Consider the following 72,089-nt stretch of genomic DNA (forward strand, 5'->3'; position numbering starts at 1 on the left):
GATTTTGCTTGACAAGCCTCTCAAGGCTGTGTTTCTCTGGGTTGGCTGTGAATCTTTTTCTTCCACACTTTTTCCTTCCACTCAACTTTCTGTTAACATGCTTGGATACAGCACTCTGTGAACAGCCAGCTTCTTTGGCAATGAATGTTTGTGTCTTACCCTCCTTGTGAAGGGTGTCAATGATTGTCCTCATGGACAACTGTCAGATCAGCAGTCTTCCCCATGATTGTGTAGCCTAGTGAACCAAACTGAGAGACCATTTTGAAGGCTCAGGAAACCTTTGCATGTGTTTTGAGTTGATTAGCTGATTAGCATGTCACCAATGAACTTTTCCACAACATTCTAATTTATTGAGATGCACCTGTATTTCAGGTCTCAGTCTGTGTCCAAAATCGCCCCCTGTATCCTTAAATAGGGCATTATTTGAGGGGGAAGCAATTTGTAGTGCTGTCCAAAACCATATACCAACAACCGATGTACACACAACAGCTGGAAAATACCCATAATGCACTGTGAGGATCATACCGATTGAAATCCCATGTCTCATCAGAAGATGGCGCCTGTGGCTGAATCATCCATTTATTTTCCAACCCACTTGTCAAATGTGGACACAGCATAATAAGCTAATTAAATGTAGATTCAATTGATTATTACATAGTTTAATTAAGGTTTATACATGCTAGTTTGGAGCTGGAGATGCCAGCTTGCTAAGTTTCAAATGATTAATAAATAGCAACTACATACCATGCAAAAGTGGCAGTTCTTCTGGTGCCATTTAGTGTCTGAATTCACTCACTTGTTTTCATTCACTCCTACGACTGCACTGTATTTGTGGACTAATGTAATGAATAGTAAATGAGGGTACAGGGGGTGACTAATGAGCTGCAGAGTTAAATATGTTGGTTATGAGGACATGCAAAATGTGCAGTGCTGGGTGGACATCAGGAACCACTGCAGTTGATCTCTGCTGCCCTCAAGAGGCTGCGAATTGTAGGTTTCCCGTAGGTTTCCCACCCAATTCACCAACGTCCAACCACGTAGACTTGATGTAGGAAGTTCTGTTCCTCCTATCTTTGCTTCAGAGCTGCAGTGACTTTATCTTAACACTTGTTTGGAAATGAAGCATAAATTCATACTGAAGGGTTTAAATCACGACAGCATGAATGTAATTCACCTTCAGCTCTGTGAGTTCATACATGTTATGAATATATTTACATGCACTTATTCATTAATTGTTTTATGTCAAAGTGTTTTAATCTGATAATCTTGAATATGACGCATGTTTATCATTTCTTTATATCTTACAGATGTATTAATCTGTTGTCAGTATGCAGTGTCAGATCTACTAACTAATTTGGGATCAAATGTGATCATAAACTGTGATCTTGATGAAAATGAGGTTTATTGGATTTTACTGAAAACAGCAGATCCTCCAACAGTGATTCTACGATCAATGTCAACCACAACATCACCTATTTACTTAAATAATACATTTAGAAAAAAATATTCAGTGCAGTTTAAACATCGTCTGGTTATAAATAATGTGACTGCTGATGAATTAGGAGTTTATTACTGTATGAAAACAGGTACACCTCCAAAACTCAGCAACAGCACCAGACTATACTTAAATGGTGAGTTCATTTCCTCTGGCTATTTTCATTTTTTATTAACTAATTTGTTGACAATAAATACATAACTAGGCCTCTAATTTGGTCTAGAGATCATTATGTGATCGATGTTGCAGTAATTGTGTGTTATATTGGAGTAGCCTTTTATTAACAGACAGTGGACACTTTTGTTACAGAATCAACTGAACTAATTGAGTGTCATAATCATACAGTGGTGGAGTTTATTGAGCGGAATAGTACCGTGGTAAATTGTATTGATCAGAATCAGACACGATGGCAGATTTTTGTGATCATATTAAGTCTGATGAATGGGCTTCTGATCATTGTGGTGATTGGTGAGTTATTGTTCTTTAGGAAAAATAAAATTAGCAAATGAAATATAGTTTAAAAATACCAATGCTCTTCTCAACAGACAGGTAATGTTGTTAAAAGTGTGTATTTTCCATTATTTATTTATTTATCTATTTATGTTGCCTATTATTTGGCATCTCTACTATTTGAGAATCATATAACAATTAGTAACTCTTGAATTCATTGTTTTGTTTTTAGTTTTTGCCATGGGAAGAAAACATCGGCAGGAAAAACACTTTTATGATACTGATCTACAGTGGACACAAGTTGTATATAAATTTCAAGACAAAAACCGATCAGCATCACAATAAGGTTAATGTGAAAACATCTTAAACCATTAGTTCTGTAATTAAAACATGTTCATATTGTTTATTGTGTACTTAACCATATGTCAAGGATACATTTCTTAGTCTGGGGCCTTTTGTCATTCTCTACAATAATATGGTTTATACTTATAACTTAGAAAGTCAACTTACAGTGTATTAAATGTTACATGTTAGATATGTAATAAACATCATCATTTAAAATGTTTTGTACATTGTTCTTCTTAAATCTATGGTTACATAAAGTTATTATTGATGTTTATCTATTTTTTATACATATATGTACTGTATATTACAAATGACAATTGTTTTGAACATACTTTTTAATTAAAAAAAAAAAAAAAAAACACACACAACTTACAAGCTGCAGTGTGGTTAAACTCATCTAAAGTGCTAAACCAAAACCAGAAATATGTTCCACAGGTTAATTACTAGAGTCCCTCACCTTTTTTCTAGAGTAGGGGTTTAACCACGTGCCAAAACCTTCAGACGTTTATGTAGGCCTATCTCAGTTCTCAAAGGTGTCTTAACCTCAAATGGAAGCAGCATTGCAGTTTACCTATGTCTGCTGTGGTTTAGACACTCTATGGGATAAAGCCTCTTGTTTGTATCAGATCATTCAACAACTATGCTGTAAAAAAGACACTTTAACACTTAAAGTTTAAGTTTACATTGCTGTGAATTTTGTATGACTCCAACTCCCAAAGCGGCTTCACAAAAATTTAAAGAAATAAAGACTTTTATACCAGTCTTACTAGAATATATGGATCACAAACCCAGTCATAAGGGTAAAATTTTTCAAAATTAAGATTTATACATCATATGAAAGCTGAACAAATAAGCTTTCTACTGATGTATGGTTTGTTAGGATATGACAATATTTCCAAAGATGCAACTATTTAAATAACTATTTAATTTAAAAATTTAGTTTTGATATATTTATGGTAGAAAATTTATAAAATATTTACAGTAGAAAATGGAAAATAATCTTTCTTTAATATTCTAATGATTTTTGGCATAAAAGAAAAATTGATCATTTTGACTCATACAATTGGGTACAAATATTGTGCTACTTATGACTGGTTTTTGGTTCAGGGTCACAAATATGATTCTAAAGCATGTTTATTCCTTTCAGCTATGGTGGTGATTTTGACCCACACGTACGTCTGCAAGATGTCTGTTAAAGATCACTTGATCTGGAAAGCATCTGCTGTGTACGAACATCTGACAGACGTCTGCAAGATGTCAGTTTTACATACATTCTAGCTCATAAACATCTTAAAGACATCTAATAGACATCTTTTTGACATCTGAGTGGAAACATCCTATAGAGATGAGCAAACACTCTATTGCAGATGTAAATGCAGACATCAAATAGACTCTCTGTGATGTATGTGTGCTATCAAAGGATTCATCCCAGTGACTTAAATCATTTGATTTCATTCAATGAAAAGATTTGTTCACTGTTTTGTGTTGTGATCCCAATTCACACTTACAGCAAATTTGTTCAAACCAAGCAACCAAAGCAACTTTTCCACCTCCATTTTGTCAGCTTCAGCATATTGGAATGATTTCTGAAGAATCATGTGACACTAAAGACTGGAGGACAAGTATTTTACTGTATTTTTGAGCACAAAACTGCAGCTTTCGTGAGTAGAAAAGATATATATATAGTATATATATATATATATATATATATATATATAAATAACTTTTAACTGTCACACGTCCCTCAGTGGGACATCTAAGTTTACTTCACTATATTACAAATAAATCCTAATCTAATCATGACAAACTATTAATTGTTGGAAAGGTCTATGACTCTTAAATATATATTTTACCACTGTAATTTGCTACAAATTATGTAGGAACAACAATAGATTAATTTATGACAAGAGCACACCTTAAAAATCTACATCATAACAGGAGTTCTGACTTTTGTCACAAAAAGATTTTTTCATTGTCTTTTTCCCTATCATGTTTTAGAAATCATAATAAATTATATATCAACTGAAAGCTTAAAACCTCAAAATTCACCCTGTGAAATTGCATTACCATAGAAAGGACACTTTAAAATCATATTACAAAATGTATTGGTTCATGAACAGTTAAAGGGTTAAACACATTTTTTAAAAATTATCATCAAAAAAATTATGTTCCACTACTTGGTCATTTGGTCAGTTGACAGCGAATGAGAAAGTCTCTCACCTTTGTCTATAGTGGAGGTTTAACCTTAAACCTCATGCCAATACCTTCAGACATAGGCCTATCTCAGTTCTCAAAGTTTCCTTAACCGCAAAAGGAAAGAGCAGCATTATGCCTATGTCTGCTGTGGTTTAAACACGCTAACAGAGCCATATGTCACAGTAGTTTCAGGACAGTAGCACCAGACCAGCAGTCTCAGACAGGGGCAATTCTAGGATTTTCATTTTAGGGGGGCTCAGCCCCCAATGAGGGAGTAGTAATAAAAATAAAAATGAATAAATAAATAAAATGTTTGACTAATTGGGGTGGTGTACTAAACTTATTGCAGTATTCTACTGTATTGCCTAGATAGGCATAACATTTGAGTACTGAATAATTCAAATACAAGTCTTCCTGATCTCACACACACACACCTGTTTACAGTAGTTACAAACACAAAATTTTACTTTTTTTTGCATTTATAGTACAACTCTCTTTACTTTAGCTCAAGTATGCAAACCTCTTTGCCACATGCACTGTAATATGTATTATATTGAAAGTAAAATTTTCAAATGTGTTTATTTGTGTTAAGGGCTTCATTTTCGCTGGAGGAGCTGGTGCTGGTTTATGCTGGTCCTTTGCTGGTTTATGTTGGTTTATGTTGCTGGTTTATGCTGGTCATGTTGCTGGTCAAGGACCAGCATCATCCAACAAACCAGCTTAAACCAGCATTTACAGTAGATTGAAAAACGATTGCTCCTCCGTGGTATTTTGTAAACTGTATTTATGACAAAGAACTGCACAGATGCAGATTTTATAACAATATATCGATAAACACACACCTTGTCCTCTGACAGATGTATGCCCCCGTTCTCATATGAAATTTAAAGGGGACTGAGGCGATCACGAGTTCATGTACAGTGGAGCTGAATGGCATTTTAGTCCACCTAAAAATTACCTAGCGACGCCCATGGTCTCAGACCAGAAGTTAGGAGGGAGAATATCACTTCATTAGGCTGTATTCAAAATTTCACTTTCCTACTATATAGTAGGACACTTTACTATCCCATGAGGCCACGGGAGAGCATTGATGAGCGGCGGTGATGGGATGCAACTGATGCTGGTAGGTCATGTGACAATAACAACATAGTGAATGTAGTATATCCAGATTACATTAACATACTTTTTAGCTGTGGTAAAATAATTACTTGTTCTAAGTACCTCATCAAGACAAGAGAGTATGTGATTTCAGTAGCACTTTATTTTGCAGTCCTTCTCCGCATGTACATACTACATAATAACAGGTACTAACCTGAATCTACCTCTAAATCTAACCTTAACCTATGTAGTTACATTATATTATACAGTACTTTCTTAGGTAAGTACAAGTACTGTAAAATAAAAGTCAACCCGCGATTTCGGACGTAGCGTAAGGTTAGGCTTAGTTGAATTGTAAGGAATTAATAAATGTTGATATCATCCCAGTGAAGGATACAGTCACTTCTCTGGATATTGTCATTTCTAAGAATATGAGTAGATGTTTTGACAGATTTGTCCTCTCTGGTTTCATAGAAAGGGCAGAATGTGCTTTCTAAAGCTGACAGACTGTCATCTGACTTGTTGAGGTACTTGACTTCGTCTAACTGAAGTGTGAGAATTTTTTCTCCTGTCTTTGCTTCAGAGCTGCAGTCGACTTCAGTTTCAGTGCTGTGTGAAGAGAACCAGGCTTCATTATAGGTTCAACTGTTTTAATTAAGCCTGTAACATGAGGATTATTCAGCTTCAGCTCTGTGAGTATATTACATGATGTGAATATATAATACATGTGCTTTATATACTAGTTTTATGTGACTAGGATGTATATTTATTGATTTATTTTTATCTTACAGATGTATTAATCTGTTGTCAATCTGCAGTGGCAAATCCACTAACTTATTTAGGATCAAATGTGATCATAAACTGTGATTTTGATGAAAATGAGGTATACTGGATTTTAATGAAATCACCAGAGCCTCCATCAGTGATTCTACAATCATTGCCAAACTCTACATTTTACCCTAATAGTACATTCATAAACAAATATTCAGTGCAGTTTAAACATCGTCTGGTTATACATAATGTGACTGCTGATGAATTGGGAGTTTATTTCTGTATGAACACACACAGACCTCCAAAACTCAGCAAGACCACCAGAATATACTTCAATGGTAAGTTTATTTGTTCATTTAATGATCAAGACATATTGATGATCACTATTTACATTTGTCATTTACTACTTCAGTGTTTTAGATACCTATCCCTTTTACAAAATTGTGAGCACTGTACTAACAGTAACAGATTTACACTACCAGTCAATTTTTTTTTTTTTTTTTTTAATGATTTTTTAAGTTTTTTAAAGAAGCCTCTTCTGCTCACTAAACCTGCTTTTATTTGATCCAAAATACAGCAAAAGCAGTAATATTATGAAATATTTTTACTATTTAAAATAAGTGTTTTCTATTTGAATATGTTTTAAAATGTAATTTATTTCTGGGATTTCAAAGCCAAATTTGTAGCATCGTTACTCCAGTCACACGATCTTTCAGAAATCATAATATTCTGATTTGCTGCTCAAAAAACATTTATTATTATAATAATGTTGAAAACAGCTGAGTAGAATTTTTGTCAGGTTTCTTGCACGAAAGTTCAGAAGAACAGCATTTATCTGAAATATAAATATTTTGTAACATTATAAATATTTTTGTCATCATCTTTGATCGATTTAAAGCATTCTTGCTAAATAAAAGAATCATGAAAAAAATGTACTCAACTACTTTAAATATTGATAATAATAATAATTAAATAATTAAAAATTTCTTGAACTGCTAATCAGAATATTATAATGATTTCTGAAGGATCATGTGACACTGAAGACTAGAGTAATGATGCTGAAAATGTAGCTTTGATCACAGGATTTTATTATTTTAAAATATATTCAAATAGAAAGCAGTTATTTTAAATAGCAAAAATATTTTGAAATTGTTCTGTTTTTGCTGTACTTAGGATAAAATGAATGCAGGCTTGGTGAGCAGAAGAGACTTACTGAGAATCTTACTGTTCAAAAACTTTTGACTGGTAATGTATATGGACACTTTCTTTACAGAATCAGCTCAACTAACTGAGTGTAGCAATCAAAATCAGACACAGTGGCAGATTCTTATCATAACATTTGAACTGATGAATGGACTTCTGGTCATTTTACTTATTGGTAAGATATTTTATGCTATCTGTAAAAGTATCAGTATGATGCTTTTCTTCAGCTGAATATAATTGTGCAAAAGTTCCTTATTTAGCATTTGATTATTATTTGGTCGTTGATTTCATGTATATATAGATGAAGAAATAATAATTCAACCTTTTTGTAAACAGTGTTGGGGAGTAACAAGTTACATGTAACGGAATTACATAATTTATTTACAAAATAAATGTAAGTGTAATTTGTTACAGTTACTGAAAAAAAATGTGTAATTAAATTACAGTTACTTTTGAAAAATGCCAGTGATTACAATAACTGTTTTATTTCCTATTTGGGTTTATGAATAAACATTATTTTTTAAGATTGTTTTTTCCAAGGCATTGTTAGATGCCAGTGTTTTCTGTCATAACTATGCAAACATTTGATTTCAAACCCGGTATCATAGCTATTAAACTATTTGTTGTTATGATGTTATTTATGTTATGATCTTGTTATGACATATAGCGCAACTGTGCTCACGGTGACCCGAGTTCGATTCCGGTCTCCAGGTCCTTTGCCGATCCCGCTCCCCTCTCTCCTCCCAGATCTTTCCTGTCATCTCCCTACTGTCCTATCACAATAAAAGGCATAAAAAGCCCAAAAATATAAGTAAAATAAAAAGTCTGAATTTGTGGTGGCTGTGCTTTAAATTAAATTATTTCACAGCTCAGACTCTTTCGGGGCGACTTAAGTCAGTGCTATATGCTTGATAATTTTTCTTGGCGGAAGCTTTGCGCTTGGTTAGCTCATAAAATATTAAAGCTCAATTCAATATTATGTGCAGAATTTCTTAATTCTGTCATCCTGGTATCGTGGACTCGCTCTATTGTTTCATACAAATGCAGCTGCTGCCTTTTTTGTACATTGTAATGAATTATAAGACAACTAACAAACTAGTACTACTACTTAATTATTTATGTGATGAAATGTTGTGTAAGAAGACTGGTCTGACTGCACTGTGTCCCTAAAATGTCTAGTTTGAACTTGCCGTTTGCTAGCAACTGATTTCTCCATGAAAGCTTTGCGTTCAAATAATTCAACTCAGATCAGTGTTTCGTGTCTAATAATTTTAACATGAAACATCTAAAAAATCTATCAAGCAGCTGTGTAATAAGTGAGATAATGTACATTCATCCAGTTGTTATCGCAAAATAAAGCTGTATATTATCCCTTACGTATTAGAATATTCAATTCAAGTGATGAAGGATTTTGAAAGTCTGACAGTAATCAGTGTTTAGTGCTACTGTAAAGTTAACTCTGCCTGGTTTACATGTTTCAAAATGATTAACAGTTGAAAATTTTAGAAATTTAGAAAAGTAATCAAAAAGTAATTAAAAGTAATGTTACATTACTTTAATAAGGTAATTGAAAAGTTACACTACTTATTACATTTTAAATCAAGTAACTTGTAATATGTAACCTATTACATTTCCAAAGTAACCTTTCCAACACTGTTTGTAAACATCAAATCTGAACTCTCTTGTTCCTTTTTTTTTTAGGACTAGTAAGTTTTCATGTTGTTGGAATCAGAAGGTCTGCAGAAAAATCACTACAGTGTAACACCGCTCTTCAGCGGGCGCAAGTTATAGAACAACATCAAGACTCTGACCAATTACAGGTAAAATATGATATTATCATAACTAAAATAATCTGAAGTATTATCATCACGACATGTTATTCTAACAGTGGTGTTCTGTAATGCTCCATTTTGGTTCATTTTTGTTCAACTGCAGCTGAAATTGTTAATATTTCTCTTTCAGTATGCCAGCGTGGACTTTTCTAAGCTGCGTAAAAATCGGTCCAGCCAAGGCAACAGCACCTACGCTGCTCTAAACCTGCCAAAGTCATGAACACATAGGTATGACTGATTTAAATTTTATTTTGTACACTTTTTCGTGAAACTTAGACCACAAACAGTTTTTATTTTGTTTTATTTCTCATCTCTCTAGGTTCATCCATAGTAGGCAGAAAAAAGACAGAGCTGCTATGGAATCATCATATTTGGGGGTCCGTGGCATTGCAAAGTTTTCTAAACCCCAGCTTTAGATGAAATTTGTGTATTATAATTTTTTTGTTTATTATTTCTCCATTGAAAAAAAAAAGTTTTACATCTATATCTTTTTTACAATATTGGTTGAAACTTTTGTAAACAATTGTTGACGTATTATATATTTTTCTATCATACTTCGTTATGTAAACTGTGTCTTGACAGAAAGGAAATATCTTTGGCACATTGCACATTATATTATAATTATTTTGTTTATTTTGTCAGGATACTGTACTTAATACCTGTATAAAATAATCTGTATTAAAACGTACAGCAGCAGTTAAGTGACCATAGACTGGAAAAGTAAGTTACTTTTAATCAACAAACCAAAATTTCATGGCTTTGTTTTGTTTTGTTTTTTAAACAAGATTAAATTATGAATTATGTGCAAGTAAATGAATGAAAATCTTTCTAGAAGTCTAGAAAAAGTTTATGCCATTCATTTGCATTTATGTACGACTCCCTTTAATACCTTTCATTTTCACATTTAAATTTAAGCTAATAAAAGCTTTAGAATATATAATATAAATAGCATACAGTGTAGCATCCAAACATTTTACACTTCAATAAAACAAGTAAAATCAATTAAAGCATAAATTTATTGATGAATTAAATTATGACTGTATTTGTCAGGTTCTGACAACTCATTTTAAAAAGTCTAAGGTGGTTCTTTGGAAATAAGCCACACTGGTGTGACCCATGCCAGGCCATGTAATACACACAGCACATTAATGTGGTTAAACTCAACTGAAGTGCTCAGCCAAAACCATAAATATGTTCCATTGGCCTTGGCACAGCCAGTGACAAACAAGGTCACTCACTTTTGTCTAGAGTGGAGGTTTAACCTTAAACTGAATGTAGTGTTTTTCCACGTAGCTATCTTTATACATTTATGTATCTCGGTTCTCACAGTTGACTTAACCTCAAATAGAAGCAGTGCAGTCTATTGTGTTGCATTTGTTTTTCTATAGAAATCTTCACATTTAGTGCCCATTTAGCACTAGCCAAGTATAATGAAAGTAAAACACATTCACCCTTGAAAAATAAATAGTTCATATGTCTGTGAACAATTGCCATGGTTTCTTGTTGCTGATCCACGTATTATCTTTGTGAGTGTTGAGGTGGTTGCTGATTCACTTTACTTTTTAAGTCATTTATCAGTTAGTTTATTCATTACCCTGGCGAAAAAACCAGCATATGCTGGTAGGTTTTGATGCTGGTTTAAGCTGGTCCTTGACCAACAACATGACCAGCAAAAACCAGCAAAGGACCAGCTTAAACTAGCCAAGGACCAGCATAAACCAGCATCAAAACACACCTACCAGCATATGCTGTTTTTTTCACCAGGGGTGTGATATGGTGATTAACAAAAGGATGGCTGGTGGATTTTCTCTACAGTCAAATGAGCTTTAGGCTATTGGTTTGTAAAGCCCCTCCCGACCCCTGTCCTTCATAACTTAATTGTTAATTACCGTTAACACTTACTATAAACCTCAGTTACACTATATAATTAGATTTATGTGATAAAATCACACAGACTGAGATACAAACTAATAAGCATTAATTTTCTCGACGATGGACTATAATCAATGACCTACAGAGGGCAGCAGAGGAACTGCTGAGCTGCAGAGAAATGTTTTTATTATTATTATTATGCAGTTATGTGCATATTAATACAAATATATACATCTCACAACAGTAATAGAAGAAATAGAAAGAGTATACAGAGGGAAAAAAACACAAAAAACAAGTGCATGTACATGGGTAAAAAAGATCTATGCCAGGGATAAAAGAAAAATTAAAACATTTAATTAACCAGTTTAAAGTGACACAGTGCTTCATAGGTCTTTTTAGCTTTTCTGTTTCTAATATTTTGCAAAGTAGTACCACATTGTTTAATTTCTTTAATAAAATGTTCACAGTTTGGCTTAGCTTTAGCCCATTTCTTTACATGTGATGTTTTCCAAGACAATTAGTTGCGTAAGAAAGGAAATTGTACTTTTAAATTCAAAGGTATCTTGTACAAAAAAGAATACAACATCATACATTTCTATTTGTATTAATGTACCAACCATCCTAGAAATGAAGTTAGGGACATTTACCCAAAAATAATTTTGAGTATACACACTGAAAGAAAAGATGAGTCACAGATCTTTAACAACACCACAAACCTCACAAGAGTTTTCCAGATCCAGTTTGAACCGTTCAAATAATTCTTTAGCTGCAGCAAAATGATGAGCAGCAAATGTTTAAAATATGACGTCAACGGTTTTTACTGATAAAATTTATAGTTAGCGACTTATTAGGTGTAACTGTAAAAATTGTACATACAATATAGAAACTACGTTTTTAAATATATATTTTTGATTTCTGTTATCATATAGACTTGCACTTATACCTATTACGTCAGAAAGAGAAAGTTTTCTAATCATTTAAAGTATTAGGTAATTTCTTTATGTGTACATAATTTTTTTTTATCTGATCACACACACACAGTCTGGAACAACACCAACAATAACTGTAAATGAGCACTTCAGTAGTAAAATTCAGTATATAATTGATAAATTTATACAGTGCCCTCCACTAATATTAAAACCCTTGGTAAATATGAGCAAAGGTGGCTGTGAGAATAAATCTGCTTTGTTTATCTTTTTAATATTTAATTAAAAAAATTCACAATATTCTAACCTATCATTTAAGTAAAACTGTGGAAATCAGGGGGAAAATCTTATTATGAAATAAGTGTTTTTCTTTAGTTCATGTTGACCACAATTATTGGCATCCAATTATTGCAACATCCTTTATTCAGGATGACAGCTCTGAGTTTTCTCCTTTAATGCCTGAAGAGTTTGGAGAACACCTGACATAAGATTAGAGACCATTCCTTCATACAGAAACTCTTCAGATCCTTTAGTTTCCCAGCTCCATGCTGGTGCTTCTTCTCTTCAGTTCACCTCAGGCATTTTCTGTAGGGTTCAGGTCAGGCAACTGGGACGGCCATGGCAGAAGCTTCATTTTATGCTCAGTGACACATTTTTGTGTTGATTTCGATGTTTGATTTAGATCATTGTTCTGATGGAAGATCCAACCACAGCTCATTATAGAACTTCTAACAGATGCAGTCAGGTTTACATTTTTTATCTGTTGGTATTTGCTAGAATCCATGATGCCATGTATCTGAACAAGATGTCCAGGACCTCTGGCAGGAAAATAAGCCCACAACATTAAAGATCCAGCAGTATATTTAACCGTGGGCATGGGGTACTTTTTGTACCAAACCTATCTTGAGTGTTTGCTGCCAGAAAGCTCTTTTTTTTAGTTTCATCTGACCACAGAAGCCAGTCCCATTTGAAATTCAAGTCGTGCCTGACAACTGAATATGCTGGAGTTTGTTTTTGGATGAGCAAGGAGGATTTTTCTTAAAACCCTCCTGAACAACATGTGGTGACGTAGGGGCAGTTTGAATTTTTTTTTTTTAGTCTTTTGACCCCAAGACTCAACTTATCTCTGCAATTCTCCTACTGTGATCCTTGGAGAGTCTTTGGACACTTAAACTCTCCTCCTCACCATGCATTAGGACGATATAGACACACGTCCTTTTCCAGGCAGATCTGTAACATCTTTAGATGACTGGAATTCTTAATTACTGTCCTAATGATGGAAATTGGGATTTTCAATGCTTTAGCTCTTTTCTTACAGCCACTTTCTATTTTGTGAAGCTCAACAATCTTGTTCTGCACATCAGAACTATATTATTTGGTTTTGTTCCTGATTAAGGAAATTTGGCCTTTGTGCTCCTCATATTTATAATCCTGTGAAAAAAGAAGTTATTGTTGGACAATATCATACTCCTAGTCATTCTAGTGTGCTAAATAAATGCAAATATGAATGGGAATATACTTCAGAGATATTTTACTCATTATAATTTCTAAGGGTGCCAATAATTGTGCCCAACATGCATTGGAGAAAAACATTTATTTCATAACGTAAGTTTCCCCCCACTTTTAATTGTTTTACTTCAGTGAAAGGTTAGCATTTTGTGAATTTTTTGTATGTAAGATCATAAAGATAAACAAAGCAGATTTATTTTCTTAGCCGTCTTTGCTCATATTTACCAAGGGTGCCAATATTAGTGGAGGGCACTGTATATAGGTGAATCTAAATAAGCGAAAAACTGCTATTAGAGAGAGTGGACAGCTTGCGTGATCTTCTGTCACTTGAATCATCCTCAAGATGAACAATTTAAACTTCCAGAGAAGAGCATGAATTATTACAATGTCATGTGAAACGTGACTTACATCATCCTAAGGAGAATAAGGAATACTGTGAACAATTTCTGATGTAAACACACCTGTATGTATATAACCAACAACATACTGCTACACTGAACAATACAATACACAGTTACATACTGTATTTACAGTATGCACATAAAGTGATAATGTATAGGCTATCCATAAATGTTTGGGCACTCTGAACTATTGAAAGATTTGTAACCATATGTGACCCTGGATCACAAAACCAGTCTTAAATAGTATGGTTATGTTTGCAGCAATAGCCAACAATACATTGTATGGGTCAAAATTATCGATTTTTTTCTAATGGGTAAAATCTTTAGGATATTAAGTAAAGATCTTGTAAATCAACAAGATTTTGTAAATCTTCTACCATAAATATATTAAAATTTAATTGTTGATTAGTAATATGCATTGCTAAGAACTTCATTTACTCAATATTTATTTATTATTATTTTTTTTTTTTTTTTTTTTTCACTCCCAGATTCCAGCTTTTCAAATAGTTGTATCTCAGTCAAATATTGTCCTATCCTAACATCAACGGAAAACCTATTTATTTAGCTTTCAGATGATGTATAAATCTCAATTTAAAAAAACTGGCCATCACGACTGGGTTTGTGGTCCAGGGTCACATATACTAACAAAATGACAAAAACGACTTTTGTGGTAATTTTAGCCTTGTAGTATATGTGAATATCCAGAAATTAAATGTGAAATTATGTATACTTAATTATTTTGGATAAGTATAGCAAAATATAGTGTAGGCCTATTATTGTGAATTATAGCACAAACCATTTTAAAGCATAAGAATTGAAAAGTTTTAAAGCATTCAAACAGTAGTGTCTGTATGTGCTTATTTATGAATTTTTATACAAAACTATGATTCGCACTCACATAAAACTAATTTCTCTTCATTTTTTTAGTTCATCACCAGAGGACAAAGACACTAACGTTTTGGCTGTGTCTTTGTCCTCATCTGAGCTGAAACGTTTGTGTCTTTGTCCTCTGGTGATGAACTAATTAAACTAAAAGAGAAGTTTGTTTTATGTGAGTGCGAATCATAGTTTCGTATAATAGTGGTTTAATGGATTGATGAAAGGTAAATTATACAGAATTACGGAATTACAGAATTACGGAATTACATAATTATGGAAGGGCAAACAACTTGTGGAACTTATTTATGAATTGGAAATATACTTTTGAAATGACACAGATCAGACATCTGATAAAAAATATCTGCTTTCATTTTGATAATGAAGTGAAAGCAGAGATGTGAGGAACAACAGATTTGCATAGCAGCTTCCTTATTTATTGATTATGTTTAGTCACTTTTTCACCTAATGCTTTTTTACTTCATATTTCATGTTTAAAATTACACACAGTATTTCTTCTCCCTACACCAGCTATAATTAGCATTAATATTGTGCATCTTTCCAAACCAAGACTGTTGAGTATGTCTTTGAATGAACTCTCCTCTACGTCACATCTCCTCACTGAGGCCTCTACAGTCATTATCTAAAATAGCACCAGTTGAAGAACCTCAAGAGCTTCTTGAAACAGCCCAGACCAAAATATCCTGCTCCTAAATTTAGCAAGGAAATATTTTGCATTGCCAACACTGAGGAGAAATTATGCAGTACAACAGTAAGAAATATAAGAGTATTTAAAAAAAATTGTATACAAAGCTATGATTCGCACTCACATGAAATTTCTCTTTTTGTTTTTTTAGTTCCTCACCAGAGGACAAAGACACAAACGTTTCGGCTGTGTCTTTGTCCTCATCTGAGCCAAAACGTTTGTGTACCAAAGATATTAGGCTGTAATTGCTAAATTTGGTTCTTATAGTGGATAGCTCACCCAAAAATTATTTGAGATTGTAAAAACTTCACAATAATCCATCTTCTGAAGCAAAAAGCTGCATGTTTGTAATAAACAAATCCATGAGTAAGGCATTTTTAACTTAAAACTGGATAAAATACAGGCCATAATATTGCTTTTTTCAGTGCAAAGGTCATCTTGTCTGAATTAGCAGAAAAATATGCACAAATCAAGAATTATTTACAAGCTAAAACTGATTTTTTTTTTTTTTAAGAGTTATTTTTGGTTTTTATTATAATAGGACAGATCTTAGCTGGGCAGGATCTGGAAATGTCTTCAAGCCGGGATTCGAACTTGGGACGCCAGTAGCGTCATGGCGCTATTGGTTGGCATGTTGCCCACAAGGCTATTGATGCTTACGTGCAAAATCAGATTTTAGGGATTTTAATATGAGAGGAGATGGACTTTTTCACTGGTGGTAGCATTATTTTGGACTTTGGACTCATATTTTAGTCAAAAGTGACGATTTAAAGTTAAAACGCTTTAATGATGGATTTATTTCTTACAAAGACGTTAGCTGATGGACTAACTTGTGGATTATTGTGATGTTTTTATCAGCTGTTTGGACTTACTCTGACGGAACCCATTCACTACAGAGGATCCATTGGTAAGCAAGTGATGTAATGGTAAATTTCTCCAAAATATGAAGAAACAAGCTCATTTACATCTTGGATGGCCTAAGGGTAAGTAAACTTTTAAGCAAATTTTCATTTTCATGCCTGCTCCCAGAAATGTTAAGTGTATTTATTTCCCTGTAGTGTATTTATTACTGCAAAACCATGTTTCCATGGTTTAAATGATGTTGTGTATGTTATGTCAGCTGTGTCTATGTCAAGAAAAGCATGAACACAGGATGTTGGATAGCCACTCCCTCCACTGCCCTCCCTTGAAACTACAGGGGAAACAAGCCAGAGTCTCATTCAAACCAACCACACACTGAGACAGCAAGGAATTCACACACACACATGCACACAGACAAGCACACATCAGTATAGACGTGCTCCAGTACAGAGGGTTACAGACACACACAGAGGGGCTTCCCTTGTGAAACTACTCACACACAACTGTCCATATCCCTTTCTACCTCTTGCTTGCGCACTCACACTCACACACACACACGCAACAGCTGTCAACATGTTTCTGCAAAGAGCTTTGACCCTGTTCATCCTGTGGGGTAAGTTGTTATTTACTTAAGAATTTTTTCCAGAAAAATTGTGATTTGCATCCCAACATTGTATGTTCAAAGCATTTGGACACTCAAGTTTGAGTTTCCGGAAAACTGTTGCCAAGAAAACGCGAAAAGTTTGTGAATTTGCATCATATTGTGTCACTTTCAGATATTTTACACTCTACCATTGGATGCTGTTTGAGAATTATGCATTCTTAGTTAGCATATTAGCATGTGTCAGTCTGTAATTGCTTAAGAATGGAAAAATTATTCAGTTATCTAGTAATGCCTATTGTTTGTATGTGATACTTATCTAATGGTTAATGCATAACAAGCACTGTAAACAAACTTCAAGGTCAATGTATTTGCAAAAATGTACATGCTTAGTTTTTATTGCATGTAAAAGCGTTAAAATGTTGCTCATTTTAAGCCCGTTTCTCTAAGTCAGTTTAGTTAAAATGTATCCATAGTTAAGCGGTATGAGTTAAAAATGTTATTTAACCTTCGTACCTGTTACACAAGGGGAAAGTGGTGGAAAATTAAAATTAAGCTCCCATGAATGGGAGCTTTGGATACACCTACCTGCTTTTTGCACTCTTGCTCAGTATGACTCAGCTCAACTGTGACATTATTTATTTATTGATGTATTAAACCTGTATTCCCTGAATTCAATGGGACAATCCCTAATGTTCTTCTTAGAGAATTTCTTAGAAAAGTCATGTTTGCAGCTGACACACTGACACCTGAAACCACCTGTCGTCTCAGCGCATCTAAAGCTGATATTGATGTCTGCAATCAGCATTATTGGTGTCCAACAAGTGTAGACATAACAGATGAGGTGTTGACATGAGTAATAAAGTCTAACCTTACATTGGAAACATGACTCAACATCTTAAATTATACTATGAATATTTCAGTGATACAGAAAATGGCATCTGACTGACCGGTTTGATATATCTGCATGTGATATGCTAAAATTAAAATGCTAATAGTTTGTAGACTTCCCCAAAATTTCCATGATGTCTTTTTTGTTGCCATTGACCCTGTTCAGGTTCTGCGTCATGTATGCGGTATCAGGCTGACTTCAACATGATGGGAGTCACTGGTTGGATCCTCTTCGACTCTACAGAGCACAAGTCCACCGTTAATCTCACAGGAACCGGCATATGTCGATTAAATATTTCCCTCACTACGTTCCCAGTTATGTACGGCCATTTTGCATCACCCTGCCAAAAGTCACACATAGGAGATAGTGTGTTCACGTTTTCTGTAGATCAGCCTCAGGCTGCTGTGAATGTATCCACTCTATTTGAACAGCACCTCAGTCTGGATGCCCTTTCGGTGCTGGTAAACACATGTAATGGTGCAAGGATTTGTGCCGGACTTACTGCGGAGTCCCAGGCAAGAACTTGGCAGGCACGTTTTTTCACCCCCGTGGCTGGAAATGTCTACATCCGGCAAATTACGGGTGTAGCAGGGGCAAGGGTTCTCTCAGATCTAAGAAATGTCAACCAGACCAGGACTTTTCCAAATGTCACGATTTTGGTGTCACAAAGCTCTGCCACCAGCTGCAATGCACTTCTCGGTAGCCTGGATCCCAAGAGTCTTACAAAGCTTGGCGTCATCAGTGTGGGATCACCTCTAGAACCTGTTAAGTCTCGATTGGAAATACCCAATCTCAACTCTAATGTCCGCTTCGCCATTCTCGACTTGACTTCAAGCTACATGTGTGCAGAGATCCGAAGCCTTGCAATGAAAGCAGTCAGTGCTGTTGTGAACATGCAAGGAATTAAAGGTTCCTTCATTTTCCATCAACCATCTCCGTTCGAACTCACCACCATCGTTGTTAACCTTACAAACCTGAACAGGAGAGTTGGCCCGTACCACGTTCATCAGTTTCCCCTACCCCAAATGACATCTCCATCAGCTGGCAGCTGCAGTAACAACAACGTTGCGGGTCACTGGAACCCGTTTAATGTGAATACTCAGGCACCGGCGTATCCGCCACCAAAAGGCTCCACTCATGATCTCTTTGAGGTCGGAGATCTGAGCTCCAGGCATGGATCTTTGGAAAATACAAATGACTTTCAAGCCACTTTTACAGACTGGAACCTACCTCTGTTTGGGCGGAATAGCATTGTGGGTCGCTCTGTTGTAATACACATGCCCAACTCAACCAGATTTGCCTGTGCAAGTATCGGCTACCCTGGCGAAGTGACTGTCGCCAAGGCTGCCTTTCGTGGTTTGGTTGTGGGGACGGTCCTCTTCACCCAACTAAGTGGTGACCCATATTCTGATGTCTCCGTATTCATGGACCTGTCCTACGGACAACTTTCTGCACCTTCTACGGTGAAGCACAACTGGCACGTCCACAACTATCCCATCAGCACAGAGACCGACAGTGACAAGGGATCTTGTCTGTCCACTGGAGGACACTGGAACCCATACAACATAGACAACGCGGACAGTCTATACGCTGTTAACTGTGGTCCCGACAGCCCTTTTGCTTGTGAAGTTGGGGATATCTCTGGCAAGCACAAGACTCTGGACCTACAGTCTGAGATGGGAACGGTGGCAACCAAGAACTTTTTTACTGACACCACCTCTTGGGTGTCTGGAGTGATTGGACGTTCCTTGGTGATACATAGTCCAAACCAAACAGGTCCACGGATAGCTTGTGCAAATCTTACCTTGTACCGTTTTCCCTCGGCTCGCTCTAATTCTTGGCTTGGTCCTGGAACTTCTGAAGGTCAAGTCCGATTCTCCCAAGACTCTCCTCAAGGACCAACAATTCTAAACATCTCCTTTACCGGGCTTAACACAAGAGCTGGTGGCTACCATGTCCATATTCTTCCAATCAAGAGCACCCAGGAACCTTGCTCGGATGCTAACATCATGGGACACTTCAACCCGTTTTCTGTGAACGCAGCCTCATCTCCAGCTCCAGGGAATGGGACGGTTGACCAGTATGAGATTGGAGACATCAGCGGGAAGTTTGGAGACCTGACCGGTCAGAACAACTTTCAGAATCACTACATGGATAGTAATATGCCGCTTTCAGGACCAAACAGCATAATTGGCCGGTCTCTGGTCATACATTACACCAACGGTACAAGGTTAGTTCCTTTACAGATTGTACATTCTCAAACAGTCACCTCCAGTGTTGGGCATGTTACTTTTAAAAAATAATTAAAAAGTTACTTCTCACAAATAGTAACTGAGTTAGTAACTGAGTAACATCATTTTAAAAGTAACTGATTACCAGGGAAAATAACTATTGTGTTACTTTTTTAAAAAAAAAAAAGTCAAATAACTTGGATGCCCCCAATATTATTTTTAGTTTAATATAGACATTTTTAGTTTACTACATATATATATATATGTATATATATATATAAAAAGCTTAATAGAACAGTTTTTTAAATATCTGACACTTAGCATCAGTCAGTTAAGCATTATAATATGACATTATGATAATTTAGCATTAAATGTTAGTAATTAGAACTATAGTAATTAGAATAATCATGTATTAATGCATATTTGTCATGTTTACTGAACTTAGTGCTGGAGGTGGTGCTTAAGATATTGTTTGTAATTTAGTGTTTCTATAAAAAAAAGGGGGGGAAAATACTGATAAGATAACAAAACTACTGTGAATTGTACTACTAAAAACAATTTAAAATGCACCAAGGATTAATGAGCTGCTGCGTTCATGAATATTAATCAGCGTATATATCACTGAATATTAATCACTGAATATTATTCCAATTATCATTCAAACTGATTTGCTGAAGTAAAAACAGGGACGATAATAGGTGAGCACCAGCCAACGCTCTGTATCTTTCTTTGCGTGTGTGTGAGACAAAGCGACGGCTAGTCATGTGCCTTCACACTCATGTGTCATGTGCCTTCACGGTTTGTCAAAAACAGGTACACTGCACATCTATTCAGATGAACTGGAAAATACAATTATAATAATATTTAAATAAATGAAAGTAATGCCGCATTTTATTGTCAGTAAGGGTAACGTGTAAACAGTAATTCGTTTGATTATTTGTTACTGACAAAAATAACGGCGTTAGTAATACGTTTATTTATAATGCGTTAATTCACTGGTCACCTCGCACAACATTTTGACCTTTGAATGAAATATAAGATATTAGTTTGCTTCTCTTCTGTTAGAAGAATACCATAAATAGGTGAGACAGGAAAACAACTGCAGGTGCAGGTCGTGATACAACTCAAAGTCATAATTCTGCATTTTGTCTCAGTTCTTCTTTGGTAATCTGCTGCATTTGAACTGACAACGAGATCATTTTTAACAATCTTCCCAGAAGGCATAATTGAGTAATCCGGAAAATACCTCATATATTTTTTCTGTGCAACGTTTTAGAATAATTATGTTTTCAGATATCTGAAATGCCTAAAAAACCAACCTGTCATGAAAAGCATGTGTGGGATGATTTACACAGCTTATTCCTCTACACACATCATTCGGTGTTTATCTAAACAAGTAATACAGCAGACTCACTCAGGAATGTGGGAATTTTTTTTTTTCAACACTTACTTGAACATGGTCAACTTAAAATGGTTTCTTTCACTATTTACAGAATGAGATGTGCAAATATCTCGGCAGAAGACTCCCAAGATGGAAACTGGGTGATCGCCAAGGCCATGTTCAGTAACACTGTGAATGGCACAGTGACGATGGTAAAAAGAAAAATATATCATATAAGAAGATTTCAAAGTGTTCAGAGTGTTCAAAACTCTTTTAGCTTTCTGATTGGTTGCCAGGACCATCTTGCTAAATGGCTTGAATTGCCTGTTTTGAATTGTTTCCACTGTTCCCTTGGTAGCTAAATTACAGGGAACTGTGAAAAATGAGTATACCCTCATCTCTACTGTCTCCCACACTAAAGTGTTTTAAATCTACCGTCACTTTAAATCTGCCACAAAAAGATGACGCTGCTAATAATGCTGGATAGAGAAGGATGGGGTGGAGAGGGGAGATGGGTTACTGGGTGAGGCTGTGGTTGTGGAGGGGTACAGCTCTTCTCCTGCTGGGACGGTATGCAGGCAGATGGATCTGTCACATGCCGCACAGCAAACCTGCAGCTGTCTTGTGGTCTTGGTGTTGCGTGCAGAAGAACGATACACACGATTTACAGCAATGACTAATAATTTTATATTTATAACACATTTTGTCCACAGCATCTGGTGCATTTAAGCATCTGTCTCTAATTTTTTTTTATTTTTGCTTCCACTCATTTAACCCATTCCTAAAATATTGTTTATACAGTAGTTTATTCATATAAAATATTTGCATATATTAATACACTGTACACGTCTTTAGTCCCAGCTAACCTTTCCAGATGGCAGCTATGGTGACGCTATGTTAGAAGTCGATGTGCGGGCATCACAATCATCGAATGTAAGTTATATTTTATCAGGGTTTTTTTTATTAGTCATGTTAGCGATCACAATAAAATTTAATTCTACTGATTATGAGGAATTCTACTATTGGTTTCTAGCTTGCAGAGGCTTCCTGGTACATCGCAGATAAGCCGGTTGGGTCAGATGGTACATGTCCTGGTGAAGGAGAAACATATAATCCATTCAACATGACAAATGTGAGAAACGCCTATTTGCTAATTGAATTTTAAAAATATTATGCAAAATAATTTAGATGGAAATCATGCTATCTCAGGTGACCAGCTGTTCTCAGGTCAGGACTCTATCCTGTTTGGTTGGAGATCTGACAGGCAGACATGGATCCATAAGTCTTACCAAGAGACAACTGTACAGTGACATTCTCTTGCAGCTGGCTGGAGACTTCACAGGTAGCAGATATGAACTTTAAAGCTTGTGCAGATATGATATTTTCATGCATTTTATACATAAAAATGGTCTCACTGTTTTACCCGCAGTTGTCAAGAGGTCATTAGTTCTCAGACTAAGTAACACCACAACTGCATGTGCAGATATTCACCCAGAATCCCCTTCTGCCATGCAGACCTTCCCCAAAATGTCCTCCTTCAGCAGGTATATTCTTCAGATCTTCAGATTATAATTCAGATGACAGATTATAATGTGTTTATTTATTTATTTATTTATTTTGTCTTTTAAAGCAGGGGTGACCGATCTTTAAAGGCTGGTGTCCTGCAAAGTTTAGCTCCAACTCCAATTAAGCACACCTGGACCACCTAATCAAGATCTTCCTAGGTGTTCCAAAAACTTCTAGGCACTCGAGTTGGAGCTAAACTCTGCAGGACACTGGCTCTCCAGGACAGAGTTTGGACACCCCTACTTAAGCATAAATGAATAATCACAAATCACTCATTACGTTATATATAAAATCTATTTTTGCATGAGCAATACATGTTTTATTACAACACATTTACTGTTGTGTACAGGTATGATTTCCGTAAGAGAGTAGCAGATGTGTTGAACCTCCACATATCCAGAGTTTCCATCTTACCCGGTTCTCCTTCACAAGGGTCTGATGGGAAATGCCAGCAGGTCAATTATCTAGTGTCAGGTAAACAAAAGTGCAGAATATGAGGTGCAACTTTTGTCGCTTTTCAACCTATTGTTTCACACGACATCTTAAAAATGTGAAAAAAAATGGTGAGATGCTCGTCTGACACCTGTATGCATAGACCAACAATTAAAAGTAGGTCAATATTTAATGGAATGGAAATAAAATGAATAATGTATTGTTAGGCAATCTTCTAGTCTATTAATATCTCTTATACAGATATATTTTCTATAATGCGTAAATATATACATATAAATTGTCCCACTTTATATTACGTGGCCTTAACTACTATGTACTTACATTCAAAAATAAGTACAATGTACTTATTGTGTTCACATTGTATTGCAAAACACTTTGCTGTACAATGTAAAAACATGTATGTTCACAATAAGTGCATTGAATCAAATTATTAATTTAGATGTAAGAACATAGTAGTTAAGGCCACCTAATATAAAGTGGGACCATAATTAATGTTGTAATTTATATGATCACACCATCTGTTTCACACAGGTTGCAGCAAGAATAAAGGTAACCAAACCAAAAATAACAAAAACCCCACAGGTTACACAGCATTCTTAGGTTAGACAAACAGAACAACCACCTTACCAATGACTCAAGCACAAACTGAGAGCTAGATATACACAAACTAATGTAAAATGAAAAAAATAACTGGTGTTACTTATTTAAAAAATTAATTCAGATCTTTTCTTAGAATTTCAAAGGTAATGCATTACTTAACTAGTTGCTTGAAAAAAGTAACATTATTATGTAACTTGTGTTACTTATAATGTGTCACCACCAACACTGGTGCCCGAGGACTGATGCAGGAGTGGGCCAAGGTGGAACCGGAGGGAAAGAAAAGCCGACAGAGCCAAAGGGGTGGAAGGACAAGGCGCAGGTGAAGGATTAGAAGTCTGTGCCACAGGCAGATCAACGACTAACCAATGTGGAGCTGGAAGTATGAGGAAGCCCTGTGGAGCCGAGGGGACAACAGTCTCAGCTGGAGCCGAGGGAGCAAAGAGCCACAGTGGAGCTAAGGGACTGCAGGGCCAGGCGCTGACAGGGTGGACCTGAGGTGACTAGACACCAAAGTGGAGTCTCTGTGCCGAGGACTGAGACAAAAGAGGAGAACCCGATGACCAAGGAGGAACCAGAAGTAAGGAGGAGCCGACAGAGTTGAAGAGACAAGGCACAGGTGAAGGACTTGAAGTCCGTGGCACAGGCAGATCAACAACTAATCAAGGTGGAGCCAGAGGGATGGGAAGCCCTGTGGAGCCGAGGAGACAACGGTCCTAGCTGGAGCTGAGGGAGCGAAGAGCCACAGTGCAGCCATGGGACTGCAGGGACCCGGTGATGACAGGGTGGACCAGAGGCGACTAGCAGCCAGGGTGGGCACAGGGGGACTTAGACAGAAGCGGAGCATCTGAGGACCAAGGTGGAACAGGAGGGATAGAGGAGTTGACAGGGCCAAAGGGGTGGAGAGACAAGGCACAGGTGAAAGACTAGAAGTCTGTGGCACAGGCAGATCAACGTCTAACCAAGGTGAAGCCAGTGGGACAAGGAAGCCCTGTGGAGCCGAGGGAACAGTGGTTCCAGTCAGACCCGGGGGACTGCATGGACGGACGATGACAGGGCAGACCCGAGGTGAATAGCGGGCAAGGTGGAGCCTACGAGGAATGACGGGCAAGGACATCCAAAGTGGAACTAATGGGTCGCCACTCCAGGCCAGGACTGATGACATAATGGTGACCAGAGCAGGAGACACTAAGGAGACTGAGGAGTGCTAACGAACTGGACAGTGCAGGCAGGGGTGAACAAACAGGCTCAACATGAACACACGAGCCTTAAAATCCAAAAACGGCCCTCTCGGCTGACAAAGAACACACAGGCAACACAGAATTATCCTCTCAGGGTGACACATAACAAGAAGAGAAGGTTGGAGGCTGGGCAGGAGCATTAATGCCAACACAGATTTGGTGCTGACGGAGCCAAAAGGGTGGAGAGACAAGGCGCAGGTGGAGGACTGGAATCCAAGGCATAGGCAGATCATTGACTATCTAAGGTGGAGCCAGAGGGACGGAAAGCCCTGTGGAGCCAAGGCGACAACGGTCCCAGGTGGAGCTGAAGGATCGAAGAGCCACAGTGGAGCCAAGGGACTGCAGGGACCAGGCGATGACAGGGTGGACCTAAGGCAACTAGTGGCCAAGGTGGAGCCCAAGTGCCAGAGTACTGAGGCAGAAGCAGAGCACCTGACGACCAAGATGGAACCAGAGGGAAAGAAAAGCCGACAGAGCTAAAGTGGTGGAGGGACTTGGCACCAGAGGACTGAGGCAAAAGCGGAGCACCCGAAGACCAAGGTGGAACCAGAGGGAAGGAGGAGACGACAGAGCCAAAAGAGTTGAAGGGACAAGGCGCAGCTGAAGGACTGGAGGTCAGTGGCACATGCAGATCAATGACTAACCAAGGTGGAGCCAGTGACTCCCTGTGACTCAAGGGGACAATGACCCCAGCTGAAGTTGAGGGAGTGAGAAGCGGAACCAACTGATCACCCGGCCTAGGAGGAGTGATGGGCACAGAGGTCCAAAGTGGAACTAATGGGTCATCACTTCAGGCATTGAATGCCGATAACTCAGGCCGAGGTGACTTAATGGTGACCAGAGCATGAGACGCTGAGGAGACTGAGGAGAGGCAGTGCAGGCAGGGCTAACAAACTGGACAGTGCAGGCAGGGGTGAACAGAAAGGCTCAACATGAACACACAAGACTATCCAAAAACATCCCTCTCAGCTGACAAAGAACACACAGGGAACACAGAATTATCCTCTCAGGGTGACGCATAACAAGAAGAGAAGTTGGGAGTGGAAGGCTGGGCAGGATCATCAATGCCAACACAAATCTGGTGCTCGAAGGAACCAGTAGAAATACAGGAGATACAGGACTGGGCAGATCCTGCAGGAACACAGGAGATTAAGGGTGGCTGAGTAGAATTAGTGGAAACACTGGAGATTCTGGGCTGGGTGGAATTAGCGGGAACACAGGGCATTCAGGCCTGGGCAGAACCACAGACATTAGTAATCTCATTCACAGTCCATCTCCTCATAGAATTTCCTCTATGACAGTCATTGTTGCTGGCTCACATCTGGTCAGACGTGGTTAGCTCAGGCTCCGGGGGGATCTGTGGCTCTGGCATCGGCTTTGGCTCTCTTATAGCTGCAGGCTTGGGCTCAAAGTTTGCTGTAATGGCTGGACCAATCAGACTCATTCTTATTTGTTATATTTTACAAATAATCCAAGCACAAACCAAGGACTAGATGTACACAAACTAATGGGGGGCAAAACAGCACTGTTGTGACTTTATGAACTAATGAGTAACCATGGTAACTGATGAACACAGACAAGGAAAACTGGTCTAGAACCAGCTAACAGGATATATATATATATATATATATATATATATATATATATATTCCAGTACAAGAGCCAACAGAAGAGAGCTACACTTATTTTAAATCTTTTAAGAGTTGAGTGTCTCTTCATGTGTTTTTCAAGGTGTTTGATTGCTGCTTTCCTCTCCTGAGCTGACTTAGTATGCTTTGTCTGTCAAGACAATGAACAATCCTGTCCTTTCAAAAGACACAAAAAAGGAAAATTGCAGGGTAATCTGATGCATGGGTGGAGCGTAGAGACCCTGTGATCTTGCACAACATTGTGAAACAGGAGAGCGGTATATGGCAGGGGTCTATACCACAGAACAGCAAGAGCAACTGAGGAAACAACAGAATCACTTCATTTTTATTTTTTTATTTGTATTTGTATTGTATTTATTCATTTATTTTTTAGATGGAGTCTTTTATAAAAAAATCACTTGAATTTTATACCTACAAGTATATATAAAAAATTAAGAAAATGTAACGGGTGTTTTTGTGATTGAGTTGTTGAGGGTTGAAATGTATATAGTTGCATACTAAATATAAGAGAAAAAAAAGAAAAAGAAAAAAGAAAAAAAAGAGAGAGACACTACAGGGAAAACTAATAGTTGTACCATGTTTATATTCTGACATTCATTTTTACTGAACAAAAATCCTTTACTGAAATGAATTATTGTCTTAGAATTTTTTTGCAACTATGTATTCCTAGTTTTTTGTATTTTCTTTTCTTCTTTTAAATTGTTGTTTTTTTTTTTGTTTTTTTTGTACTTTTTTGGCACCTACTGTATCTATAACCTATGGAAGCCTGTTTCCGCCACTGAATAAAAAATAAAAAAAAGGTATTGTGACTTGTTATCTCACAATTCTGAGAAAAAAAGTCCGAACTGCGAGATACAAATTCGCAATTGCGAGAAAAAAGTCAGAATTGTGAGATACAAAGTCGCAATTATGATAAAAAAAAAGTCAGAATTGCAAATTTATATCTCGCAATTCTGACTTTATTTCTTGCAATTTTGAGTTTATATCCCGCAAATGTGACTTTAGAACTCGCAATTGTGCATTTATATCTCACAGTTCTGAGAAAAAAAGTCAGAATTGCAAGATGTAAATTCAAAATTGCCAGGAAAAAAGTAAGAATTGTGAGATAAAAAGTCGCAATTACCTTTTTTAGTTTTTTATTCAGTGGCAGAAACGGGCTTCCATAATTACCTGCAGGTGTGTGATGATTGTTAAAACATGGTGAGAATTGTTTTGTTTGTTAGTTTTTTGTTTGTTTTGTTTTCTGATTTTTCTTAACCTTTGACTTTAATAAGTCAACAAAATAAAACAAAAGTTTTGAACCACACTTTTTACATTTATGTTCTGAAAATTTAGACAAAATTGTAACATATTGATGTTTAATTTGCATACATTTATTTTGTTATACAAAAAATGTTTACAAAATGATGATACATATTAGTTATATTTTTGACTTTTGACAAAAATTAAAATCACCCCATGATTTACCCAGCCTCAAGCCATCCTGTATATGACTTATGACGAATACAATCTGAGTTAAATTTAAAAATTCCTAGCTCTTCCTAGCTTTATAATGGCAGTGAATGGGTGTTGAGATTTTGAAGCCCAGTAAAGTGCATCTATTCATCATAAAAAGTATCCACAAGGCTCTGCGGTGTTAATAAAGGCCTTCTGGTCGGTATTTAAAACTTTAGCCGTAATCCATAAACCGTAATCTCTATCTTTTGCTAACTGTCATATGCCCGTTCATGAAAGAGTGGCAAATTCTAAGTACAAAACAAGGATTTGTAAAGAAAAATATCAGAGGATTTCATTATGCGCCAAGAGGAGACTGGTTTTTCTTGCTGTAAACAAAACAGTTCTCACGAGGGCATATTTTCTTTGGAGGTTACGGTACGCCTACATCCTACGACAGTTAGCGGAAGCAATGGATTATAAAGTTTTGAATATGGATATTTTTCTTACACAAATGCATCGATTCACTTCAGAAGGCCTTTATTAACCCTCCGGAGCCGCGTGGAGTGCTTTTTATAATGGATGGATGCACTTTTTTGGGTTTCAAAATCTCAACACCCATTCACTGCCATTATAAAGCTTGGAAGAGCCAGGACATTTTGTAATTTACCTCCGATTGTATTCTTTTAAAAGAAGAAAGTTACACCTAAGATGGCTTAAGGAAATTTTCATTTTGGAGTGAACATTTCCTTTAAAGAAATACAGTTAAAGTCAAAAAATAAACCAAGTTTATAAAACTGTGAAACATTTTAAATTTAAATAGACTAGACGTTTATTGGCTATCATTATAACAACTTGTTTTCCAGGTGAGGTGAGCCAAGACAAGCTTAAATCAGTTAAGACCAGTGACAAGATGGGTGTTTTCAAAGAATCACAGACGTGCACTCCAAGTAAGCCTAAACTCTGTTTACCAAGACTTATTACCAAAGTTATTAACAAGTGTTTTTTTTTTTAATTTATCACCTGTAATCTTTTTCTTCCTCAGCTGGAAACACAGGACTGATGCTGGTCCCCTGCAGGATGTTACTGTCCGTCATGTCGACTGCAGTCTGTCTGCTCTGGCTCCTGAGGCACTAGATGGACCTTTTAGCGATATCATCACAGCACTGCCTTCATTACCTGAATAAACCAGGACATGTTCGGCCCAACTCCAGGAATACGTCAAACTGTCAATGTTGCAAACCAAAAGTTTAAAGAACATTTGTTTATTTTGTCATGTTAGACACCCATATCCTTAAAAAAATTATATAATCATGTTTCACAATCGTCTGGATCTTGCCATGGTGAAAAAAACAGCATATGCTGGTAGGTATGTTTTGATGCTGGTTTAAGCTGGTCTTTAGCTGGTTCTTTGCTGGTTTATGCTGGTCCTTTGCTGGTTCATGATGGTCATGTTGCTGGTCAAGGACCAGCATAAACCAGCTAAGGACCAGCATAGACCAGCAAAGGACCAGCTTATACCAGCACCAAAACATACCTACCAGCATATGCTGTTTTTTTCACCAGGGTGCTGCTCTGTTCTTAATGGGATTAATGGGCATGTCTTTTGTTGTAAATTCCTCAAAAGCCTAATTTAATACTGTATTATACTCCTTCCCTGTGATTTATTTCTATTCGGTGTACATTTTGTGTGATGCAATCCGTGTGAACACAATTCAACCATTGTTTTCATGCCGCGCGACTCTATAATTTGTTACATGAGCCTGTGAAATGAAGTCTTACATCTTTGTTTGTGTTTTTGCGGGTGCCTGGTGGGTAAATTATTAGTATTACTCATGTAAAGGTGTTTTTTTAAATAAAATAATTATTCAGAAAGGATGTAAAGACTTTTTACTTTTATAAAAACACTACATCAAAGAATACTGAAAAGTAGCATAACTGTTTTCAACACTGATAATAATAATGTATTATTATAATGATTTCTGAAGGATCAGGTGACAATGAAGACTGGAGTAATGATGCTAAATATATTAAAATATATTTCAATTAATATTTCACAAAATTGTTACTATATTAGTGATTAAACAGTGATTAAACTGTATATCCTGCTATATAATTACCTGATTTAAAATGTACACATTTTTGTCTATTAAAAAAAAAAAAAACACACATAGTGCTGATCAGGCAAAACAGTTCATTGACTAGAAGTGGGCGAGTCTTCATACGCGGCAAGTGACTGGAAGAGGCAGTTTGTCACATGGGCGCACACGTCATCACTGTAATGGCAGCTTCCTTTGCACACTAACACAAGGAACAGCAGAGTTTTATTAATAGTTTACATCTCAAGACTCGCTTCTCTAAGGTAACTGGTGACTTGTTTGATGTCAGTCGTTCACTATATGTGCTCCATGCTCAGAAAACAGCAGTGGATATTGTGAAGCGTGAGACCACGACCAGTGTTATTGTTATTGTCGCTTGCATAACATGCGTGTTTTGATAAATGGAGAAGCGTCGGCGTGGATCACACAAGCTCTCTCCTTTGATAGGAAAAGGAAATGTTTAATAACACGCGTAATAAATAAATAAAAGCAAGTGTGTTTGCAGACTAGTATGAATTATGTTTTCGAAAACATTGTGTTTGGATGAACGGTACGGGAGACTGCCACACCTACCACAGACAAAACATAATAAAAAATAAGTTCTAACAAAGTTTTCTTTGGGTTCGGTTTACGTTTATTGATGCGTTGTTATGTGTTTATACACTGGAGATCCTCCGTCTAATTTAATGCTTAAAAACGGACTGTTCAAATATACATTGTTTATATTGTTGAGCTGTAAAGCCCTTCTATCCAATCAGCTGTGGATATGATAATTCCAGTGACGTGATTGGATGATGTAATATTTGCTTGTAGATGCTGTAGCTTTTGAGAACAGCGCGTATTATTTGTGAATGAATAAGGCAGACCACAGTTTTTCATATTTTCCTGGTAAAACTGGTTTCCTGGTATAAATAAAATTAATAATAAGAGATATTTATAATATCTGTGACTTGAATTTCCTGGAATCCTTACAAAATTTCATTTTAGTAACCATGCTTTCCAAAAAAAAAATCTGTGCTTTTTTTATTTATTTTTATTACTACTGTAAAATCATAATGAATTTTAATATAGTCTCTCATTGAAACAGTGTAAATTTGAATCACAGTATTTATTTATTCATTAATTTGATTCCTTCTTTCTTTAGTAACAATGACAGAAAATCTATGAAAGAACGGTTTAGTGTTAGTCTTTTGTAAAAGGTTTGGTAAATGGTTGCATGATCACAGGACAAAAAGACGGGGACAGTAAATCTTTAACTATGGGATGGTTGCTTTATGCACCTGAGAGATCGTCTGTGCAAGGTACAGGTTAACAATCTCATATCTTTCCAACTTTGAGCTCCACGTTACCGGTAAGATCTCAGGTTCTCAGAAGGAAAATGGCTGCAGGTAATTCTTCAGATGACCAAAATGAATAATTCTTGTTCACTAAAGCCTTTTTTTGCACTTATACGGACACTTGCACAGCCAAAATGTCTGTAGATGTCTGTTCTGTGAATGCTTTAGCAAGTTATTAAGTGCGATTTCATGTGGATAGATTGGAAAATTGATTTGAGTGGCGCCTCAAGTTGTATTTATTGATTGATTGATTGATTTTTTTTTTAAATAGGCTTTTTTTTTTTTCATTCACATGGAAGTCATTGGTGATGACCAGATTTCATAAATTGCATTGCGTGCTAATTACTAGTGTAAATTTTACTACTGATGTTTCTCTTTCTCTCAACAGACGCTATGTCCCCAAAGATCACAGTGGAGTTGCTCAGGCAGCTCCGGCAGGCCATGAAGAACAGCAAGTACATCACAGAGCCCATACAGGCCTACATCATCCCATCAGGAGATGCACATCAGGTGATATCTCAATACATTTAAACCTGCTCCAAAAAAAAAAAAAAAACATTGAGCTGTGCTCCACAAATGTCATTCCTTTAAAATTTTTAAAATTACACCTTATAAACATACGCCCTGTGATTTAGAAATGTCCAGCCTGTGATTTAGAAATGTACAGCTTGTGATATATAAACATACTACCTGTGATTTATAAACATTCCACCTTGTAAACACAGAGCCTGTGATTTATAAATGTACAGACTGTGATTTGTAAAAATACAGCCTGTGATGTATAAATATGTAAGGTTATAAACATACAACCTGTGATGAATAAACTTTCAACATTATAAGCATAGCCTGTGATTTACAAACATACAAGCTGTGATTTATAAACATACAGCCTGTGATTAATAAACGTATAACCTTATAAACACAGCACCTATGATTTAGACATACAGACTGTGATTTGTACTGCATCATATATTGTTTTTTATAAACTCGTCATAGAGCCTGTTATTAATAATCTTTCAACTTTTAATTTACAAAACATATAGCCTGTGAGTTATAAATGTATGGACTGTGATTTGCATAAATACTGTTTGTAATGTTTATGAACATTTCACAGAGCCTGAGATATATAAACTTATAGTCAGTTTTAAAAATGTACAGTCTGTGATGTATAAATATTCAATCTGTGATTTTAAACAGCCTGTGATTTATAAGCATTCAGACTCTAAACCATTCAGCCTGTGATCTAATAATGTATTGACTGAGATTTGTAAGAATACTTATGCAATTTATAAATATTTCACCTTATAAACGTGCACAGTGTGATTTATACAGCCTGTGATTTATAATCATGCAGAATGTCATTTGTAACCATTCAACCTTTAAACATTCCGCCCGGTTTATAAATATACAGACTGCGATTTAAAAAAAAAATTGAATGTGATTTATAACTTATGTGACTTATAAACATGGAGCCTGTAATTTAAAAATAGACAGCCTGTGATTATAAACATTTAACCTTTTAAACATTCAACGCCCTAGAGCCAAAAAAATGACATCATTCACTTCAGCTGCTGCAGGGTATTTGTGTGTGTGTGTTCCTGTCATGCCTTTTAATTTCTATTGTTTGGGTGATGGGCTTCCCTCACCCCCTCCTCCCTATGAAATCACCTCTGATTACGTGCATATGTGTGTGTGTGACCTCCTGCTGAGTGTTTTCCTTCGTTCTGCTCGCTGGTTAAATTAGCAGTAATTAGGACTGATTGCTGACAGAACTGATCTCTCTTTTTCCCTTCATCTCTCTCTTTTTCTTGCTGCATCTGTCCATCCTGCAGAGTGAATACATCGCGCCCTGTGACTGCCGGCGTGAGTTCATATGTGGATTCAATGGCTCTGCAGGTGCGTGCAGATTTGGCTCTTACTTCAAAGGATTTACTTTTATATAATTGCAGTAACATCAAAAATGGCAATAATATCATTTAATACCCTTTTTACTGAGTCACAGCAGAGGTTTATCAAGTTACGGAAACATTATAGGTGAACACACACATAGGAAAGAATGGTATTCATAACAAGTCATAGATTACTTATATAAACAGAAATAGATCAGACTTGACAATTCCCTACAATACAAAAATATTATGCACTTAAAGAATGGGGAAGTAAAACTGAGGTATAAGGTTCGTGTCTTATGACTGTGAGAGAGCTCTTTGTGATACATGATTTACAGCTCAGTGGTGTGACCGGATGTTTTTGACTGGAGGCCCATATAGGATAAAGACTCATTCAAAGGCATGAAACATAACCCTACTTCCCTCATATACTATGAGTAATAAAAAATAATTACAAATCATTTTTAATAGTAGTAGTTTAATAAAAATAATAATAATATAAAATTGTATTACACTGTATATTGTACTATAAACTTACGGCCTGTGATTTTAGAACAGACTGTACTTTATAAATGTACAACCTGTTATTTATAAATATACTGCCTGTAATTTATAAACATACAACCTAGATTTCTAAATATTCAATCTTACAAATATTCAGCCTGTAATTTGTAAAAAATACAACCTAGATTTATAAGCATTCAAGCTTACAAATATTCACCTTGTGATTTGTAAATATACAACCTGTGATTTATAAACATTCAACCTTATAAACATACAATCTGTAATTAATAAACATACAACCGGTGATTTAGGAACATAAAAACGGTTACTTATAAACATTCAGCCTGTGATCTATAAATATAAACATTCGGTTTGTGATTTATAAACATACAACCTGTGATTTATAAATCTAAACATTTAACTTATATATTACTTATATATATTAACATTCAACCTGTGATTTATAAACATAAAAACTGTGATTTATAAATATACAACCTGTGTTTCATAAACATACAACCTGTGATTTATAAATATAAACATTCAACTTGTGATTTATAAATATAAACATTCAACTTGTGATTTATAAAATTCAACCTGTGATTTATAAATATACAGCCTGTGACCTATAAACGTTCAATCAATGACTTATAAAGATAAACATGTAACCTGTGATTTATAAACATTTAATCTGTAATTTATAAATGTAAACATTTACCTTGTAATTTATAAACGTACAACTTGTGATTTATAAACATTCCACCTGTGATTTATAAACATAAAAACTGTCATAAACATACAACCTGTGATTTATAAATATAAAAATTTAACTTGTAATTTATAAACATTCAACCTGTGATTTATAGACAAAAAAACTGTGATTTATAAATATAAACATACAACCTGTAATTTCTAAACATAAAAACTGTGTGTTATAAACATACAACCTGTGATTTATAAACATAAAAACTGTCATAAACATACAACCTGTGATTTATAAATATAAACATTTAACTTGTAATTTATAAACATTCAACCTGTGATTTATAAACAAAAAACTGTGATTTATAAATATACAACCTGTGATTATAAATATAAACATACAACCTGTGATTTCTAAACAAAAAACTGTGATTTATAAATATAAACATACAACCTGTGATTTATAAACACAAAAACTGTGTCGTAAACATACAACCTGTGATGTATAAATATAAACATTTAACTTGTAATTTATAAACATTCAACCTGTGATTTATAAACAAAAAACTGTGATTTATAAATATACAACCTGTGATTATAAATATAAACATACAACCTGTGATTTATAAACAAAAAACTGTCGTAAACATACAACCTGTGATGTATAAATATAAACATTTAACTTGTAATTTATAAACATTCAACCTGTGATTTATAAATATAAACTTTCAACTTGTGATTTATAAACATTCATTGTGTGATTTATAAATCTAAACATTCAATCTGTGATTTATAAACATTCACCCTGTGATTTGTAAACGTACAGCCTGAGATTTATAAACAGTTAACCATATAAACATTCAGCTTTTGCTTTATAAACAGTCAACAGTCTGTGATGTTTATATACATATAACTTTAAATTACATGTATAACTTTTTAAACATCGAGCCTGTAATTTGTAAATGTACAGCCTGTAATTTTTAAACCTTTAACCTTTTAATCAGTGATTTACAAAAATACAGACTGTGATTTAATGACATTGCACCTTATAAACGCAGACACTGTAATTTATAAACCTGCTTGTTTCAGGTACTGCTATTGTGACAGAACAGCATGCTGCTTTATGGACAGATGGGCGGTACTTCCTGCAGGCCAGCCAACAGATGGACAATAACTGGACACTAATGAAAATGGGTACAGTGAATGTTAGCACAGTTTTATGACATGCAGTTGCTAGGCCATTACTTTTGTTATCAGTTTGCTATTACATAATCATGAAACATGTTGGCCAAGGTGCTGCTTTTTTCATAAGCCATTGCAACACATTTATTTGAATATATTCCTTGAATTTGAGACTGAGCTTCATGACTTAACATAAATCTTGAGCTGTACACTGATTATTGTATAAGCATCATTGTTTGAAAGAGCAATCTGAATATGAATATGACATATTGTATTGTCAGGACTGAAGGAAACACCATCTCAGGAGGACTGGCTCATCAGCGTTCTCCCAGAAAACTCCAAAGTAGGAGTTGATCCCTGGATCATTGCTGCCGGTGAGGAATTCAACAACAAGACCATATAATATTATAGATCTTTAATATTAATAGGTGTGTCATGCAACATATTTATTTATTTGAAGTATTAATTGTATAAATATACATGACTCTTCTGCATATTAATCTTGACTATTGAAAATAATAGAATATATAAGAATAATATTCAAGAATTTGTATTCATTTGTATCTATAGTAATTTCACATAAAATTGTGGTTGCAATGAGAGAAATCTGCATCTGCATCATGTGCATTTTTGTGTTTTTTAGACCAGTGGAAGAACATGTCTAAGGCTTTGAGCAGTGCAGGTCACTCTTTGGTTGCGGTGCAGGACAATCTCATCGACGCCATCTGGGAAGATCGGCCAGCTCGACCCAGCACCAAACTCATCTCCCTGAGCCTCAAATACACCGGTCAGCATCTCACTGGATGATTTACAGTACAGAAATATGATCTTAAAGATCAGTCATAAAGCCTCAACGCAAGTTTGTGCCACAGTAAAATACAAAATGTTTTGGTTGCTTTTTTCCACGTAGGTCTCACCTGGCAAGATAAAATTACAGCTTTAAGGGGAAAAATGGCAGAAAGGAAGATTTCCTGGTTCGTGGTCACAGCTCTAGATGAGATCGCATGTACGTATCGACATATAGCACAATTTGTGTGTATGTGTGTGTGTTTTTTTTTTTGTTTTTTTTTTGGTGGTCAGATCACGACCCAGCCCTTGTTCCCCTCTCCACTTTCTTATTAACCCCAGTTAAAGAGCTCTTGTGTCAGATGTTGATAATTATGGACATGATTGCGTGAGGGACAAGCTCGTTTTGCCATATTTGGAAGGAGAATTTCCTTTTGCTTTTACAAATATTGTAAAACCTATAAAAATGACAATAACAGCATATTTCAGTAATATTTTTTAAGAAATTATTACTTTTATTCAGCAAGGATGCATTAAACATTAGACATTTATAATGTTAGCAAATATTTATATTTCAAATAAATGCTGATTCAAAAACATGTAATCTCACTGTCTCTTTATAGGGCTTTTTAACCTGCGTGGGTCGGATATCGAGTACAACCCCGTGTTCTTTGCCTACGCGATCATCGGTATTAGCAACATCAGGTAAAACTGCATTCCTGATTCTTTACATTATTTTGAAAATTTCCCATTTCAAATGAGGACACATACTCATAGCTGTCCATATTTTGTTTTAGATTGTTTGTGGACAGTAAGCGTCTGTTGGACCCTACGGTCCGGGAGCATTTGGAACTGGACAGTCCGAGCAAACCAGAACTGACCATACAGTGCTTTCCGTACGAGTCTGTGTACACAGAGCTGCAGGCAGTTTGTGCGGCGCTGGCGCCCAAAGACAAGATGTGGATTTGTGACAAGGCCAGCTGCGCTCTTACACAAGTCATACCCAAGGTGAGTCAAGATGATGTGATTTTAGAGTTTGTGCCTCAAAAGCACTTCAAGTTAATATTGATATATTATTTCCTAAATTTACAGGTGCATCTCAAAAAATTAGAATATCATGAAAAAACTGAAACTTTCATATTTTTTAGATGCATTACATGTAAAGTAAGTATTTTTTTTTGTTTTAATTTTGATGAGTAAAGCTACCAGCTCATAAAAGTAAAAAATCCAGTATCCAGAATATTTACATTTGAGTTTCATTAAATGTCCATCCCTACAATATAAATTCCGGGTATCTCTTGTTCTTTGAAACCACAATAATGGGGAAGACTGCTGACTGCTGATCATGTCCATAATCATTGACACCCTCAACACAGAGGATGAGCCACAGAAGGTCATTACTGAAAGGGGTGGCTGTTTACAGAGTGCTGTATCAAAGCATATCAAACGCAAAGTTGACCGGAAGGAAGAAATTGGGTGGGAAAAGCTTGAAAAGGCTTGAAAAAACTGTCAGGCAAAGGGCTACCAAGCCACTTCTGAAACAGAAACACCATCAGAAGTATCTTACCTGGGCTAAGGAGAAAAAGAACTGGACTGGTCCAAAGTCCTCTTTTCAGATAAAAGTAAATTTTGCATTTCATGTTGAAATCATGATCCCAGAGTCGCAGACTCAGACTGGAGAGGCACAGAATCTGAGCTGCTTGAAGTCCAGTGTGAAGTTTCTGAAGTCAGTGATGATTTGGGGTGCCGTGACGTCTGCTGGTGTTGGTCCATTGTGTTTTATCAAGTGCAAAGTCAATGCAGCCATCTACCAGGAAATTTTGGAGCACTTTATGCTTCCATCTGCTGACAAGCTTTATGGAGATGCTGATTTCCTTTTCCAGCAGGACTTTAGCACCTGCCCACAGTGCAAAAACCACTTCCAAGTTTGCTGACCAAGATATTACTGTGCTTTATTGCCCAGCCAACATGCCTGACCTGAACCCCACTGAGAATCTATGGGATATTTTGTAAGATGAGAAACAGTCGGTCCAACAATATACAGATGATCTGAAGGCTCAATAGTGCCTCAGCGGTGCCACAGGCTGATCACTTACATGCCACACCTCACTGATGCTGTAATTTGTGCTGAAGGAGCCAACCAAGTATTGAGTGCATAAATGAACATACTATAAGGAACTTGGACTTTTCTGTTTTGCAAATCCTTTTTTTTTTTTTTTTTTGATTGATCTTAGGAAATATTCTAATATTTTGAGATACTGGATTTTAATCATCAAAATTAAAACAAAAAATCTTTTGAAATCTTTTACTTTACGTGTAATGAATCTAGAATATATGAAAGTTTAGTTTTTTTGAAATGGGTTGCAATAAAAAAATGAAAATTTTTCACAATATTCTACAATATTCTTTCAATATTCTTTTTTGCGAGGCACCTGTATATCGGTATATGTTTTCACACTATATCACATTATGGAAGTTGTATTGCAATACAACACCTTTCCCAGTTTGTTTCTTCATAGGAACAGATTTGGAGAAATGTAGCATTACATCACTTGCTCACCAATGGGTCCTCTGCAGTGAATGGGTGCCGTCAAAGAGGCCAAACAGCTGATAAAAACATTACAGTAGTTCACAAGTAATCCAGCCAATGAATTAATGTCTTGTGAAGTGAAAAGCTGCATGTTTGTAAAAAACAAATCCATCATTAAGCTGTTTTAGCTTTGAATCCATCCTCTGTTGTGATTTCATCATTCATCAAAATCCACCCACATATTTGTTTAGAACTGATTTGGAGTATTATTGGTTGTAAACGGAGCTTGATCTGTGTATAATTCTCTTCTTATTCACTGGAGAAAAATACAGGACTCATATTTTAGTCAAAAAAAAAAACTTTTTATAGTTATAAGCATCTTGATGATTTTTTTTTGACTACAAACGTGCAGTTTTTTATTTTCCAAGATGTTAATTGATGGACTGGAGTGGTGTGGATTATTGTGATGTATGTGCTGTTTGAACACTCATTCTGACGGCACCCATTCACTGTAGAGGTTCTATTGGTGAGCAAGTGTTCTCCAAATCTGTTACCATTAAGACACAAACTCATCTACATTTTGGATGGCCTGTGAGAGAGTACATTTTCAGCAAATATTCATTTTAGTTGAACTGTTCTAACTGTTCCATCTAAAGTGGTTGAATATGATTAAATATTATTGACTAAAGAATTGTACCTGTCCAGACGCACAGATCTGCAATCCCATACACACCCTTATGTCTGGCTAAAGCCGTCAAGAACCCCACAGAGATCCAAGGCATGAAGATGGCACATGTAAGTCCACATGGCTAGAGATATTTAAGAAATCTTATGCTTTTTTGCTTTATTAATCACAGTATTTTTATCACAGATTAAAGACGCAGTGGCGCTGTGTGAACTTTTTGCCTGGCTGGAGAAAGAGGTATCACTGTGTACAATTTCTGCTACTTTAGCTACTGGAAATATATCATTACATACATTTTTTATAGTAAACTTCCTTCTTTAATGAATGAAGAATTAATGAAGAAGATATAAGAACTTGTATTTGTCATTTGTATAGATTCCCAAAGGTACGGTTACAGAGATATCAGCAGCAGACAAAGCAGAAGAATTGCGTAGGTGAGTCAAACATGCTGCATTTGACCTGCAAAAAGAATTAAATAATGAATTTATCCACATACTTAATTGTGGCTGTGAATTCAAAAAGCTGCATTTCTTGTTGTTTTTGTCATATGAGATTGTGGCTCCACTTACTGGTGATTTATGGAACTACAGACACTGAGGCAGAAAATCTCTTTTTTTCTATGTAGTCAACAGAAAGACTTTGTTGGGCTGAGTTTTCCAACCATCTCTAGTGTGGGACCAAATGGGGCAATAATACATTACAAGTGAGCTGTTCTGATAATCCGGTATTTAAGGATACATTTAATTGATTTTGTATTTTTTAAGTGTCTTTTTCTGTGTTGCTTTTGTAGGCCTCTCCCAGAAACCAACAGAACTCTTTCTCTTAATGAAGTTTATCTTATTGACTCCGGAGCTCAGTACTTGTAAGTGCACAAACACTGCTCAAAAAAAAAAAAAAATCACAAGCAACTTAAGATTACATGTAATTGTAAAAGTACACTACCAGTCAAGAGTAAAATGTAATTTATTTCTGTTATTTCAAAGCTGAATTTTTAGCATTGTTACTCCAGTCACATGATCCTTCAAAAATCATTCTAATATTCTAATTTGCTGTTTGAAAAAACATTAAAATTTGATTAATATAAAGTTCAGAAGAACAGCATTTATCTGAAATAGAAATCTTTTGTAACATTATAAATGTCTTTAGCATTACTTTTGGTCAATTTAAGGCATCTTTGCTAAATAAAAGTATTAATTTCTATAATTTCTTTCCTAAAAAATAAATAAATAAATAAAAATGATACTCCAAGCTTTTGAATGGTGTAGTGTATAATATAAATGCTGTTCATTGGATCTTTCTATTCATCAAAGAATCCTGAAAAAATGTACTCAACTGTTTTAAATATTAATAATAATAATAATGTTTCTTGAACAGCAAATTAGCATATTAGAATGATTTCTGAAGGATCAAGTGACACTGAAGACTGGGGTAATGATGCTAAAAAATGTAGCTTTGATCATAGGAATAAATTACATTTTAAAATATATTAATATAGAAAGCAGTTATTTTAAATAGTAAAAATATTTCACAATATTACTACTTTTACTGTATTTTGGATCAAATAAATACAGGCTTGGTGAGCAAAAGAATTCTTTAAAAAAAACATTAAAAATCTTACTGTTCAAAAACGTTTGACTGGTAGTGTTCATGTTCTTAAGTGAAATTTAAGGAAATTTAACATACTTTTAAAAGCTGACATTTAATTTTAAAAAATGTATGTGTGTAAAATTATATGGAAAAAAATAGATTCTTTAAATGTTTAATTTGTTTTTGAAAGTAGTCTCTTATGCTCACCAAGGCTGCATTTATTTGATGAAAAATACAGTAAAAACAGTAATCATGTAAAATATTTGTATAATTTAAAATACCTGTTTTCTCTTTTAATATATTTTAAAATGTAATTTATTTCTCTGATACAAAGCTGAATTTTCAGCATCATTACACTAGTCTTCACTGTCACATGATCCTTCAGAAATCAGTCTAATATGCTGATTTGCTGCTCAAGAATTTTTTTTCCTATGTTGAAAACAGTTTTTACTGTTTAATATTTTTATGGAAACCGTGATACATTTTTTCAGGATTTTTTGATTAACAGACGGTTTAAAAGAACAGCATTTATGTTAAACAATACATTTTTTTAAATGTCTTTACTCTCACTTTTGATTTAATGCATTCTAGAAAAATAAAAGAATACATTTTCTTTTCAGAATATACATTTATATTTAATAGGAACATTTAGTCATTTCAATTTTCTGAAAGAGCACTAACTCTATATTTAAATATGCAAATATCTGAGGTAAAATAAATACAAATACTATATGAAATTTTATTTTTTGTCTTTCTTATCCAGAGATGGAACTACAGATGTGACCCGTACGGTGCACTTTGGCACTCCTTCTGATTATGAGAAGGTAAATAGTTTCAAAAAACCTTTTTTATATATATATATATATATATATATATAATTTAAAGATCAAACTCTTCCTACTTGACAGACTGAAAACTGTCAGTCTACCCATAACTCTAATAGTTCTTGTCCTTTAACACTCTGATCTCCACAGGAATGTTTCACGTATGTCCTAAAGGGACACATCGCTGTCAGTGCTGCTGTTTTTCCCAATGGAACCAAAGGTACGGCCTTAAAATCAGATACTTTAAGCAGTTTTACCAGTGAGATTAGAAATGTTTTGTCTCAATGGTCTGTGCTTTTGCGTACAGGTCATCTGTTGGACTCATTTGCTCGTGCTGCTCTCTGGGAATCGGGGTTGGACTATCTTCACGGTACCGGCCACGGCGTCGGATGTTTCCTTAATGTGCACGAGGGTCCGTGTGGCATCAGCTACAAAACATTTGCAGACGAACCTTTGGAGGCCGGAATGATTGTCAGCGATGGTATGGAAAAACATACGTGCTTTAATCATTTATATTTTCTCCCCTTATTTAAATAATACCTTTGTAAATTGTACATGTTTTTGTTTCCAGAGCCTGGATACTATGAAGATGGTTCTTTTGGCATTCGGATAGAAAACGTCGTCCTAGTTATTCCCGCCAAAACTAAGGTAACGACTGCATCACACACTAGTTAGTTCATTTTTACTCCTAAAAAATTAATATTCTGCCACAGTTCATTTTGAAGGTACACTAGGTTAACTTTTATCCAAATGTTTGCGATGCTTCATCTTTACTAGTAGGTGTCAGTATTGAGTTAAAGACGTAACAGCACAAACTAAACCAAAACATGATTTAATGTGCTTTTGAGAGGTCTAAAGATTGATATTTTAGCTTTTCCCTTCCTTTATTTCAGTACAACTACAGAAACAGAGGTAGTCTGACGTTTGAAGCCCTCACTTTGGTCCCCATCCAGCTGAAGATGATCAACACAGACATGCTCACACAGAAAGAGGTAAAAGCAGGCTGACGGATGGTTGCGATGACTGACTGCTTTATCTAGAATTGTATTTTTCTTATATAGATATAATTCAGTTTAGTTTAGTAGTACTGGTGGTATGTTTACACAACAGCAACACACTAAAAATGTTTTCCTAAAAATGTTGTAAAAATGACTAAAAATGCAGGATTATTTATGCCAGGCCAGTAGGTAGCAATGTGAGTTTGTGAAAAAACACTACACACCTGGGTGCAAACATACAGACTGAACCATAATACACAAGCGCATGATGTAACTTTCTTTTGTTTTCATAAATTTGCATTTTTTTTGTATTTTTCATGGCGATGATAATGATATAGTTTTCAAAAACTTGCACGTTTGCAAAAGTTAGCATTTTTAGGCCCCCAAAATAATGTGTAAATAAAAGGCCAAAATGCATAAAAAGTTTAAAACGTGTATAAAAACATGTTGTTGTATACAGTAAAAGTCCCCAATTAACATGCTAACAGTGTTTTGTGGTTTTAGCTATTAGGCAGAAGAAAAAAGTCACAAACATTGTGTTTACAAAGTGTTTATTTAAAAAAAAAAATCAAAACAAATGTGCACGCAATAATAAAAATCTGGCTACATGCGATTGCAGACTCTGCTAAAGACAATATTTACATCATTACATTACGATTAGGTAATTTACATCAGATTATATCAGCATATGTGTAAAAACCATAGTAAACTTCATAAGCTTATGAAAATAGCACAAGTGTCAGGCATGTGAAAACTTGCTTGAGACAGCTATTGTGTGATAATTCACATTTGAGTACATAAAACCGTTATTATAGCATAGATTGCTGTAGTAATACATGCTTGTCATCCTGCAGCGTGATTGGGTGAATGACTACCACAAGAAATGCCGGGAGACGGTTGGGGCGGAGCTGGAGCGGCAAGGCAGGAAGGAAGCTCTGGATTGGCTGATCCGAGAAACTCAGCCGATTGTTTAAAACTATTGTTGACTGATTTTTTTTGTTATCGTAACGACCACCAGTGATTTTTTCCCTGTCGTTCTCTCTCGTTCTTGGTCTCTATCTGCTTTTCTGGTGGATGTAATTCACTTTCTGCTTCTTTTGTAAAGCACGCTTTCATCAGCTGTTTTATGAGCCAATTAAACTGTGTGGAAAAAGATACACAGCATTTGTCTTTTATAACCATTTGTTTACATTGTAAGAAAAAGAGCAGCGTGATCATTCTGTGAAATGTCTCTTTTTGTGTTCTACGTAAGAAAGAGTGTCAGACAGGTTTGGGATGACATGACGGTGATCAAACTGTTCTATAAATACTATCTTTCTACAGCTGCATGGAAAAAGTGGGTGCAGCTAGGATGATGCCGCTCTTGGGACCGTTGGCATAGTCCTGCATCGTGAGTGGAGCTTGTACGGACGCCGTGTGAGGGGGGGGCCTGTCCTCCTCGTGTCCCACGGGCAGAGGGTTGGTGTAGATGTAGTGGATGCGTGAGTTGTCCTCCGGGCCCTCCTGATGTCTGAACTGGGCGAACGGGTTATGAAAACTTGGGGTTTTCTTCACACACGTTGCACCCACTGGCTCTTCAGGAACTTCACAAATCACAGCGCTCTCGTAGACGCGAGCCCGCCGATACTTCCTGTGACACAAAAGTACGTACTGTTACAACTACTGGACACAATTTAGCATCCAATACGAGGTTCTTGACCAAAAAAGACAGAGCCCAATATGAATATGGTGATGGGAAAAAATATTTTAGTGCTTTTGCATTCACTAGCAAAACTTTTTTTTTAAATTCTTGAGAAATTCTCTCGCAAAAGTATTGAATTCCTCTAAGATTCTTGGCAATTGCTTGCAAAAGTTCTGCATTTCCCTAATAAACTTTGCATTCTTTCACAAAAGTATTGAATTTGTGAGTAAATACCTTTTTAAGATTTTTAGGTAAACACAAAACTTTTGTGAGTAATTTCCATTTCCATAATAAACTTTGCATTTGCTCACAAAAGAATTGGATTCCTCCAAGAATCTTGAAAAACTTTTGTGAGCAAATGCAAGATTTTTAGGGAAACAAAAAACTTCTGTGAGCAATTTCCATTTCCATAATAAACTCACAATTTCATTTGCTCACAAAAGAATTGGATTCCTCCAATAATCTTGAAATTTGCTTGCAAAAGTTTTGTGTTTCTCTAATAAACTTTGCATTCTTTCGCAAAAATATAGAATTCCTCAAAGAATCTTGGCATTTGTTTGCAACAGTTGTGCATTTCCCTAAAAATCTTGGCATTTGCTTGCAAAAGTTTTGCAAGTTTTGTATTTCTTAATTTTTCTTAAAAAAAAAGTTTTGTAATTCTTTCTTAAAATAAATACTCGCTAAAGTTTTGTATTTGCTTAAAAATCTTAGTATTTGCTAAGTATTTTCCCATTTCCCTAAAAGTCCTGCCATTTGCTCGCTAATGGTTTGCGTTTCACTAATAAACTTTGCATTTCATTCACAAATGTATAGAATTCCTCCAAGAATCTTGGAATTTGCTTGCAAAAGTTTAGTTTTTCCCTAATAAACTTTTGCATTCTTTTCGAAAAGTATTGAATTCCCCCAGGAATCTTGGCATTTGTTTTCAACAGTTTTGCATTTCCCTTAAAATCTTGGCATTTGCTCACAGAAGTTTTGCGTTTCCCTTAAAATCTTGGCTTTTGCTCTCAGAAGTTTTGCGTTTCCCTAATAAACTTTTAATTAAATATTTGCTTGCAGGAGTTTTCCATTTCCCTAAAAGTCTTTCCATTTGCTCACTAAAGTTTTGTATTTCCCTAATAAACTTTTGCATTCTTTTTGAAAAGTACTGAATTCCCCCAGGAATCTTGGCATTTGTTTTCAAGTTTTGCGTTTCCCTTAAAATCTTGGCATTTGCTCACTTGCGTTTCCCTAATAAACTTTTAATTCTTTCCCAAAAGTATTACATTTGTCCTAGTGACTTTGCACTCGCTCACAAACGTGTTGAATTCCTCCAGGAATCTTGGCATTTACTCGCTAAAGTTTCCTTAAAAATCTTTGTATTTGCTTGCAGGAGTTTTCCATTTCCCTAAAAGTCTTGCCATTTGCTCACTAAAGTTTTGTATTTCCCTAATAAACTTTGCATTGTTTTGCAAAAGTATTATGTTCCTCAGAGAAGCTTTGCTTCTTCCGCAAAAGTATTGAATTTCTCCAAGAATCTCGACATTTGCTAAACTTGCTCACAAAAGTTACTTTGCATTATTTTCCAAAATTTTGCACTAGCTTGCAAAAGTATTGAATTCTTCCAAGAATTTCGGCATTTGTTTGCAAAAGTTTTGTTAAAAATCTTAGCATTTGCTCACAAAAGTTTTGCATTTCTCCAATAAACTTTGTATTCTTTTACAAAAGTTTTGAATTCCTCATTTTGAAATGTTGCATTCGCTCACAAAAGTGTTTAATTCCTCCAAGAATCTTGGCACGTGATTGAAAAAAAATCTTGCAAAATTGCTTTTGCTCGCAAAAGTTTTGTTTCCCTAATAAACTTTGCATACTGTTGCAAAAGTATTGAATTTCTTCAAGAATCTTGGCATTTGGTCCCAAAGTTTTGCATTTCCCTAAAAATCTCGGCATTGGCAAGTTTTGCCAAAATATTGTTCTGCTGAGAAACTTTGCATTCGTTTGCGAAGTATTGAGTTTCACTGAAAATGTTCGCTTTCTGTCACAAAAGTATTGCGTTTTCCTGTGAAACTTTGTGTTCATTTGCAAAAGTTTTAAGGTTCTCAAAAAATCGTTGCATACTCTTGCAAAAGTTTAGCATTTCTCTGGGAAATTTTACATTCTCACACAAAAGTATTGTATTTTCCTGATAAACTTCTCGCAAAAGTTGAAAAAATGAAATAATATGAAACTGAAGAACTATATTTTATTGCTTTTAGAAGTGAAATCTCTCTATTATTCAGAGGACTTTTTAAGTCTATGATAAATATCACAAATCTTTTGGATTCCCTTGACAAACTTTGCATTCACTTGCAAAACTTTTGTTAGTTCTTTTCTATTTTTAGACAATCCCATTGGTCTTTCTATTTATAAAATAAACAGATTTCGGTTTTCTAAAGAATATTCCTCAGACACAAATACACACAAACATCATGAATTTGGCCACAATGTGTATTATCGAGACCGAGACGGCCCAGTAAATCATAATGCAAAAGCATCGTGATGTCTTCATACACTAGGTAATGTTTACTTTTTATGTTCTCTGGTAATATGTTGGACCTTATACCAGACATAACTTCAAACGGCATATTTGTAGATGATACATATGTACACACTGATAAAGTATATTAGTTAAATTTAATGACTGGTGTTAGTTTTGCATTGCTCTAGCAAAACTCACACCAACCGCTGGATGTCTTTGTTGACGCTTAAATCAGGCCGCTACAATCATAGATATGTATATGATTAGATATAGATGTAGATATAGATATAGATTAGATACAGATATAGATTAGATATGTATACAGATATGCGCAGATAGATTTTTGAGTTTTTTTTTAAAAAACTCTTTGCATACGCTTGTAAAAGTTTTGCATTTCTCTGGGAAACTTTACATTCTCACACAAAAGTATTGTATTTTCCTGATAAACTTCTCGCAAATGTTGAAAAAATTAAATAATATGAAATCGAAGAACTATATTTTATTGCTTTTGGAAGTGAAATCTGTCTATTATTCAGACGACTTTTTGGAAGCAAAGTATATTTTAAATCTATGATAAATATCACAAATCTTCTGTGCTCCCTTGACAAACTTTGCTTTCACTTGCAAAACTTTTGTTATAAAAAAACGAGGCAGGAGGACATACTTTTTAAAGCAAACTTTCTCAGTTTTTGTGACAGAATGCAAAAATCACTGAAATTTAATTTTTCTTCCCATCTCATATTTTTCCATCACCATGTTTCTTTAGGGGCTCTGTAGCTATAAAAATGCATTTTGTTAAAAAAATGCAAACTTTGTGAAATATTTATCTGTGAGTGTCCAGTACTTTTTTTTTTTTTTTGGTTCGTTGTACATCTGTTTGCTCACCTTCTGTTTCTTTGGTGCAAGATACAGCTGATGATTCCTGTCACCATCAGGATAAACAAAGCTACTGCAGAAAGGGTAATGTTGATCATCTTAACCTCTGTGTGAGAAAAGTGGAAAAACAGATTAAATAAACAAATTTGCACATTGTGATTGTCAAATACTAGTTGATCATGTTCATGAGCTAAAACAGTTTACTCACCATTGAGAGCAGCTTGTGTTTTTGGATATTCAGGTTTCAAGTCCGTCTCGTTAAGAGACAAATCAATTCCTGTTAAGCTCATGCTGCTGATGACATAGGCCAAAAGTGAACAACAAACTGTTGAGTCTGGAAAGATAAGAGGTGGTGAGAATATTCATTAGTATGAAGCCATGTGACTATGTGGATCTGTTTCCACAGAAACGCCGCTACCTCACCGCCCCAGTGGCCCCCTAACTTTATTCAACTTTGACAGTTTGGGGTCCTTAAAGATCCAGGCTACATCCCAAAAACACAGCAAAACAGTTTTTGTGTCTAACCCAATAAATCCAGAGCACAAGTTTCATTTGGAAACTCATTAAAAGCGTTCATAACACATACGCTGCGTCTCTTTTAGCAGGGCCTGCTGCAGTCTGAACAGATAAACACAAAGCCGGCATTCATTAGCATTCATGCTTCATTTCATCTGGGACTTTAAAAACAATCTTATACGATTAACTCTGGCTCTCGACATGAGAATGCTGGGAAATAATCCCATGATGCTCACACATGTCCCACATTGTTTACAAAACGCTGCCTATTCTTGATTTGCCTTCAAAGTTCTTTTCTAGAACAGTTTCTATTTTTAGACAATCCCACTGGTCTTTCTATTTATAAAACAGCTTTCCGCGTTTTCTAAAGAACATTCCTCACACACAAATATACACAAACATCGTGAATTTGGCCACAATGTGTATTATCAAGACAAAGTCGGCTCAGCAAATCATAATGAAAAAGCATTGTGATGTCTTCATACACTAGGTAATGTTCACTTTTTATGTTCTCTGGTAATATTTTGGACCTTATACCAGACTTCAAACGGCATATTTGTACACGATACATATGTGCACATTGATAAAGTATATTAGTTAAATTTAATGACTGGTGTTAGTTTTGCATTGCTCTTGCAAAGCTCACACCAACCCCTAGATGTCATTGTTGACGCTCAAATCAGGCCGCTACAATCATGTATATGATTAGATATAGATGTAGATGTAGATATAGATGTAGGCTAGATGTAGATATAGATATAGATATGCAGGACAGTTTTTACATTATTCCAAACGTCAGAGAAATATAATACAAAGTATACACATAGAAATGTTTAAAACATGATGTATCTGTGTCTTACAAATACTTAAAAAAGAAAAGAAAAAGAAAAACAGTTTTTCTTGGATACAGCTTTATTTTGTTTTCAAAACCATAAATAGGAGCACTTTTGTGCACCTCTTTTCCCTTCAGTTAATACACAATATGGCAATAACAGCCTAAAAGTTTTGCCTAAGAGTCTAAGAGTATCAACAGTCTATTGATGTTACCGCTTCAGATTTCCTGTTAAACTTAAGATGTGATGTTGAACTTAATTATAGCTCATTATGTTTAACAAGAGCAATGTTTTTACACAATAAATCAATAGCAGAGCGATTCAAATATCAGCATTGCAAGTGGGAGCAAATAAACATCAGACTTACCTCGGAAATGTCCAACTTTGTATGTCAAGCACGAAAAGGACGTGCTGAAGTTTTATGTAAACATCAGCAATAAAACAATTCACTTTTCACTGTTCATTACTACACATAAACCGTTCTGGGACATTTTGCAATGAGTCATGAATCATTGACCTATGAGCTGCTTTATTGGCTCCTCGCGCAATAATATTTATCTTTGTAAAGTAACAATTTTTCTGGAGGAAATTTGATTTGTTTGGCTGTTGTGTCTCTTAATTTTACGTCAACTGGAAATCGAGTATTTTCTTCTTTTGTAAGACATATGCTGAAAGGCACAATCATATAACACCGTATTTCAAGCCTGATACCAACATGTGGAATACATTACCGTCCTGTTTGGTCTCCGGCCTAAACATGGGTTGTAAAAGAGTGCTGGGTTTAATTATTTGTATAAATGTGTTGCTCTTCAAGTTGTGCCAGAGTCAATAGATTTGATGCAGAAACCGTGTGCCCGCCGCAGAAGAATTCATGGGATCACCGACACCTCACTGCCCTCCCTCAGTGTGTTTGCTGGACAGCCTGCTGGGTAAATCTGGGTTATACTGGACTCAGACATGGGTCAGTGAGAGGCTTCAATGCTGATTTTTGATAAATGCCAGATATAATAACACAGAAAGATCGTTCTCACCATTCGCCAAAGGCTGACACACAAATATCAAGCAATGTAGGTCGTTCCCAGCGATCTGCCTAAAAGTTTCACATTTTTCATTTCAGAAATCAATATTGTTCCTCTAACAGACCGATAGTGTGAGAAATGTTTGTTTGAACTATGCGGTGAAAATAAATAGTCATTCGTTGTTTATGAATATTTTAAAGGGAACAGTGACAGAATAACTGCGTATATTCACTGCTACGTTAACGAATTTTCGCGGGCAAAAATTGTTTGGGGAACTGCTTGGAGAAATACACTAACAATTCTGAGAAATAAAAATGTAGATATAAACTTGCTTTTGCGAGGACAAAAAGAGCAGAAATTGTGAGATAAAATGTCGAAAACACTTTTTTCGTGGCAGAAACAAAGGATAAATGAATTCAAGAATTAGGACTAGAGAAAAAAAAAGAATTCTGAGTTCACACCTCGTCATTCTGAGAATGTTGACAAAAATAAGTCTGAATTGTGAGGTATAAACTCCGAAATAGAACGATAAATGTTAGAATTGTGAGATTAAAAAGCCTCAATTAGCTTCTGATGTGCAAATTCCTATCCACTTTATTCTTCAAGGTGGAGTAAGCTTATCGGCGAGACGAGACTTCATTAGCCGCTATATTAATTAAAATACAGAGAAGAATAACAACGTGCAGGGGAGAGCGGGACGAAAGTACCATTTTTCAGAAAAACGTAATTTAAAAAGATAAAGTTATAGACACAGATATGTTTTTGCTGTGGCCTGTATCTCAGAAGTGTGGTATATTAATACCAGGTGGTATTTTGTAAATATGTAGAAAGACTTCAAATTTCAGTTTGAGCATAGGTTGCACATTGTTACTTTCTTGGTTGGGACTAAAGTGTACACAACAACAAAAGCTAGATTTTTGTTACTCTTGTTTTTAAAAAATATAGATGACTATGACCTTGTTAATATGTAACTGCAAACATATTTTGTCCTTAATCTTTGCTAAAAATGTTTACATTTTCCATCTAAATTTGAGTTTCATCATGAGTGCACAAACTTAATTGTTTCAATTATTTACTTATTTTTATACGAATGTGGCTGAATCCGACCTCTGTCTTTCTGATCCTGACTCTTGGCATATTCTTTTGGTATAATACAACATAAACATTTATAATAAACGTTTTAAATGATGCAAGACACAGAAAGTTACCAAATTAGCATGCAAAAGAAACACTTGTTTTCACTGTGGGGGGACAAAAATAACAAGTGTTACTTCCCGACAGGAACTCCTGACATTTAAATCCGATTTACTTCTATACTGGAAAACTCTGAAAAGCCACACTTCAGGATATGTTACAGCACTACATAACCTGTAGATTGATCATTACTGTGACACATGAAACGAGAAATACAACACAACAAATTTGGAAAAAATAAAAAATTACTGCTTATATAATTTACTTATTTTATTTGAAAACTGCTTTCTGGACCTAACTGCAGGAAACAATGATGAAATTGGGTGATATTTCTGGGGTTGCAATTTCAACAAAGCTACGTTTTATGTAACCTTTTATTTTACTTGGTTTAACTATAATGCAAACTTGCAGACAAAAAGAAACATTTAAAATGTTAAATGTTCAGTATCATGTTAATTATATCAGTGGTAAGTCTATTTTACACACCAGAAATAGTTATTGTGTTTCCATGCCTGGAAATATCATATCTCAGTGAAATAGACAATAAACTGCATCCAAAATGGGAACCATTTATGTGCATGATGTACACATATGATATCAGGGTAGTTTTACATGGACCATGACCCATTAAACAGACTAATAGGGGCTTTGTGACCCTGGTCAACCCTACTTACATACAGAGGATAAACATACAATATATACATGCAACAAATAAACATGCAAACACAGAGTCACAAACATGAAACACATTATGTGTATAATAATATAGTAAATATTTAGTTGAATTAAAATTTTAAAATACAAAAGTAAAACATCAAAACACATATTTTATATAATGTCCTAACAATTTGCCGCCATTTCCTGAAGAAAATAGTGAATAGTGATATTGTCTTTCAAGTGTTATGCAACGCAGGCTTATCTAAAGGATCAGAGCATGTTCATTCATCTGAGAAATATTGCTTCAGAACCAGCATTGAAATACAAACACACAAGGCTCTTAGTCTCAGAGTCTGACTTCATCAAGCAAAAATGTAAATCATATTTCTATTCTTCACAAAGATGCTTTTGTTTTCTCCTGCTTCGCTTTTTTGGTTTAATTATGCTAATTATAGTTTATATATATTCAAACCTTAACTCTAAACTTGTTATCATCTTTGATTTTACATTTATGTAAATGTAAGCAAATGTACAGTATGTAATTGTTATTTTTATTAATATTTTTAATTATTATTTAGTTTTTGTTTAATAGTTTATTTTGGTTTTGAGTTTTAAGCTCAGTTTTGTTTAGTTTTTTTTTTTTAATATTATATTATATTTATTTATTTATTTGCTAGTTTGTTTTGTTTTGTTTGAGTTTTAATTTAGTTCAGTTGTTTATTTTTTATTTGGTTTGTTTGTTAGTTTAGATTTGTTTGAGTTTAAAATTTAGTTCAGTTTTAGTTTTATATTTTTAATATTACTATTTAGTTTATATTTTAGTTTACTTTCAGTAATTAGTTTAGTTTGTTTTTTTATTTCTACAAAACGTTTTTTTTTTTTAATTATAATTACTTTTTACTTTATGATTGTTTTTTTGTTTGAGTTGTAATTTTAGTTCAGTTTTAGTTTTTTAATATTACTATTTAGTTTATATTTTAGTTTACTTTAATTTAGTTTAGTTTGTTTGTTTTGTTTAATCTTAAGGCAAATGACAAATTATACCAACAACTATACTGACAAAATTTATTTATTTTTATTTATTTATTTTGTAAATATTACTTTTTAGTCTTTGTTTTGTTTTGTTTTGTTTTGTTTTGTTTTGTTTTGTTTGAGTTTTAATTTAATTTCAGTACAGTTCATTTTTTTTCTTTCTTTCTTTCTTTCTTTCTATCTTTCTCTAGTTTTCAGTCATAATTTCAGTGCTTGGGCTTATACATTTAAGGCAATATCTGTAAATAATGTGTAGTTCACATTTTTCATCTAATATTTATAATATAAATATAATACATAAATAAAAAAATATATATATCTACATTTTATATAGTGTCATTTTCTAGGATTTATATTTTCTATTTTACATTTATTTCAACCAACCAATCAATCAATCAACATTATTTAAACTGTTTTTTTTTTTTGTAATACAGGTTATAAATCGCCAAATGTACTTGAATGGAGTTTTCTTTTTCTAAAAAACAACCATTAAAAGTTCAAAATAGTAAAGCTTTCTATAAAAAGTTTTTTTTTTTTCTTCATACATGATAGTAGGACTCTTATATAAGACAACTGACTGATTTAAACAATGCCAATAGCATTTAGTGAAACGTTTGATACAAACACTTGACTGAAGAGTTGTCTAAAGTAAATAAAGATTAATGATTCCCTAAACATTTTTATTTATTGCTGCACTGATGCATCCAGTTAACAGAGAGATTGTATGTAACACTTGTCCCACCTATAGAGTCGTATCTGGCGCTGGTGGGCCTTTTAGAGCTGAACTGACCTTTATCCAGATGCTCAGCATGAGGTGTGTGTTCGGCTGGACCGCTCTCAAAAACCTGCTGGGCCAGAGCGAACCAGCCCGACTATTTCTGCTGGCAGGACTGCTTACAGTTTGGCAAGTGACCCGTGAGCACAATGTGGGAAAGTTCATTCATTCAGTGAGTCAGAGACAGAGCCGAATGACAGTGAATGGAAGCAGCGCTCAGACACTCTGTCAACTATTCAAATAAAGACGTCAAACTCCAGGTTTACAACAGATTATATGACAATGTGCAGGAGAAAGACGTTGTGCTAGGAATCATTTCCAAATGTGATGTGGCGTGCCTAATTAAACTTCATTTGGTTACTTAAATAATTGTATCCCTTTGATTTACAACGTTGAGAAAAAGCATGACATGCTAGTCGCAGCACTGTGTTGCTGCACAAGGATTTTTACAAGGGTTATATATATATATACGTTTTAAGAACGTACAGACTTTTATGATTTCATTGTTTATTTCTATTTGTTTCTTTAGAATGTTCTTATTTTTCCATTTTTATTTTTGTTTTCTGTTTGTTTTTTAGAATGTTCAGATTTTTACGTTTCATTTCTGTTTGTTTTTTGGAATGTTCATATTTTTATATTTTCATTGTTCATTTCTGTTGATTTGTTTGTTTTTTAAAATGTTCAGATTTGTATATTTTCATTGCTCATTTCTGTATTTTTTTCGGAATGTTCATATTTTTATGTTTCATTGTTCATTTCTGTTTGTTTTTCGGAATGCTCATATTTTTGTATTTTCATCGTTCATTTAAGTTTTTTAGATTCGTATATTTTCACTGTTAAGTTCTGCTTTTTAGAATGTTCAGATTTTTAAAGTTTTCTTTCAGTTTGTTTGTTTGTTTGTTTAGAACGTTCAGATTTTTAAATTTTCATTATGCATTTCTGTTTGTTTGTTTGTTAGTTTTTGGAATGTTCAGATATTTATATTTTAATTTCTGTCTGTTTTTAGAATGTTTTCAGTTTCATCGTTTATTTATTTTGGAATGTTTTGGTTCTGTTTGTTTTTAGAATGTTCAGGTTTTTACATTTTCATTTGTTAATTTCAGTTTGATTGTTTTTTGTTGTTTTGTTTTGTTTGTTTGTTTGTTTGCTTACATTTCCATTTTTCATTTCTGTTTGTTTGTTTTGGAATGCTCAGACTTTTCTATTTTCATTGTTCATGTTTGTTTGTCTGTTTGTTTTCAGAATATTCAGATTTTTCCATTTCTATTGTTTGTTTGTTCTGGTTTTTATATTTTCATTGTTCATTCCTCTTTGTTTGTTTGCAATGTTCAGATTTTTATATTTCCTGTCTGTTTTGGAATGTTTTCATTTTCATTGTTCATTTCAGATTGTTTTTTAGAATGTTTAGATTTTTGTATTTTCATTGTTCATTCATGTTTGTATGTTTGTTTGTTTGTTTTTTGGATTGTTCAGGTTTTTACATTGTCTTTGTTCATGTTTGTTTGTTTGTTTGTTTTTCAAATGTTAATATATTTACATTTTCATTTCTTAATTTCTGTTTGTTTATTCATTTAATTAATTAGAATGTTTCGATTTGTACATTTTCATGCACATTTATGTTTTTATATTTGCTAAAATGACCACACTGAACCACCTTAATAGAAATATGACCATTTATTAACATTAATATTTTTAGCCTTAATGCTAAATGGCAAGCCAAGGTCTTTTTTTTATTTATTTTTTAAACATACATTTAGTTTATTTAGTTTTTGTTTATTAGTTTGTTTTGGTTTTGAGTTTTAAGCTCAGTTTTGTTTAGTTTTTTTCAATATTATTTTTATTTATTTATTTATTTGCTAGTTTGTTTTGTTTTGTTTGAGTTTTAATTTAGTTCAGTTGTTTATTTTTTATTTGGTTTGTTTGTTAGTTTAGATTTGTTTGAGTTTAAAATTTAGTTCAGATTTAGTTTTATATTTTTAATATTACTATTTAGTTTATATTTTACTTTCAGTAATTAGTTTAGTTTGTTTGTCATTTCTTTTTCATTTTTCATTTCTGTTTGTTTTTCGGAATGCTCATATTTTTCTTATATATGTATCTTTTGTCTTTTTTTTCGTTCACTTTGTTATAAATTGTATATAATATACAAACCTTTGTGAATTCTGAAACGAATGTATGAAATACATTAAGGGATACAAAACGTGTCTGGTTTATGCATTTTCTCCAAACCAATTTTGACACGATGAGACCAAACATCAACTTTAAACCAAAACAAATGTAACTTCATAATTTCTATAAACATGCTTTTGCTAGAAAAAAAAAGCAAAACTGCCATCAGTAATGTTTTGTAACTCATGCATTTTTGTGTTCTGACTGGCTGTTATTTTATGGCATCACACAGCATTTTCAGTTTTTAAGTTTCCAGGAATCTTGTCGACTTGTGTTTTCTTAGTGTATATTTAGCATGAAGTACAAACTAGTTTTGTTACGGCGTGTGGAGTAAAATGACCTGAAGCTCGAGATGAAAGCCGTCAGGTTAAATCCAGCAACTGAACGTGCCGCTGGGCCTCACGTCTGACCGCATGTGGGTGGCTTTGATTATTTGATTGTTGGTATGAAGTGAAGTGGACCGACTACTATTGGAACATTGGTGATTGTGTTCAGTGAGCTGCGGTGCCTTTGACAAAAGATCACAACAGAAGACCACCCAAAACACACACACCACGCTCAATACAGGAGGATAATAGTGTGAATATAGATAGACATAAATATACATCAGCTATTAATACATAGTGTGTGTCTGAGATGGTGTTTAAAAGTCATATGTGAATTGTAAGCAGATATAAAATATTATTTCCCACTGTATGCCATCAGCATGAATCTTTAAAGAGTGTTGTTCTACATGTCTGACATATTTCAGACTCAGTTGTGTATCACAGATTAATCTCTGTCTGTTTTTCCTCCGCTTCTGCCTGTTTTACAGATTCTGGATGGGGGGAGCCTGACAGCCCACACAAACATCCCAGTCGGGACGTCCCAGCGTTTCATTAGTGATGGCAAGTCCTGTCTGAGCCTTTTACTTGTGTAAACACAGATTCTGTCCATGTGATGAACTTCGGTGCAGTAGAAAGAATGAATGAGGTGAAAAAAAAGAGAGAGAAAGGAAAGGAAGGGGAAGAAAACATGTTATGATTAATATCCATTTCAGTAAGACGACAACGTCTGATCACAAACTGTTCCACACTGTTCCAACTTACTGACAATAGTAACATTAGCCTTTTTTTTTTTTTTTTTTTTTTTGCAAAGTGGTGAGTGAATTGTACAGAATCCTTAAAGGGCCAAGTCATTTATTCGTTTAATTTATTCATACTTTTTATGTATCAAAATTAAGAAAAAAAAGAAAAACATCAAAACCTGAATGAAAGCAATAGTAAGAACATTTGAAAAATCATATATCATATATATAATATCATATATATAAAATATATTGTGCAATACATTATTGGTAATAGAGTATATTATAAACCTATAAAATATATAATAAATATAAAGATACTATTTTTAAAACAAGTTTACAATATTATTAAAATTATTTATTTATAAGTAGATAAATTATATACAACTTATATACATATAATAATTATTAGACAATTATATAATCTATATAATAAAATATTTAATTTAATTTGTAATTTAATTGTATGTTTTATTATACATATATACATATATATATATATACACACACACATATTTATAATATTATATTTAATTATAATATATACTATGATATATTTTAATAAATTTTTAAACGTTTTAATTGTTTATATATATATATATATATATATATATATACATAGTTAATACTGTGTATAATACTGTAAATACAATACTATATTTAATGACAATATATGCTATATATATATATATATATATATACATATATATATTCCCCCCAGCAAAAATAACTAAATCACCTTCTTGTAAGAACTTTATTTTATTTTATTTTAATTTTATTTTAAAATAAATTTATTGAAAAATAACTAAATTATCTTCTTGTAAGAACTTTATTATATTTTATTAATTTGTTTTATTTTATTTTAAAATAAATTACTTGAAAAATAACTAAATCACCTTCTTATAAGAACTTTATTATTTTTTTTTTTTTTTTATTTTAAAATAAATTTATTGAAAAATAACTAAATTATCTTCTTATAAGAACTTTATTATATTTTATTAATTTGTTTTATTTTATTTTTAAATAAATTTATTGAAAATTAACTAAATCACCTTCTTATAAGAACTTTAATTTTAATTTTAAACTAAATTAATACTTTGATTTATTAAATTATGCATTGAATCAAAAGTGACATTTATACTGTTTATAATGAACAGTAATGAATTTTATAATATGAATTAAAAAAAAAAAACCTATATACTTGTATAATATATATTTACTATATATACTACAATACTATATTTAATTACAATATATGTATATTTTTACCACCCCCCCCAAAAAAAAAAAAAATAACTAAATCACTTTTTTATAAGAACTTTATTTTTCATTTTATTTAATACAAAATTAATATATTGTTTTATTAAATTATGCAATAAATTGATCAAATGTGACATGTTTATAATGATATTTATAATGATAAAATTCACATTCGCAAAAACATTTTTCTATTCCAAAAAAATGTTGTTCTTTTTTAACTTAAGAGATTTACAAAACATAAAATATAATATTATACACTTCCATGTAAAAGTTGTGGACAATATATATATATATATATATTTTTTTTTTTAGAAGAAATTAATACTTTTATTCAAGATGCATTAAACTGATCTTTTAAACTTCTTTTAAAAACATTACTAACATTAATTTTATAAATGTTGTAATTTTGTTTGACAGTACTACACATTATACAATATATAATAAAGATAATACATATTCTGTTACTATTTATAATACCATACTACAGTATATTTAATGACAATATATACATATATTTTCTCATTTTATGTTCCCCTGCAAATTTGAAAAATAATCACTTTCTTATTAACTTTCTGCTCATTTTTTGTTAATACATAGATTACAAAAACATACTGTAAGATATAGGCTACTTTCAGGAGGGAAGCTACTATTTTGACTACATATCAAAGCAGAAAAAACTGCTTCAGCACACCTGCCTAAATGATCATGACACATCCATAAGATATGTTTTTTTAAAAAATCATTATGGCTTTTATTGGATTAAAGGGCTTTCAGTGGAGTCTGAGCTGCATTCGCTGTGAAATACCACAAATGCTGCCAAACACGACCTTCAGCACAGCCAAACCAATCAGCTCTACCGGATCCAGCGCTCGAGGAGGTGTGGATTGAATCAAACTCATCCCTGCAGCAGAAAGCGTTTTGAACTCCACTACATGTCAACACGGCCTCTGAAAAACTGCCCATGCGCGGCAATAATTCATTCTCATCTCGCATCCATCTGCATGAGAGAAGGACACACGTGATGATTCATGACGGGAGTGTGAACACAGACACAAGCCATGCCAGAACACAGACATTCCTCTCTGTCTGTCCGCTGATAACACACGTCTCCTCTCCTGTACCTCCTGCAAAATCCCTCAGGACAGCAGTGACAGAGGATTCACGCGCCAAACGCATGACTGGACCAGTGTTTTATGTATGAAATGAAATGAAATCTTTTACACATGCAAAATGCACAGCTATAAAGCTACTGTCAGTGTCGCTGTGTGGTTGCTAAAGAGGTTATCAGGCCATTTATAAGTTTAAAAAAGAAAACCTTTTAGGAATTTAATGAAATAGTTTCTTGGATTTCTATTCTATTCTATTCTATTTATTCTATTCTATTTAATGAAGTCTCTTATGAGTATAGTTTAAAACAACATACATTTTTTTATAACATTATGAATGACTTTACTGTCACTTTTGATCCATTTAATGAATCCTGAATCAAAGTATTAATTTCTTTGAAAAAAAAAAAAAAAAAAAAAAAACTGAACCCAAACTTGTGTATTATATTATATTATATTATATTATATTGTATTGTATTGTATTGTATTGTATTGTATTATATTATATTATATTATATTATATTATATTATATTATATTATATTGTATTGTATTGCATTTATATTATATTATATTATATTATATTATATTATATTATATTATAAACCTCCTTGGGGTCCTTTTAATACTTAATCTTTAATACTATTATTTAGCAAGGACACATTAAATTGATCAAAAGTGACAGAAAGGCACTTATAAAAAGTATTTCAAATAAAATTAATTATTTGAAATGTTATATTCACAAGAAACTTTCAAAAACATTATCATATAATAATATAATATAATATAATATAATATACATTTCCATATAAAAGATTGGGGTCAGTACTATTTATTTTCCATTATATATTTTTAATAAATTCAGGATGCGTTAAATTGATCAAAAGTGACAGTACAGACATTTTTAATGTAAATAATAATAATAATAATAATTCCAAATAAATGATGATTTTTAAAACTTTATATTCATAAGAGACTTGTAAAACATTAAAAAATAATAATATAATACACTTCCTTTTAAGAGTCTGGGGTCAGTATTTTATTTATTTATTTATTTATTTATTTACTTTTTAAAGAAAATAATACTTTTTTCAAAACAAATTAATATAATATAATATAATTATTTTAATTATTTAATAATAATTATTATTTTATTTTTAGAAATTAATTACATTTAAATTAAATTGATCAAAAGTGACAGTAAAGACAATTATAATATTTTAAAAAAATCTATTCAAAATAAATGTTCTTTTAAACAATATTGTAGTCATTTTTAATACTTTTATTCAGCAAAGACACATTACACTGAACAAAAGTGACAGAAAAGACTTTTCATAAATATTATTTAAAATAAAATAAATTATTTTAAATGTTATATTTAAACTTAATATATAATATAATATACTATAATATACATTTATAATGTTAAAAAATCTATTCTAAATAAGTGTTGCTCTGTTATTCATAAGAGATGTCTAATATAATATAATACACTTCCATGTAAAAGTTTGGGGTCAGTATGTTTATTTTATTTTATTTTATTGCAAGATTGATTAAACTGATCAAAAACGACAGTAAAAACATTTATAATATTACAAAAATTATTTTAAACTTACTTTAAAAATATTTATAAATTAACATAATATAATATAATATAATAATAATATAATATAATATAATATACACTTTGGATCAGTTAAACTTTTTTTTAAATAAATTAATACTTTTATTCAGCACATTAAAGGCACATTAAATTCAACAAAGGACTCACTAATCTAAACACAGTAATCTTTTTCAAATAAAAAAAAAATATTTTTCAAAGAGTGAATGCTTAAATTTCCTTCTTATCACCGGCAAGTGGAAACGATGAAGTAGATGAGGCTAATACAACCCAACTCTAACATACGCCAACACAGCTGTGTATGTAGATAAAGATGCAACACGCAAATGAATGCTGCAGTTGTAGGAGCACGTCCAATACATCTGCAAGCACTGGAAATTAGGTTCTAAGGGGCCCAATGGAGAGCCGGGTGCATGAATAAAACTCAAGATCAGTCAAATTTAAGAACCATTTCTGGCACTGTAATACACATCCATTACGAGGTCATTAATCTTCAAGTCTGACAGCTATTTTCTCTCACACTCCATGCTTTTACTGCTAGAGCTTTATGAGGGAGATTTTATTTCCGCGGTCTGTCCAATAAGTTTTGCAGCCGGTGAGGTCCATCAGGTGGGTCTGGTGCTGTAAGAACAATGTCAGGACAATATGTTTCTGTACAGCTTCAGCCTAACACAGCTAGTGCACGTATGAGGCCTCGGCTCTACTGAACGCATTCCAGCGGTGAAGTTTACGCAAAGGAGCCGTCTTGCTACATTACATATCCGATGCTATCAGCAGATCTCTCCTGAAGCAGGAACATAATGCTGTTGAAAAAAGACATGAGGAATGAAACTGCATTTGTTGACGCAAACGTGCTTCTCTGGCAAAAAGACAGATAAATGGCAAACGGAAAAATGAAAACGGGTCCAAAAACTTTTATCAGTCTTAAGTGGCTAATGGGATCGAAGGAAGGTTTTTGGGTATATTCATGCACTTATAAGAGTGGGAGGAATTACTCATGTTTTTGAAACATAAAAAGTCCATTTTTGCTTTTTTGGATCACCAAACAGAAGTCATACAGTTGCTAGAGTCTTCAGATTGGTCGCTAGCGTGTTACTGCTACCATTTGCTTGCATTTTACCACCTGCCAGATTAAAGGGTTTATAGAACAAATGCTTTGTGACAAATTACGTCAAAATCCATAATGCAACAGTAATACTAGCTAGTAATGCTAGCCTTTGTAAACACTACTAATGAGTTCGATATAAAACGCTGTTTCAGACTAGCATACCAACATAACTGAACTCACCTTGAAGATTTTATTAGTCTTAAAGGGACAGATCACTCAAAAATTACAATTACCTCATGATTTACTCACCCTTAAGCCATCCTAAGTGTATGTGACTTTCTTCTTTCAGACGAATGCAATTGAAGTTACGTTAGAAAATGTCCTGGCTCTTCCAAGCTTTATAATGGCAGTGAATGGCTGTTGAGAATTTGAAGCAAAATAAAGTGCATCCATCCTTCATAAAAAGTACTCCACAAGGTTAAATAAGGCCTTCTGAAGAGAATCAACGAGTTTGTGTAAAAAAAAAATCCATATTTTAAACTTTAAAAAAACGTAATCTCTAGCTTCTGCTAACTGTCATACATGCGTTCCAGCAGATCACGGGACGTAGACGTAGCGTAAGCTTCAGTAAAAATATGCTAGTACCGTGACAAACCACGTTTTGTTTATAGCAGAGCTCGCAAAATCACTAGCCCGAAGTCCCGGGGCTATTGTGTTTTCCAGTCGGGCTACCAAAATGTATCACCGTCCTGTCCGACGTGCTATCTTAAATACAGATCTTCCTTGGGTCCTTAAAAACTTTCAATGATATTTCAGGCTACCAAAATCTGAACAGTACCTGCCCGAAGGGCTGCCAGGGATTTTGAAATTTTGTGAGGAAAGCCAGTCTTCTCTTGGCTTATATCAAAATCCTCCAACATTTTGCCTTACAAATCCGCATTTTATACTTCTAATTCATGCCCGGTGCATCACTTTGTTTAAGAAGGGATTTATTAACCCCCCAGAGTTGTGTGGAGTACTTTTTATGATGGATGGACGCACTTTTTTGGGCTTCATAATCTTGACACCCATTCACTCCCATTAAAAAGCTTGGAAGGACCAGGACATTATTAAATATAACTCCGATAGTATTCATCTGAAAGAAGAAAGTCATATACATCATGGGGTAATTTTCATTTCTGGGTGAACTATCCCTTCGAGATACTAATGGGATGAAGGGAAGGTTTGTGAGTATATCTGTGAAACACTTTTTTGAGTAGGAGGAACTTCTCGCAATGTTTTTTGTAATACAAACGCAAACCTTTACATTTTTTTATGAAAATATATGTAATGTTACCTATGTAAAACTTGTATGTACAGTATGTAATATTGACAGTGGTTGTAATGGGTACCGCCCCTCCTCCTCAAACTCAAACACTAACGTGTGTTGCCAGATTGAGGACATGGAACAGGAACAAGCACAACTGACAATGGAAAGTGATGAGTCTAAAAGAGTACCCCGGGTATTAAGACTTGTATGGCTTAATAATAATGCAAATGTCTCTTACTGAAATATGTAGTATTTTAGATTATGGGGAGTGCCGTTATTTCGATGACATCAAATGGTTGCACTCAGTGAGCTACTGGGGCTAGCTGTTGCTATTTTTATTGCAGGACAACTTGGTAAATAAAATACTGATACAATGACCACAGCTACTGAAAGGTGGCGTTGGATACAAGCATAGGTTTAAACCAAATGGCGTATCATCGATTTTTCTTCACAAGGAGTCTAAACGCCCCTGGATATCAAGTTAAATCTGCACTAACAACTACTAACTAAACTAACAAGCGCCAACATGTTTACATCCTGCCAGGATGGCATCTAGCATTTCTTGTCTTTGCCATTTGTAAGCTCTTTCAGTAGCTGTCAAAAGCATCAGGGCTAAAGTGGAAAGAACAAAGACGCGGGTCTTTAGCAAGTTTTATTCGTCCACAGGCATCTTCCCATTCTTTTCTCCTCTTCTTATCGCTAGCATAATTGCTTTTTATAGACTTTAATGATATAGCCTAACCTAAAAGAACGACTTGTGGATTGATGCGAATGCCAGCAAGCAGGAATGGTAAAAAATGCTTGTAGACTGATTTTATCGGGGTACAAGAAAAGGTAGGATATGGATTTAATTGCAAACTGTTAGTTGACTACTGATTTTATAATTGATCATGCTACGGCATTCGATTCCACATGCGTCTCACTAGAAGTGACAGTCTGCTGAATAATCTGCATTATAAAAAGGAAAACAAACAAACAACAACAACAAAAAGTCTTTAAAAATTATTCACGATTACATATTGTTGCCAAAATATCTCTTTACAGTGCGTTATTATATGGAGCTGTTTGGCCGATCGCTATGTAATTCGTTTGTCGAATGCTTCAGTGACAGATCAGATGTATGAAAGTATACAAGTTACACCGCAATTAAAATGCAACAGACTTTAATAGACAGTAAAACAAAGGCAGAACACCATATAACTCCATGCGCGGCTAAACAAAGGCAGAACGCCGTAACTCAATTTGGGCGTTCCAAACAAAGTGAAAGAGCCGTAACTGGTGTTATACAGTGTTCTGTCTTGGTTTCTCCGGAGGTTTTCAAAGTTACGGAAAAACAACTAAATTGATTCAAGATACTTATACACATGATAAAGGATGTCTTGAATGTCCCAAAAATATCAATAACTCATTTTTGACCAAAATCGAAGTTACGGTCTTTTGCCTTTGCACAGCAGCGATGACCCCTTTAATACTCATGGTTCCCTTTAAATTGCTAATTTATTTGCGTTTTATTATTCCTATAGCCACAGAGCTTTTTAGACAGATGCCAAGACATTTTATGTTGGGTAGAACCTGCGATTTCTATCCCAGCTCACCTAAAGGCTTCCATGGCTGCAATATGCTCTGTTTTCACCAACCAAAACAACACAGACATTCTGACACGAAATGCATAATTCAAAGTAGAACAACTGGCTGTATCATTTTCAAATGCACAAATTCAACTTAGCATGTTTCCTAAATATATTAAGTTTTAGCAGGGGTCTCCAAACTTGGTCCTGGAGGGGATGAGTTTTGCTCCAACTTGCCTCAACACATCATCAATTTCTTGCAAGCCTAGCAAGACATTGATTAGCTGGTTCAGGTGGGTTTAATTAGGGTTGGAGTTAAACTCTGCAGGACACCAGCCCTTCAGGACAGAGTTTGGAGACCCCTGGATTATGATATTTTTCTGCTTTAGTAGTCCAAACATTACATACAGCATCATCTAAGGTGTTGTGGGTGATTGACAAATGGTTGTTATGTGTTTACTGAGGTGTTCTGATTGTTTAGGGTTTCAGATTGGTTGCTACGGTGTTACCATTCCCATTTTACTATCTGCCAGATAAAATTCATGTCTGATGAGATGGAAATAAAACAGTATACTAAACCACATGGTTGGCGATATCACTCATGTTCATAGTACAAACGGTCTGCAGCAAATTACATGCCAAAATTTGTTAAAATCCCCAATGCAAAAGTAATACGATGCTGGCCTTCGTAAACACTGCTAATGACGAGTGTAATATTCTGTATCTATTCAGGAGTTTGATACAAAACACTGTTTTGGACCAGTATACCTACATGAACGAACTCACCTTGGAGCCGCTCCAGAACAGATGTAGTCTTGGAGTGCGTCCACGGTTCGCCTCCTTTGAGAAAATACAGAGTCAAATCTTTTGATTAGCACAAATCCAAGTAATTCATCGTGACATATTTACGCTGCAGTTGTGGAGACAAAATCTTAAATGTAAAAAGATGCGGCTCACATTTCTACAGCGATATAAAACATCTCACCACCTTCACATTGGCTACAAGTCAACTGAGATTGGATACAACTCACAGAACAGCCATAAAACTAGCAGAAATCTTTATTCCGAAGGCTTAATTTGAGTATATTCAGCAGACTAGATATTATAGGGATGGTAAATCTTTCTAAAACTTTAAGTGGCTAAGATTATCCCACCGTCCAAACTTTCGACTCTTACACATTACACAGTAAAGTCTGATGGATGCACTTGTTCGTATGTGTCTGGTTTATGGGAACATGCAAAAGATAGTCACTTTCTTCATGGGCATGAATTCATCAAGAAAGATATTCTTGCAAACACACGCTCGGTTTCTCTGGGAAAGAGGCTCAGACACTCTAGGGAGAGATGGATGTGGGGAGGCAGGAGGAGGCCCAAAAATAGGCTGACATCTCTCACATGGAGCGCGTAGGAAAAATGTGCCCTCTGAAGAGCCGTTTTCACAGGAGACAGAGGACCACAAACTGTCAGAACATCTCCAGAACACCAAGAACTATGTATTCTGCTTTCTGCTCTCTGAGGGTATCTGTTAACTTCCAAGAACAACATGGCCGAGTCAGGATTTAACATTATATAGGTGACAGGTTACAGCAGGGAGACCACCAGGGTCCACTAAGGAGCAGTCATATTATACAAAGCCCCTAAATATGAATATTTTATTGAATTTGCATTCTCTTGCAAAACGTTTATGTTCCCCGAAGAAACTTTTGAGATGGAAGTATAATGATGTGGAAGGACAAACCACATTTTAGTGGTTTTGCAAGTGAACACAAAGTTTCTTGGGAAGCGAAAATACTTTTGCAAATCAATGTGGAAAGTTTCGCAAGCGAAACAAAATGTTCTTGGGCGAATACAATACTTCTGTTTATGTTTTTGAAATATAAATTTCCCTTCCATGTCATATTCTTCACCATGTCTCCATTATATAAAACATTCTTAGGAATAAAATTCTTCTTAACTGCAATTTTGTTTTTATCTTGTAAACTTGAGGGGGAAAAACAAGTTAGGAATTTGTATTCACAAAAAAATACTTTATAAGAATGTTTTGTCTTAAAGGATAAGTTCACTTCCAGAACAAAAATGTACACATAATTTGCCACAGAAGTCCACTACATGGAAAAAAAATCTGGAAAGAAAACACAATTTCTTTACGATTAAAATAAAAGACACAAACATCTTGGATGAGTAAATTATGTGCTTTAAGAAAATATTTAAAAATTAAAGTTAAAAACTGCTAATACTTAACAAGGTTAATACAAATTTTATCATTAACATTTGTCAGTACTGAACTTGTTGTGTTTAAGGTACAGTCACATTTACCATTTTTCTGCAAATTTTCACAGGTGAAATCTAGTCATTTCAATAGGAATCCACACGACTGGGAATTTCGTGTGATGGCAAAAGATTTTCCCACATGATCATGCGACTTTAGTGACATTCAACACTGCTGCATTATTGACAATTTCGTTAATGTTCACACATTTTATTCTTAAGGAACATCTGTCCTTAAAGGAATAGTTCACCTACAAATTAAAATTACTCCATGATTTACTCACCCTAAATCCATCCTAGATGTATATGACTTTCTTCTTTCAGACCAATACAATCAGAGTTATATTAAAAAATCTCCTGGTTCTTCCGAACTTTATAATGGCTGTGAATGGGTGTTAAGATTTTAAAGCCCAAAAAAGTGCATCCATCCATCATAAAAATACTCCACATGGCTCCAGGGGGTTAATAAAGGCCTTCTGAAGCGAATTGATGTGTAAGAAAAATATCTATGGTTAAAACTTTTTAAACCATAATCCCTAGCTTACGCTAACTGTCGTACGCATGTTCATAAGAGAGTGGCATTCCAGCGGATGACGTATATGGCGTAGGCGCACCTTTTGGACTTCAAAAGCTCAACACCCATTCACTGCTATTATAAAACTTGGAAGAGCCATGGCATTTTTTAATATAACTCTGATTGTATCCGTCTGAAAGTTATACTCACCTAGGATGGCTTGAGGGTGAGTAAATCGTGATGTAATTTTCATTTTGGGGTGAACTATCTCTGTAAGAAAATATTTAAGAACTTTCTGTTACATCGCAACTTTAATTATGGCAATAGCATGTATTCAATTATAAGCCTAAGTAGAATAAAATAAGACATGTTTGTCTCATGACTTAAAAATAAGCAATTACTGTGTCCAAAACTGCATAATTGATGGTGGACACTGCATCTGAATTAAAATCTGCTCCGAAAATGTCGGTGACATGACAAATGTAGTATGTTTAAATTTCATCCATGAAATGTTTGTAAATGATCGTTAACAAGTACTTACTAGACTGTATATGTGACCCTGGACCACAAAACCAGACTTAAGTAGCATGGGTATATTTGTAGCAATAGCCAAAAATACATTGCATGGGTCAAAATTATACATTTTTCTTTTAAGCCAAAAAACATTAGGATATTAAGTAAAGATCATGTTCCATGAAAATGTTTTGTAAATTTCCTACCGTAAATATATCAAAAGTTACTTTTGACAAAACTTCACTTGGACAACTTTAAAGGCGATTTTCTCAATATTTAGATTTTTTTGCACCCTCAGATTCCAAATGTCAGCCAAATATCGTCCTGTCCTAACAAACCATACATCAATGGAAATCTTATTTATTCAGATTTCAGATTATTTATAAATATCAATTTCAACTCTGTGTTGACTGGTTTTGTGGTCCAGGGTCACATATATTAAAACCTTTGCTAAAATGCTAATCAAGCAGGTGCAAGATGTGTGAAACAGGTGTCGTTATTGACAGTGTTGACAGCTAAATTAGCTCAAAACCTGCAGGCATAAGCTGGTCTTCCAGCAGGGTTCCTTCCAGGCAGAAGTGTCTCAAATTGCTTTTACGCAGACGCCTCTCTTTTTTCCTCAACTATTAGGTGGGCTTTCCTAAGGGACTCAGCAGGCAGGTTTCATCCACGCTGCCAACTTAAACAGTGAAACTACATCCACTGCAGTTTACGCTACAGTGCACACAGTCATCCGAGCGTGGAGGAGCGGAGAGGGGAACAGAGCCGGACTGTGTCCCAAGAGAAGGGATTTAGTGGGAGCTCAAATCAACGATACCACTGCTGCCAGCTGCAGCTCGGAGAAAGGGTCTGTCCGTCCACTCCGGAGATCTTGAACTTCTCGGGTCTCCGCTGTCAACATTGAATCCCCATGTACGGGTTTGTCGGATCCTGCTGTTTTAACTGGCATCACTCAGAGATGGACCAAAAACACCGTTCTGACATATACATCGACCGGGACAGAAAACATAAGAAATACAGCATGATTAGACTCTCATATGTGCGATTTACCGTAAATGAGAGTCGGATCATGAGCTGATTGTCAGGCGCTGAATGTTTGCTTTGTGAGCGGGAAGAATCGCATGTGCTCAAAGAAACACAAAAGTACTTGTGATGATGGTTAGTTAGTTGAGAGCAATAATTAGTGTCCTCTGAGAGGTCCAGCTGGAGAACAGCATTTCAGCATGAAAACTGTTTATAATAACAAAATATTCCAGGATGGTTTTTGTTCTAGTTTGGTGCTGAAGGATCAGAACAGTCTGGTGCAATTTACTGATAAAACCTGTGATCAGCTATTCAAAAATGCATCAAAAAAGCTACATACAATGACCTGAACACATCTTTTTTATAGGGCTGACAAACAATTAATCACGATTAATTGCATACAAAAAAAAGTTTGCCTAATATATGTGTGTGTACTGTGTGTAATTATTATGTATATATAAATACAAGCACCTTCATGTATATATTTAAGAGAAATATGTTATTTATGTCCGAAGTATTTTTATTTATATATAATATGCATTCTATAAACATTATAATAAATACATATACTTGTAAATGTTTCTTAAATACATAAATGAATGTGTTTGTATATATACATAATAATAACACACAGTACACACACATATATTAGACAAACTCAAACTTTTATTTTGTATGCGATTAATTGTGATTAATCGTTTGCCAGTCGTACTTTTTTATGACAAATGTGACCCTGGACTGGTCTTTGTATATTTGTAGCAATAGCCAAAAATACATTGTATGGGTCAAAATGATAGATTTTTCTTTTTTGCCAAAAATCATTAGGATATTAAGTAAAGATCATGTTCCATGAAGATATTTTTTACATTTCCTACCATAAATATATCAAAACTTGTCCTATCCTAACAAACCATACATCAATGGATTATTTATTCAGCTTTCGGACGTTGTATAAATCTCAATTTTGAAAATTGGCCCTTATGACTGGTTTTGTGGTCCAGGATCACAAATATGTTTTAATTACTGAAATCAGAACAGTTTTAAGTCAGAAATACCAGAGAGATATAACAACAAAATAACGAAATAATGCAGAAAAAAAAAAAATCTAACAGAGCAGTTATATTAAAACAGGCTGAAAGTTTTTTGTTTTACTGTAAGTGCATTACTAAAAGCTTGGCACATGTTTTAAAGTAGACCTTCAGTGTCACAGACATGTAATTGTCATTGATGAATTGCAAGAAAAAGAAAGGTTAAGAGTTCAGTCTGCCGCACCCTAAACGCCAATGTTCTCACAAAGAGAAAAGCAGAGAGGTTGAATGAACACTGAACTTGACTTAAAGCCATGAATCCATGCGTTCATGAGCCAGACCCTTGACGATCACTCCTGGATCACTCTCAAAGCTGTCGCAGGATCTAAAAGACGAAAACCATATTGAGAAATCCAGAAATAAGACTGTTATTCCCAAGCCTTCAGCCTCTGTGAAATATTCAAAGCTCAAAGGTGTAAATGCGAACAGACTGTAAGTTTTGTAGGCCTCAGGTTTCTAATTTAATCTACTTCTGAAGGAGTTTTTCTCAGGCCCTGATCCAACATGTGTCTACCAGCATGTTTATTTCTGTGTTGCTTTACAAATCTGCAACACTAAAGATGTCTACTGAAACATGACATCACATTAATCTGGGTAAAATCATCTGTAGGTTGTTTCCTGAGTTCTGTCGGCATTACACAGATCATCGTTTGGCATAAACAACAATCTCTCCAGACTATATAGAGGAAACCACTAGAGATACTGTCAGTACGCATGGTCTCTGATGAACAATAAGGAAACTGTCTGC

At 34.5% G+C, this 72,089-nt stretch overlaps 3 protein-coding genes across 4 annotated transcripts; 2 read left to right on the forward strand and 1 right to left on the reverse strand.

Annotated features, from left to right (window-relative positions):
- Window positions 1-16,905: 16,905 nt before the first annotated feature.
- Window positions 16,906-30,453, forward strand: cusr (Copper-only SOD repeat protein). Its single transcript, XM_051095415.1, has 10 exons — window positions 16,906-17,154; window positions 18,200-20,264; window positions 21,759-21,858; window positions 22,502-22,579; window positions 22,680-22,778; window positions 22,856-22,988; window positions 23,076-23,190; window positions 23,562-23,686; window positions 29,453-29,536; window positions 29,632-30,453. The coding sequence occupies exons 1-10, from the start codon at window positions 17,115-17,117 to the stop codon at window positions 29,721-29,723; spliced, it is 2,931 nt and encodes a 976-aa protein (XP_050951372.1). The 5' UTR covers window positions 16,906-17,114; the 3' UTR covers window positions 29,724-30,453.
- A 369-nt stretch (window positions 30,454-30,822) lies between these two features.
- On the forward strand, window positions 30,823-44,866 carry xpnpep1 (X-prolyl aminopeptidase (aminopeptidase P) 1, soluble). Of its 2 annotated transcripts, none has more exons than XM_051094521.1 (20): window positions 30,823-30,948; window positions 32,411-32,532; window positions 33,855-33,918; window positions 36,207-36,311; window positions 36,581-36,673; window positions 36,943-37,086; window positions 37,210-37,305; window positions 37,709-37,790; window positions 37,883-38,093; window positions 40,321-40,410; window positions 40,487-40,537; window positions 40,676-40,734; window positions 40,926-41,003; window positions 41,091-41,162; window positions 42,651-42,711; window positions 42,862-42,931; window positions 43,019-43,192; window positions 43,283-43,359; window positions 43,605-43,703; window positions 44,564-44,866. In XM_051094521.1, the coding sequence occupies exons 2-20, from the start codon at window positions 32,416-32,418 to the stop codon at window positions 44,681-44,683; spliced, it is 1,863 nt and encodes a 620-aa protein (XP_050950478.1). In that variant the 5' UTR covers window positions 30,823-30,948; window positions 32,411-32,415; the 3' UTR covers window positions 44,684-44,866. The 2 variants fall into 2 exon arrangements, with proteins under 2 accessions (XP_050950478.1, XP_050950477.1); XM_051094520.1 differs by lacking the exon at window positions 30,823-30,948 and adding an exon at window positions 31,884-32,073.
- A 144-nt stretch (window positions 44,867-45,010) lies between these two features.
- Window positions 45,011-50,527, reverse strand: si:dkey-246e1.3 (uncharacterized). Its single transcript, XM_051094530.1, has 4 exons — window positions 50,480-50,527; window positions 48,972-49,097; window positions 48,773-48,869; window positions 45,011-45,339 (listed from the first exon to the last, which is right to left on the reverse strand). Exons 2-4 carry the CDS (start codon window positions 49,051-49,053, stop codon window positions 45,027-45,029), a joined length of 492 nt encoding a protein of 163 aa, XP_050950487.1. The 5' UTR covers window positions 49,054-49,097; window positions 50,480-50,527; the 3' UTR covers window positions 45,011-45,026.
- Window positions 50,528-72,089: the final 21,562 nt, after the last annotated feature.

This window comes from Labeo rohita, chromosome 22, assembly GCF_022985175.1.
Source record: "Labeo rohita strain BAU-BD-2019 chromosome 22, IGBB_LRoh.1.0, whole genome shotgun sequence".
NCBI classification, from domain to species: domain Eukaryota; kingdom Metazoa; phylum Chordata; class Actinopteri; order Cypriniformes; family Cyprinidae; genus Labeo; species Labeo rohita.

Bases quoted from the DNA above. Each gene is read 5' to 3' on its own strand.
- si:dkey-246e1.3 (XM_051094530.1), bottom strand. From the start codon at position 49,053: ATGAGCTTAACAGGAATTGATTTGTCTCTTAACGAGACGGACTTGAAA. The intron at 48,870-48,971 runs GTGAGTAAACTG...TTTCTCACACAG, and splicing joins AACACAAGCTGCTCTCAATG to AGGTTAAGATGATCAACATT. The intron at 45,340-48,772 runs GTGAGCAAACAG...TTTGTGTCACAG, and splicing joins TTGCACCAAAGAAACAGAAG to GAAGTATCGGCGGGCTCGCG.
- xpnpep1 (XM_051094520.1), top strand. The intron at 36,674-36,942 runs GTGAGGAATTCA...TGTGTTTTTTAG, and splicing joins TCCCTGGATCATTGCTGCCG to ACCAGTGGAAGAACATGTCT. The intron at 42,712-42,861 runs GTAAATAGTTTC...TGATCTCCACAG, and splicing joins CTCCTTCTGATTATGAGAAG to GAATGTTTCACGTATGTCCT.
- cusr (XM_051095415.1), top strand. From the start codon at position 17,115: ATGTTTCTGCAAAGAGCTTTGACCCTGTTCATCCTGTGGG. The intron at 21,859-22,501 runs GTAAAAAGAAAA...ACACGTCTTTAG, and splicing joins TGAATGGCACAGTGACGATG to TCCCAGCTAACCTTTCCAGA. The intron at 22,779-22,855 runs GTGAGAAACGCC...ATGCTATCTCAG, and splicing joins ATCCATTCAACATGACAAAT to GTGACCAGCTGTTCTCAGGT.